Here is a 72089-nt window from a genome sequence, read left to right as displayed (position 1 = left end):
TAAGAAAATAGAGATCTTAACTTATCAAGAAGTTAAAAATATACTAATTAGTAAATAAAATTTCAATACTTCTTACAAATTTAAAGTTCTTAAATTGAGTTATTTCAATTAAATAAGATTAAAAGTATATTAAAAATATTTATAATATGATTATCTAATAAAAAATTTTAATTCAGTTTAATTAATTTATCGGTTTAGGCTTTTTTTTTTTAATTTTTGTATTCTTATTCGTGCTTTCTATAAGTTCTAAAATTTATACATTGTATTTTATAAAAATTCACAAAATTAACAAAACATAGGTAATAAATTAGATAAATTAATTGATTATTTTTTATTAAATTAAATTAAAAATTGAACTTTCTAAAAGATATTAATTGAATTAAAATGAGTTTACCAAAACACCAAACTAAAAAGGAAAAATTTTTATCTAGACTCGATTTATTATTAATCCACGATATAAATATATAAGATCTATATATTTAATAAGTGAATCTCACCATACATGTAATGACAAGCCAATCATAAAGTAACAATTAAGTTATAATAGATCTCATAAAATTCAGTTTTATCCATGTATTAAAAATATTTTTTTTCAAATAATAACTACTATTTTATACTTAATTATTATTTCACGATTGGTTTATCATCTCACATTAAATGCTGACATGAAATCACGGTTCTATTATATAATATCTCCTTAAACTTATGATAAATTGAGTATAAATAAGAAAGAACATCTTTTAGCATAATTAACTTTTTAATAAGTATGATGAAGTTTTAAATTTATAAAAATTGGCTCTAATAAAGTATTTTAACAAAAAGTTTGGATTAAGTGACATTCAAATATTTTTAAGCCGGCGACATATGGAAATCGAAAAATGGGACAAAAGAAAGAGATCAAAAGCCTAGAAGTTACAATTGAATATTGTGACCTCTCAAGTACTCAAACATACTTTATTAGTTGAGTACCAAAAAAAAAATTTACGAACATTTGGTTCAAATCGAACTGAACTAAATTAAATTGTCAAAATCGAATTAATTGAATTACTATATTTTAAAAATCAAATCAGGTTGAAATGCACAAAAAATCGAACTATTGTAATTTAGTTTAGTTCGAATCGATTGATTTTTTAGTTTTAATTGATTTTTTTATTTAGACTTGATTTTTAAGTTATTGGTATGTGTCTAAGATAAGAGTTGCATAGATGAGAATGTTAAGGTGGATGAGTGGCCATACTAAACTAGATAAAGTCAGTAATGAGAGTATTAGAGAAAAGGTAGGAGTGGTGCCAATTGAGGATAAGTTGAGATAAGGGAGATTGAGATGGTTTGGACATGTGAAGCGTAAACATACGGATACTCCAGTTGGACAAGTGGAGCACATTAGGTTAGAGGAAAAAAAAAAAGAAAGGGGTAGACCTAAACTGACTTGGAGGAGAGTAGTATAGTATTATACATTCTCGAGAATTTAACCCAAAATCATTTAGACTGGAGAAAGAAAATCCATATAGCTGACCCTAAATTTTTGGGATAAAGGTTTGGTTGAGTTGAGTTGAGTTGAATTGATTTTCACCTTGATTTGAACATAATAACTATTAATCGAGGAAATTAAACAATTTATATATATATATAAATACACATAATACAAAAATTTCTTATAAAAATAAAGTAATTTAAAAATTAATAACGTAATTCAATTTAATTTAGTTCGATTCAATTAATTTTTTCTCTTTAAAATTAAACTGAATCGAAATAACTGATCAAACCAAATTGAATTAACTTAAAATTGAACCAAATTAACTAATTAAGTCGATTTGATTCAATTTATTTGATTCAAATCAAATAGTGCACAGCCCTAAAAATGATTATATTCTGTTAATAATTACCAATAAAATTTTAATTATTGTATGGAAACTTAAAAAACGAATAAAAATAATGAAATAAATATATATTAATTAAATTTTGATTTAATTTTAGTTAAATATTAAATTTTTAAATACTCTATTTTCACCTACTCTATCACCGGCCGGATTCAAAATCCTTAAAAAAAAAAAGTTTTGAGACGCAGTATGATCACATAGGATTAATCGTGCTTATTACTTTTAGCTAGAAAATTAGGTATATTTCGTTTTAAGATATTTTATAACTTGATTATTAAAATGTCAAAAATTATCATTTATTTTTTAATTTTTTAAGATAAAAAATTAATTTTTTTTAAATTAATAAAATAATTATTTTATTAAAATTAATTATTAATTTAATTTTATTAAAAATTTATAATTTTAACAATTGTATTTAATTTTTTTTTATTAATTCACAATCACACATGAGGTCCTACCTTAACCACACCACAATCACCAACACCTTTCAATTTTTATTTTAATACTCACAATAAATCAAATAAAACTTTTACATATTATAAGTGTGAAAATAAAATCTGAATAAATATATATTAGTTGAAAAATAGATTTGAATATTTTGTTTGGGAAAAACTGGATATTATATGATTCTTTTAGTGAAAAAAAAGTTTACAAGAGCGGAGATTCTTTTAATTTAATCTCTACCGAATATTGACCAAGTCCAAAGCGAATGGGAACATGGGAAGTTTACATCCCATCTGTGACCTTTTCCATAAAGCATATCGAAACTTGTTCGGAATGTTTGGCCCATAAACTCTGTAACGTTATCGGAAATTAGTCTCAATTGATGAACACTTAATTTGCATTTTGTTTATTAAATAATCTTATATAATAAAAATATTAGAAATAGCATCAACATTTAACAAAACACAGCAATTTGATGGTTATGAAGAAAACCACATAGCATAAAAATCAAACTATCTTAATTGAATTACTATATTTTAAAAATTAAATTGAATTAAAATGTATAAAAATCAAACTATCTTAATTCGATTTGATTCAAATTGATTGGTTTTTGAGTTATGATTGATTATTTATTTAGACTTAATTTGATCTGATTTTAATCTTGATTTGAATAAAATAACCATTAATTAATAAAATTAAATAATTTATATATATAAATACATATAATATATAAATTCCCTATAAAATTAAAGTAATTTTAAAATTAATAAAACAATTCAGTTTAATTTGATATAATCAATTTTTTATATTTAAAATCGAATCAAATCGAAATAATTAAAATTCTTAAAATCTAAAACTGAAATAACCAAATTATCTTAAAAATGAATCAAATTATTAAATTATGATTGTTCGATTCAATTTATTCAATCAAACCGAATAATAATCACCTCTAAATATTTTTGTTAATAATTATCAATAAAATTTTACTATATGCAAACTTTAAACCAAAGATAAAAATGAATAAAATAAAATCATCTTAATTCGGCTTGATTCAAATCGATCAGTTTTTAGTTATAATTAATTTTTTATTTACACTTAATATTCAAGTTATTTGGTATAATTTTAATCTTGATTTGAATTTAATAATCATTAATTAATGATATTAAATAATTTATATATATATATATAATACATCAATTTCCTATAAAATAAAAGTAATTTAAAAATTAATAAAATAATTCGATTCGATTTATTGTAATAATTTTTTTATTTAAAATTGAACCAAATCGAATAATTAAAATTCTTAAAATATAAAACTGAACCAGTCAAATTACCTTAAAAATGAACAAAATTATTAAATTAGAATTATTCCATTCAGTTTATTCTATCAAATCAAATAGAAGTGCAAAATTTACAGTTCATTTACTAAAAAATATCGATAAGAATCCAATCTAATAATTTGAATACTGAGATAATATTATTAAAATTAAGATTTTTGAATAAAATTAAAAAAAATAGCTTTTTATCATTGAGCCTAATTTAATCATTGAGTTCTCTTGTACTATGATTGAGAACTTTGATAGAGAGGAAAGAAAATGGGAGAGGGAAAATAGGAAAGAAAAATAAAAATAATGTAAAATGAATTTTTCTTCACTTGTGGGAATATTAGGGAGGAAAATGAAAAAGGAAAATAGTTTTTTAAATAGTAAAATATATATTTTATTTTTTTATTTAAAATTAAAATAAATAATTATAAAAATAAAAAATTAATTTTATGATTTTTTATCTATTTTTCTTTAAAATGAAGAAAAAATAAATATTAAAAAAATATATATATTTATTTTTCTTTATAATTTTCCTTGCTCCATTGTTTATTTATTTATTTTTTCCAATCCAATGATAGCCTTAAAAACGCAGCTTCTTAGAATTTGATTGGGAAAAAAAAATTAAATAAGTCTAGTGGTAAATAAATTATAAAATTAAATTTTGAACTGAATAAGAAAATATTTTTTTAATTAAAATATTATTTTTTAATATTTTAATAATAAAATATTAAAAATAATAATTTTAATATTACATAATTTTTTATTTTATAATATTTTTTTAATTAAAAATAATAAATAAAAAATATTTTATTTATAAAAAAAATAATGTTTTTGTCTGCCAAAGATTTATTTCACTGTAGTTAGTTAGAAGGTTCCTCACAGCTTAATTTTGTACTTGCAACCACGGAAAATGGCACCGCCCGTCCACCGCCTTCGAGAAACTGGGAAATCATATCCGCTGCCGACTGGTATGCCTGGTCGGCTAGACCTACTCATACAGGTGAAAATGGGGCCACTCTTCCTAACGAACAATTTCACTATAATAATGTCATCTCCGTCTCTGCAAATTTAGTTTCATTTTGCTGGAAAATGGACTGGAAATTCAGTTCCCGTCATACAGTAGAGAGCATGTTTATCAGCAATTTTATCTCTCGTGATGAAACCCAAGAAATTCAAAAGAGATGGACCGATACTATGAATTCTCTTAATCAGAAAATCCAAGCCATCATCAGAATTCCATCTATCAGATTAAGGTTATTTCGTATTGGGAAGCAGCTGGAATGGGAGAAGATGGTCATGGATGGTTCAATTCAAAACACTAGACGCCTCCACCTGGTGAGCACAACGCATCTACGGCCTTGGCAGATTGTTGATGAAATGATTTCAGTGATTTATCGCTACTTTTACAGGAAATACGTGCCTTCACCGTATACCCAGATCGAGAATTGCATGAATGAGTTCTTCTCAATGATCCCAAAAGAGAACAAATGTTATTTGGAGGTAATTCGGCTGTCCTTTCTTCCAGAACTGTTGGTCTCGCTTTATTTGTCCCCATATCAAGTGGACAAAGTCTTTGCTTTCGGAATGATTATGCATATTCTGAAGTTGAGTAGAATAGCATTGGCGAAAGATTGGCGTAACGAATGTGCATGTTTGGTGTTAGAGTTTTGTAAGTTGCTCAGAAGGGTGTCTCATGAGGATTCCCTGTATCTCTCTTGCCGGAGTGCTCTTGGGTTGTTGCTGAAAAACATGGATATTGCTAGTTGGTTGTTGTATGGGGAGGATACCAAGGGAGCCAGCTGTTTGATGAAGGAGATTTTCTCTTTTGTTGGCGAGCTGGGGAATAGATTGTGTGAAGATTTGGCTTCCAGTACAGAATCTCCCTGGAGTTCGGGGCCCTTTTTTGGTGATGTTTGTGACTTTAAGGCTTTTTTGCTCCCTTTGTTTATTGTCATCAAGAGAGGTCCTAGTTCTGATCCCATTCTCAACAGGGATTATGTGGACGCCTTGGGGTTTCTTTATGCTACATTTAGTAAATTGCTGAGAAAGATGGATGAATGCCTTCTTAAGATGCAGAGTTGTTTTCCTTTAAACACCACATGGGAAGATGTTACAGTCTGGAATGGATGGTTTCAGCATCTCGCCATTTTGGAAGAATTGCACAAAATCAGTGAACTTTATGACGTCGCTGAAGAAGAATTGTGGATGTCTTTACGGCAGAGAGAGTTTTCACTATGTGTGCTGCTTGTTAAATATTTGAAGCCAACAGATGATATTAAGTGGCTTCTAGAGCATAAGAATGATTATGGCTTTGAATTTAGGAGGCAATTGGCCAGGCAGATGATTCCCAAGGCAAATGAAGATTTCCAAAGATCGCTCAAAATAGTAATTGACAAGTTCCTCAACATGGAAGCTCATGTTGAAGGCCATCAGGTGCTGCCTAATGATTTGTTTTCACAACTCAGGGTACAAGAAGAGAGTGCAGCAGGACTGAAGAGTTACAGCACACGTTATTTGACGGAGAAGTGGTTTCTCTCAATGTGCCAGGCTATATTCAATCCACAAAATGCCCTTTTTATTGCATGTCCAAATGATCCTGCACGACTCTATCCTAATCCTGGTAAGCTTTCTGCTGAATGTAATGCATGTTTCCTTCAACAGGATCTTATTGCTGTGTGTCGTGATCTTTTCCTGATAGAAACGATTTGTTATCCCCTATCTTGCATTAATAAAGCGTCAGTTTTCCCAGCTTATTTAGAATTTGCTGACACCATAAGATTTATATTTATGGCATTGGTCCCCTGAAATTGTGAGAGATAATCATGCTGTGACATAATTAGAAATAAAGTTTACAGACAAATTAAAAGCTTAATGTTGAATAGGAAAAAAGTGAAGTTTCATTCATAATATTGAAATAGAGTTATGATAGAAATGAATGCTTTTTAAATTGAAGGTCTGGGTTATGTATGTGATTCTCTCCTCTGATATTTCTTTATTCCTTTATGTAGTTGACATACAATTATGCTTTTGGTTCAATAAATATGATCAGAATTGCACATTTTTTATTCCTACAGAAAGGATTTAGTACTCATACACTTCTAATATATGCAGCAATTAAGCTGGAGAACTTGCACCTTGAGTATTTCCGGTTAGCTGGTAAGCTGATAGCATTAGCTTTGATTCATCAAGTGCGAGTAGGTGTTGTCTTTGATCATGTTTTTTTCTTACAATTGGCTGGAAAGAGTATTTCATTAGAAGATATACGGGATGCAGATCCATGCTTGTATAGTAACTGCAAGCAGATAATGGAGATGGTTTCCAAACCCATTGTTTCTGATGCTTTAGAACTGAGGTTTATTGGCGGTGCAGAGTACAAAAGGAGCGCAGAACTTTGCCCTGATGGAAAGAGCATAGTTGTGAATGGCAAAAATTGGAAAATATTTGCTGATCTTATCATTCAACATCACTTTGTTACATCTATCTCTAAACAGGTTTCTTATTTTGCTCAAGGTCTTGCTGATGTTTTTGGTAACAAATGCCTCCAGAAATTCTTTTTCCATTGTTTAGATCTTGAAGATCTTGATTGGATGATGCAAGGAATCGAAAGCAGTGTTTCTCCTCATGATTTGAAGGCAAATGCAGCAAGCTATAGATATTATGTAAGTGATTCTCTTCCTGTTTGCTTATGCTATGAGCTTGCAGAATTTTTCTCATATCAACTCTGTTTGAAATTATCTCTAAACTAAAGTCTACTTTTCCTTTATGCTTTCTTCTGTTATATTACAGCTTACAAGTAGTTTAAAGATTTTCTTCTAACAATTTTTGGACAATCAATCTGAATATTTGGCAGAGTGACAGAAGGAGACATGTTATTACAAATTGGGAAAAGGGTAGGCTTTTGGGACGCGGGTCATTTGGATCAGTGTATGAAGGATATGCAGCCGGGGGTTTCTTTTTTGCTGTGAAGGAAGTTCAATTGCATGATCAAGGAAATCAAGAAAATCAAGCAAAGCAATGTATTTACCAAATAGAGCAGGAGATTGCTTTATTAAGCCAATTCAATCATCCAAACATTGTTCAATATTATGGAACAGACAAGGATGAAACAAAGCTTTTTATTTTTCTAGAGCTTGTAAGTAATGGCTCTCTTACAGAAATTTACAGCAGGTATCATCTTAAGGATTCCCAAGTGGCTGCTTACACTAGACAGATACTACATGGCTTGAAGTACCTCCATGAGCACAACGTAATTCATAGGGACATCAAATGTGCAAATATATTGGTGAATGTTGGAGGAATTGTGAAACTTGCAGATTTTGGATTGGCAAAAGTGACTGAGTTTAATAATCTCATAAAATCCTGCAAGGGAACGCCATGTTGGATGGCCCCGGAGGTTGTCAACCTGAAAAGAACAGGAGGGTATGGGCTTCCAGCAGACATATGGAGTCTCGGATGCACTGTGTTGGAAATGTTAATTCGGAAACCTCCATACTCTCATTTGGAACCTGCACAGGTTTTGTACAAGATTGGAAGGGGTGAGCCACCTCCTGTTCCTGATTTTCTGTCAGGATTATCACAGGATTTTATCCTGCAATGCCTGCAAGTTAATCCAGACGATCGTCCCACTGCTGCTCAGCTCTTGGACCATCCATTTGTTAAGCGGTCATCTCATGCCTAATTAGGCTTTGCAAATATCTCAGTAATTGTGGTGGTTTTCTCCGCTTCAGCCACTTATGCCATTATAAAATGGAAAAATTCTTGCCCATCACCAATACATCACAGACATAAGACATAAATATATAGTCGTATCAACATGTAAAATAGGTAGATTTTACATACTTGTGTCTTAAATTCATGATAGACTAACCAGAGAACAAAACAATCCTTAAAAATATTACCATTTTTTTTTCTTACATTGGATATTCTTAGAAGGAAAAGACAATGCTAGGAGCATTTGTAACATTTATAAATTTACTTCCAACAACCTTTTTTTTTTTTTCAAACAACCATTTTTTTACCCTGTTCAATGTTTGCTAATAACATATTCTTAGCAATTTAATTTCAATTTTTCAATACAACTTACCTTAATATACATATTTTATTGACTATTAATAGGATTAAAAAAAATTACTGTAATTATTTATCCCAAGAGAAGTTATATTTTTGATATAATTGATTCCGATTAAAACTCAAATTCATATCTTATAACCCAGAAAATGATTGCGGTACTATGATATCTGACCTTGTGAAATTCATGATACATTCAATCATTGAATTCTTAGTCCAGTAGTTCATAAAATCTAATTCCCTCTACATATATCGCTGTGTGTGTTTCTACATTGGCTACAGCTTTATTGCCTTTGTTGTAAACTGATTTGCAGTGTAAGGGCAACTCCAAGGAAAAAAAATCAACAAAAGTAGTATGGCAGTAAGCCTGTAACTAAATATATAATTTTATTGATATATTGATCCCAGAAAAATTAAATGGCGATATCAAATACACCCTTATATTGAGGGCCAATAAAAGCCCAACCCAACATTAAGAAATTAAACTCCATAGAAAATATCACACTTGCGCACTCCAACACAAGCACAAACACACATATAGGCATCACAAAAGAAAGTGATTTTGTGATGCCAATTTTTTGTGCATTATTTCTGTAGGGAAAGTTTTGCCTCCTCCAAGAGTATTACACTAAATTAATGGGTGAATATCATATGTACCCTCACTCGCATTCATATGAGGTTTATTCTTCTTAATTCATGGAAGACTCAAATTTTTGTGATGAGAGAGCATTGCATCCGATGTATACAATAATCTAACTTATTTTGGGTCTCCCTTGGAAAGGCTAGCCTCACGAGCAGCAGTAAGCTTGACAATAAGTTTGTCCCTAGCTGGCCAGCTTTCTTGGATTATTGGGATATTAGAAAATTCCTGCATCCAAGCTATTAACAGTGGGAACTTTTCCTGGTCTATTAGTTTTGCACCAATCATCTCTTCATAAATTTCAAGATAATAAGCAGGCCACCCCAAGATCTACTAGTCCAATTTTCTCTCCTCCAAAGAATTTCTTTCCCCTTAATTCTTCTTCTAAATATTTCAAGTTTTGCAGATAAGTGTTGCTTCTAGTTGTTCTTTCCCTTCTGTCAAAAGAACACCAAATCTTATTGACTGTAACACCTGCATCAAGAAAACAATAAAGAATGAAAGAAATGCATTATTTTCACTTTAATTGTATATTAATTAATGATGAGAGCTAATTACAGTTACCTTATCTTCACCAAATCTGACCCAAAACCGAGCCATGGCTTACTGATAAGGATCTTCAGCCAACAAAGGAGTTTGCTTCCATGTCTCGTCCAAGTATTCAAGAATGACAGGAGATTCACGGATGGGTTTTTGATGTTGACTAATCCGCAAGTATACGGGTCGTCTCAAGTAATAAAGTGATGAATCAAGTATCGTTCCCACGAGGATTTGCTGTTTGATTACCAAACTATGAATGAAGCGATTATTTGGGCTAATGATTAATGAATAAATGGTAAATGTAAATGAGCAAGGTAAATTGATTAATCTAATTGGAATGGGTAAAAGGGCAACAAATAAATTCTAGATCTAGTTTGCAATTAAACTAAATTAACAATGGGTAATTCAAATCAAAGTCTAATTATGCTAAAAGTGATTCTAGAGTTGGGGGTTTATGCGTAAATTAATTGGGATTTGTCTTGGGCATTCCAATTTTTAGGAAAAAATAGAGTTTGAAGGAAATTGATTCTAAATTCCTTTGATATCTTTTTCAAGCAAACCAAAGTGTGTTCTAAAATAACCAAACCTACTTTCGTATGTTATTTGATTACTTTAAAACCCATTAAGTTTTGTAACCAATAATTAATTCCTCTTAAAATCCTAGTTTATTTCTAAATCTAGGTTATTTTAAGTTCCAATCCTTGATTATCTATCAATGACTTTCACCTTTCGGTCCTTCAATCAAAGATTAACACAATACCCAATAGGTACCAACATTAGGCAAGTAAATCAAGTACACAAGGAAGGAATCAAAACTCATATTTATGTAAAATAAGGAAATACCCAGTCCAAATCCACAAATTAATCTAAAACATATTTCCCAACTCTGAAATCTAAAGAAATTACTCACTCATGATGGTATTTACAAGAAAGATTGATGGAAAAGTAAAGAAAAACATGATAAAAGGACTAAAATAGAAAAACCCAGGTAGAAGAACCAAAATCTCTGGTTTCTGGAGCTCCAAAACTGGTGCAGCAGCTCCTCCTCCAAGAGAAAATGGCGTCTCCTCTCACTCTCTATTAAATTTTCTTTCCTTTTTGTCTTTCCTCCCTTCCCTCTTGTGGCAAAAATAAGGAAATGATGATTTTATATCGTCCCAAAAGGTTGCCCTAAAAGTAAATAAGAGTCAAAGAGTGGATAGGAAATGAGGTGTAAAATTATCCAAGTCAGCAGCACTATTCACGTTCTGGGCAGTCTGCTTAGGGTTCGGCTTAACCCTAAGCAGCTTCTTAGCAAATTTCAGCCTCTAGTTGCACTGTCTGCTTAAGGTTAAGCAGACCTTCAGCAAATCTCTGCAGACTTAGAGTAAAATGGACTTTTCTGCTCATGCTTGACTTGTGCTGCACCTTAAGCACTGCCGCTTTAGCCTAAGCAGGATCTTAAGCAAAATGTCAAGCAAATTTCGGCCGGTTTGCTCTTTCAAGGCTTGATTTCTTTAACTTTCCTCCATGCTTAAAGAACTCCAAATCTCTTCAAATCACTTCCTATTGCACTCATTGATCTTCGATTTGCCACAAAATCCTATCAAAAACAACAAAATTACAAAAATCAAATATAAAGTATCTAAAATTAACAAATAAGATAAAATAAAGCTAAAAACATAAAATACACTAAAATATGAGGACAAAATGGATGCAAAACTACCCTAAAATGCCTATATGAAGTGAGTGTAACAAATTCCCCCAAACTCAAACCTTTGCTTGTCCTCAAGCAAATTAAAACAATTAATGCAATTTGGGGTACCTTATCTTAAATTTATGAAAATTACCTATCCGAACTCTCAAACTTACTTTTAGCCACCAACAAACCGTATACCCATTTTCAAGATGCAAAGAATTCAATTCTTACCAAAGTTATCACCGCTTAGCCTTGGGTCAACTATCCATATCATCAAGCCCAAACCAATCAATTACAAGGAATAATCGTGCCTAAATAGACTATAGGGTAATCCATAAACTAAAGTGTCTCAAATAATGATGGAAGTAAATGAATGGATTAATGATATCCCAATCCCATAGGCAATTCTCCTATTCCAATCTCCACTAATGTAGCAAAACACTATCAAAAGATCAAAAGGACTTTCAAGGGTTGTAGTGGGGCTAAGGGGTGATAATGTGGCTAACAAGAAAGGGATAATGGTAACAAAATATGAGAATAATCAAATTATTAAAAGATCAAGACACACAATTTTTTTTTTTTTTTTGAATCATTTGGGAGAAGGAACTTTACAACTATTCACCAATGCTAGCATATAATTTTGAAGCTTTTAGAGGGACTACATAAATAATATTGAATTTGAATTACAATTGTCCCTTTCAATTCACCCCCAAACTCATTTCTTTGTGTACTTGGGTGGTGAATTACTTTACATACCATATTAGTCACTTCTCCCAACTAATTATTATTATTATTATTATTATTATTATTATTATTTTTTTTATTTTTTATTTATTTATTTTTAGGTGTATCTATCACTCAAAGAATTATTCTCATGGAGGGTAGGTAAGTGTTTGGGTTTATGGCTAGGCATTGATGTGGGTTCCAAAGGAATAAGAGGGATAAATGTAGGCTCAAATTGGTTCCAAAGGGAAATTTTTTAAGTGAGGTTGGCTAAGGCTAAGATATGGGTTTAAAATTCAAAGAATGCCTAGATCATTTCTTTTTCAAGTGTATGCTATGATTTCGCCTTGAAAGGTTTAGGAAGATTGTTCTAGGATTGGTGAGACATCAATTAGCTAATTCTTACCTTAGAGTTTTCTCTAAGCACTAAAAGTCAATGCAATTGATTGGGTGGCCCTTGGCTAAGAAGATATAAACCAAAGCAAGAATCTAATAACTTTACACCTATCTAGAACTTTCAATCCATCAAACCCTTCTAAAAGTAAGCTTAATTGCTCTTCAAAGCAATTCTCAATCCTCTAAGGATAAGGTAAAAAAATTTATTTTTATGATATGTATGATCTTAAAATGAATGCATAAATCGAATTAAAACTAAGTGTAATCTATATGAAAAACTATATGCAAATGTATGTATATGGGTATAGACATGTGTGAGGTTTATATATAAGTGTATGAATTATCTATATATGGATGAATGAAATGCAATAAATGAATGAATGAAAATTTTAAAAATTTTGCAAAAATTTTACCCTCACCCCCAAACTCAAATGAAACATTGTCCTCAATGTTTAAAATGAATACAAAGATGGGCAAAATTGTGTGAATTGCTCAATTAATGAAATTTATACAATTGAGGATTAAATCAATATAAGCTCAAGAATTCCAAAATTAGCTCAAAATGATATTAATAATGAAGCTTTTTAGAGAGAAAAATGTGAAAAAGAATCCCAAATGTATGAATTTACACTGCTTAAGATGTTGCTTAACCTGGTGCGTAGGGTAAAGCGAAAGCATAAGCATTGGCAACATACCATAAGCATAAATGGTAAAAGGGTAAGCTGTTACCTCCAAATGATGTGAAACAGATGCGGCTCAAAGAAAATTTGTGCAACTCATCAATGTCAACAAAATTAGGATTGAAGAAAAAGATAAAGTGCAAAAATAATGTGCAAGAAAATGAAAAAGTGTAAAGAAATAAAATCTAACAGTTAAATCTAAAATTAAACCAAAAAGCATTCATAGAGTAACTATGTCCATAGCAGAAAATAAAATAAAATAAAATAAAGTGAACTAAAGGAAAGAAGTGCAAGTATAATCACAAAAACTAATTACCAAAGTATTACAACTATTACTAAGGTTTGAAAATTAAAATAAACAGATTACAAAATAAACCTAAAACAGAAATTAAAACTGTGTCTACTGATCAAGCTCTGCTGTCAAGGCTTTCTTCTTTGCACTGTGGTGCCGGGTTACGTAGTAGGTTCATTGTCATCCGAAGCTTCAGAAGCAGTTTCCAAATTTTCTGTGAGGTCTTTCATTTCTTGAAACATGTCTTGGCCCCAATGATATAAATTGTTGTAAGATTGGGCCAGTTTGTTGTAAAGTTCCAACATTTGGAGTTGATGCTGCTTCTGTTTCTTTTTAAGAGATAAAAATCTCTTTTTAAGTTTCTTTTCTAGCTTCTTCTTTTGGTTAACCTACTGCTGACCCATGGTGTCAATTTTGACTTCTAAGCTTTTCAAGGTGGCAATGATTTCTGTGGTGTCAGGTGAGGGAACAGATGGCTGGACAGTTAAACTTGCTATTTTGGATTCCAAGGATCTTAAGAGGGACAAAATGTCTGCTGAAAATTGTGGTGTAGTGGTTGGTTGGGGTTCTGCTGGTGCAAAGGTAGTGGGGTCTGCTGTACGGTGGCTTGAGATCTTCTTTAGCAGTATAAGTATGGCCTACTTTCTCACAAACATCCATGTGCAGCAACATTGTGTTGTCTATATATGATTCACTGAGCGCAAACTTATATGGACTAGCATCAAAGCTAAATGAGTTTGCTATAGCAGTTATATACCCCCCAAAAACTATACTCCCTTTAGTATGCTTCGTGACAATTTGGTGCCAATGAGTAGCTATGAAATGGGCTGTGCTTACTTGTTTTCTCTCTTTCATGCACCACAAGAAAAATATGTCTCTAGCACCCACAATACTGTTACTGTGCCCCCTTCCTAAAACAGTGTAAGAAATGAACCTATGGAGGTATTTCAACACATGATCGACTATCCTAGAGGCTTTTGCAGTCCTCTGTCTATAATAACCCCCAAAAGGTGCAATATCTTTCCAGAATTGAACAGGGTCATAAACAGTTTGCTGCCACTCAATATTTTTATACCCCGAATCCTGAAAACAAAAAATTGCATTCATAGCATCCATGTCTAACTCCCTATCAATTCCAGCACATCGAAAATATATTACATCTTTATGCTCAGGCACTATTGGTTTGAAATTCAGCTTTAAGGAACTCAAAAATTCCAGGGTCAAATCCTTGTACATTGGTTCCCTAATCTTAGCAAAATTAGTCCAGCTGATAGCATCCAAATAGGCAAAAACAGAGTCATAAATGCCTAATTCTTTCAAAATCTGCTCATCCATATACTTGTTTGCCAAAATAGGTTTAGAAACTAATTTCTCATAGGCATTTTTCATATCCATATCCTTAAAAGCCCAAGGTAATGGAGAAATTACCTCCTCTAGGTCATTAGCAGATGACGCAGGTGCTGCTGGAGAGTGTAAGGGTGACTGAGATATAGGTGTTTGGACCGCTGGTGCTGGAGTTTGCGAGGAGGACCTAGTCCTTTTGCTGACTGGTTCAGAGGAAGGTTGGGGTGGAGAATTTAGGTCGAAAGGAACAGAGGGTACTCATTTCCGTTTTCCGACAGGGGTTTTCTTGGGTCTACCTGCAGCTTTTTGATTTTTGCCTTTGGTTTTCGTTTGAGTAGGTGCAGGCTCAGGCATTGTTTCTGGGGAATGAGTGTCGAGAATTGGTGTTTCAGTTTGCAGTTAAGTTTGCGGTGAGAGGGAAGTCGGCGGAATGAGGGTTGGTGTTTGGTCTGGGGGTAGTGGTGGCAACTGAGGTGGTGGCGATTGCGGCAATGGCGGCGCTTATGTGGGGGCGATCGAGGTAACCATGACTGGGGTTAGGGTTTATGGGTATGGAGGATGGGGTACCCATTTTCGATTGGACAGAGTATCGAGATTTACGGGGTTTGGGTTTGTGGGTAGACCACATTTTAGTTCTCACCATTTATTAAAAAGAAAGAAACCTTTCAGCTTCCCGTAAGAATTTGCCGAAAAAAATGGCGTGGGAAGGGAGTCGGCGAGGTTTATCGGGAGTTTGAGCAAGGCTTTTGTAAAAATGGCAGAAATTTTTGGGTTTTTTAAAATGTGGGGCAGACATGTGGTAATATGGGTCATGCTTGGGGTTAAGCATGAGGTTCAGCAGAATTTGCTTAAGACTACGCTGACAAGCAACATCATCAAGAAGTTTCAAAGAGGTTTTGGGAAAAATTTTAGTTTTACTTACCAAAAGCAGTCCAAATGCTATGGAATGCTGTCATGACCCTCAGCAATTACCATATACACACAAACACCATAAAATTTAGGGATTTAAGCTCATCATCTCGTAGAACTCATCAAACACTATATATTTCCATTTAGCTCATGCAAACATTTTTCAATTTAGGCACCAATTGTGACTACCCTTTTGCACACTTAATGAAATGATCTCCTTTCTGAACTTATACCAAAAGTACATTTTCAGCAGCATTTGAGACAAGTTTCAAACATTCAAGAATTGCAGAAAGGACATAGAAATTTACCTTTTTAGCAGCATGAACAGTAGCAAAAATCTGCAGACTGTAAAAACTAACAGCAATTCAAACAAAAACATGTAAATTCCTAACAGACTACAAAATTATATATACACTAAAAGGTAAAACTTAACAAACACTATTTTTGCACTTCAATAAAGCTCACATCAATCCTAAATATCAAATTTGATCCTCATTCAAGTTGCATTTTCACAGAATTTACACAAGACACAAAATTAAACATGTGCTATCAAGTAGATTGCAATATCAGTAATTTAGCACAAGTTTAAAGGTGTTACTGTTCACAGGTACTGCATAAAGTGCAGTATTTTGCTTTATACTTGCTCTCTTTCAATTCTTTGTTTTTGCTACAAGTGTCAATTTGCCCAATCTTCATGAATGACCTACAAAAGAATAACAAATGTCACTTTTGAGTTTAATGAGGGTAAAAACTGAAAATGAAATGAAATGAAAAATTAATAAACTATAAAAGGATACGCTTGGGTTGCCTCCCAAGAAGCGCTTGTTTAAGGTCTTAAGCTTGACCTTCCACTCCAAATCACCTAAGTGTCCCTGATTGGAGAACCAAGCCATGAAACCTCTACAACCTTTTGTGTGGGTTCTCCAATAATATAATGCTTTAATATCTGCCCATTAACTTTGAAAGTCCCTGAGGTTTCATTACCTATCTCAACAGCTCCATAGGGGTATACCTTTATAACAGTGTAGGGCCCTGACCATCTTGACTTTAATTTTTTGGGAAATAACCTTAACCTAGAGTTGTATAGAAGAACAACATCCCCTTCCTGAAATTCTTTCCTCCTAATATGCTTATCATGCCATCTCTTAGTTCTTTCCTTGTAAAGCTTGGCATTTTCATAATCATCCAATCTAAGCTCCTCAAGTTCATTTAGTTGCAACATTCTTTTTTCTCCTGCAGTTTTCAAGTCAAAATTCAGTGTCCTTATAGCCCAATATGCTCTATGCTCTAACTCCAAAGGTAAATGACAAGCTTTCCCATAAACCAATCTAAATGGGGTGGTGCCAATAGGAGTTTTAAAAGCTGTTCTATAAGCCCAAAGAGCATCATCTAACTTTAGTGACCAATCTTTCCTTGAACTATTCACTGTTTTCTCAAGAATTCTTTTCAACTCTCTATTTGAGATCTCCACTTGACCACTAGTTTGTGGATGGTAGGGTGTTGCAACCTTATGCTTCACTCCATATTTTTGTAATAATCTTTCAAATTGATGGTTGCAAAAATGAGAACCTCCATCACTTATAATGGCACGGGGAGTTCCAAATCTTGTGAAAATGAACTTTTTAAGGAATTTAATCACAACTCTAACATCATTAGTTGGAGATGGTATAGCTTCAACCCATTTGCTCACATAATCTACTCCAACTAAAATGTACTTGTGTCCAAAGGATGATGGAAAAGGTCCCATGAAATCAATGCCCCACACATCAAATAGCTCCACTTCCAATATATTTTGGAGGGGCATTTCATCTCTCTTCGAGATATTACCCATTCTTTGACACCTATCACATGCATTTACAAACTTCCTCACATCCTTAAACATGTGTGGCCAGAAGAACCCTGCTTGAAGAACTTTTTCTGCAGTCTTTGTCACACTCATATGACCCCCATAAAGTGAAGAATGGCAATCTTTAATAACATTCCCTATCTCCTCATCAGTTAAACATCTTCTAATCAGCCCATCTCCACATCTCTTGAACAAAAATGGTTCTTCCCAATCATAATCCTTCACATCAAAAAGAAATTTCTTCTTTTGCTGCCATGTTAGGTCAGGTGGAAGGATTCCACACACTAGATAGTTCACAAAATCTGCATACCAAGGGATTTTTGCATTCATGATTACTAACAGTTGTTCATCAGGGAAATAATCATCTATTGGGGGTTCTTTTCCCAAATTTTCTCCTTGTTCTTGCCTCAATCTAGATAGATGATCTGCTACCACATTTTCTACTCCTTTCTTGTCTTTAATTTCCAAGTCAAACTCTTGAAGGAGTAGCACCCACCTTATCAATCTAGGTTTAGCCTCTTTTTTCTGAAGGAGATACTTGATAGCTGCATGATCCGTGCACACTATTACCTTTGATCCCACAAGATAGGACCTGAATTTGTCTACTGCAAATACCACTGCCAAAAACTCTTTCTCTGTAGTAGAGTAATTTATTTGAGCATCATCTAAGGTCCTACTTGCATAGTATATTGCATACACCTTCTTATCTCTCCTTTGTCCCAAAATAGCCCCAATGGCATAATCACTAGCATCGCACATTAACTCAAATGGTAGTGACCAATCGGGTGGCTGCATAATAGGAGCAGATATCAAAGCTTCCTTTATCCTTTAAAAAGCATTCATACAATATCAAAATGGAATTCCACATCTTTACTTAATAAATTGGTAAGAGGTTTAGAAATCTTAGAGAAATCCTTGATGAATCTCCTGTAAAATCCAGCATGCCCCAAGAAACTCCTCACTCCTTTCACAGATGTTGGGGGTGGCATTTTCTCAATAATTTCTACCTTTGCTTTATCCACCTCAATACCCCTGTTTAACACAAGATGTCCCAAAACAATTCCTTCTTGTACCATAAAATGGCACTTTTCCCAATTCAAAACTAAATTGAACTCTTCACATCTCTTAGGTGCTTCACTTTTTTCAAGCTTTGATGATGAAGTTGTATCTTGCTTCAAGTCCCCAATCTTTTCAATATCAGCCATAGGCAATGGTGGATTTCCTTCCAAAATTGTAGCATATTCTGCAGCTTCTTCAATCTCGTCCCCTTTTTTGATGTTATGAACCAAACAAGCTTCTAAGGGATCTTAAGGATGTTGCTTTTTAAGCACTTCTCTGACCTCTTCATCTATCACATCAATTCTCAAGCATGAATTTGAATCATCTTTCTTTTTCATTGCTTGAAACAAATTAAATTCAACTTTCTCTTCCCCAACTTTTAATGTAAGCCTCCCATTTTTTACATTAATCACAGCTCCAGCAGTAGCAAGGAAAGGTCTACCAAGAATAATAGGAATGTGTACATCCTCCTCCATCTCCAATACCACAAAATCCACTGGTATGAAAAATTTTCCAACTTTCAGAGGAACATTCTCAATTACCCCAATTGGAAATTTAATAGACCTATCTGCTAACTGTAGTGATATGGTAGTAGGCTTCATTTCTCCAATCTTCACTTTCTCATAGATAGACAATGGCATCAGACTAACACTGGCTCCAAGATCATATAAAGCCTTATCTATACTGATATCCCCAATGTGACATGGTATGGAGAAACTTCCAGGATCTTTCAGTTTGGGTGGAAGCTTATTTTGCAAGATAGCACTGCTTTCTTCCGTGAGAGCTACAGTCTCAAATTCCTCCAATTTCTTCTTGTTAGATAAAATCTCCTTCAAAAATTTAGCATAAGAAGGCATTTGTGCTAAAGCATCAGTGAAAGGAATAGTCACATGCAAAGACTTCAATACCTCCAAGAACTTCCCAAATTGTTTATCTAATTTCGCTTTCTGAAACCTTTGTGGGAATGGTAAAGGTGGCATGTAGGCTTTAGGTGCAACATATTTAGGTTCTTCTTCTTTGCTCTCCTTCTCCTTACTTCCTTTTTCTTCCACTGAATTTTCTTTCTCAGCTCCAATTCTAACTTCAGCTTCAGTTTGTTTATCTCCTTCTCTGTTTTTCTCTTCTTCAATTTTCTCTTCAATCTTTTTATCTCCATTCTCCAATATTTTTCCACTCCTTAATGTAATAGCCTTGCAATGCTCCCTTGAATTTTCTGGCTAGCTTGGGAGCTTCCCAAATGCTTTGTTACTTGAAGAGCTAGCTTGTTGAGCTATTTGATTCTCTAACATCTTGTTGTGTGTTGCCATTTGATCCACTTTGGATTTTAATTGAGAAATCATTTCTTGTTGACTTTGATGGCTCACAAGTAGAGTTTCAATCATAGCTTTCCAACCTAGCTGTCTTGTCTGGTTGTGCTTGTTGTGGTAGAGGTGGAGCATGTGCATTTTGAGGTTTAGAAATTCCAGGAGGAGGACCTCTATTCTGCTGAAAATTCTGATGTTGTTGATATCCAGAAGGTTGCTGAAAATTCTGATTTTGCCCTTGTTTACCTCCCCAAGAGAAATTGGGGTGGTTTCTCCATGCTGGATCATAAGTTGCAGAAAATGAGTTACCACCTGGTCTTTGATTGTAGTTCCCCACATAATCCACTTGCTCACTTGAAAAATCTTGATTAAGTACAGAAAAATCTGCTGCACAATTGACATTTGCAGCTCCAACTTCTACTGAATTACTAGAACCTCCGGCTGAAGAATCTACTTTCATGCTTAGCTTGTCCATCTTCCTTGTCAATGCATCAAACTTAGCATTAATCATATTCATGGCATCAACAAACATACCAGCTGGTTTCTTAATCTCATTCCTCTCACAACTCCATTGGTAGTTGTTATAAGCAATTTTATCAAGAGCAGAAAAAGCTTCATCTTCAGATTTCTCCATAAGATCACCTCCAGAAGATGCATCAATTGTACTTCTAATAGTAGGTGAAACTCCATTGTAAAAGTGTTGAACAAGCATCCACTTAGGAATCCCATGATGTGGACATCTTCTTTGCAAATCCTTGTACCTCTCCCATGCTTCATACAAGCTCTCGTCATCTTTAGGTTTGAAAGAAGTCAGCTCATTTCTCAGCTTAGTTGTCTTGCTTGGTGGAAAATATTGAGCTAAAAATGCTTGAAAAAGTTCATCCCATGTTATGATAGAACCCGGTGGCAAAGAATGTAACCACTCTCTAGCTCGGTCCTTAAGAGAAAAAGGAAATAATCTGAGTCGAATTGCATCATCAGAAACTCCATTTATCTTCAACATATCACTGATCTCAAGAAAGTGTGCTAGATGCACATGTGGACTTTCACTTGGATTTCCTCCATTGTTGTACCATCTGACAAAGAGCAGGCTTCAGTTCAAAATTATTAGCTTCTACTCTTGGTCTTGTGATACTTGGCATGAAATCTCCAATGTTAGGATAGGCATGATCCTTCACAGAGCGGTTGTTATTGTTGTTGTTGTTGTCAGCCATTTCTTCTTCTAATTCCTCTTGCTCTTGTGCTCTTTCATGTTGTTGTTGAGCTTTAATTTTAGCTTTTCTCCTCTTAGATTCTGCTCTTAAAGCTTTTGCTGTCTTTTCTATTTCTGGGTCAAAGAATAGATTGATTTCTTCACTTTTTGTCCTTCTCATAAAATAAAGCACTTGAAAAACAAAATAAACAAATTCTCAAAGTAAAATGGTAAAAAGAAAATAAAATAAAATGCCTAAATTAACCAAACAAACAATTGTTCAATATCAAACAAAAAATCAAATCCCCGGCAACGGCGCCAAAAACTTGATGTTGACTAATCCGCAAGTATACGGGTCGTCTCAAGTAATAAAGTGATGAATCAAGTATCGTTCTCACGAGGATTTGCTGTTTGATTACCAAACTATGAATGAAGCGATTATTTGGGCTAATGATTAATGAATAAATGGTAAATGTAAATGAGCAAGGTAAATTGATTAATCTAATTGGAATGGGTAAAAGGGCAACAAATAAATTTTAGATCTAGTTTGCAATTAAACTAAATTAACAATGGGTAATTCAAATCAAAGTCTAATTATGCTAAAAGTGATTCCAGAGTTGGGGGTTTATGCGTAAATTAATTGGGATTTGTCTTGGGCATTCCAATTTTTAGGGAAAAATAGAGTTTGAAGGAAATTGATTCTAAATTCCTTTGATATCTTTTTCAAGCAAACCAAAGTGTGTTCTAAAATAACCAAACCTACTTTCGTATGTTATTTGATTACTTTAAAACCCATTAAGTTTTGTAACTAATAATTAATTCCTCTTAAAATCCTAGTTTATTTCTAAATCTAGGTTATTTTAAGTTCCAATCCTTGATTATCTATCAATGACTTTCACCTTTCGGTCCTTCAATCAAAGATTAACACAATACCCAATGGGTACCAACATTAGGCAAGTAAATCAAGCACACAAGGAAGGAATCAAAACTCATATTTATGTAAAATAAGGAAATACCCAGTCCAAATCCACAAATTAATCTAAAACATATTTCCCAACTCTGAAATATAAAGAAATTACTCACTCATGATGGTATTTACAAGAAAGATTGATGGAAAAGTAAAGAAAAACATGATAAAAGGACTAAAATAGAAAAACCCAGGTAGAAGAACCAAAATCTCTGGTTTCTGGAGCTCCAAAACTGGTGCAGCAGCTCCTCCTCCAAGAGAAAATGGCGTCTCCTCTCACTCTCTATTAAATTTTCTTTCCTTTTTGTCTTTCCTCCCTTCCCTCTTATGGCAAAAATAAGGAAACGATGATTTTATATCGTCCCAAAAGGTTGCCCTAAAAGTAAATAAGAGTCAAGCAGTGGATAGGAAATGATGTGTAAAATTATCCAAGTCAGCAGCACTATTCACGTTAGGCGATGCTTAGGGTTGGCTTAACCTAAGTAGCTTCTTAGCAAATTTCAGCCTCTAGTTGCACTATGCGCTTAAGGTTAAGCAGACCTTTAGCAAATCTCTGCAGACTTAGAGTAAAATGGACTTTTCTGCTCATGCTTGACTTGTGCTGCACCTTAAGCATTGCCGCTTTACCCTAAGCAGGATCTTAAGCAAAGTGTCAAGCAAATTTCGGCTGGTTTGCTCTTTCAAGGCTTGATTTCTTTAACTTTCCTCCATACTTAAAGAACTCCAAATCTCTTCAAATCACTTCCTATTGCACTCATTGATCTTCGATTTGCCACAAAATCCTATCAAAAACAACAAAATTACAAAAATCAAATATAAAGTATCTAAAGTTAACAAATAAGATAAAATAAAGCTAAAAACATAAAATACACTAAAATATGAGGACAAAATGAATGCAAAACTACCCTAAAATGCCTATATGAAGTGAGTGTAACAGTTTTCCATTGTGCACAAGCATAGGAATCTTCTTGTGGACAGGGTTATGTTTCACAAGTGAAGGGCTCTTGTTGGAGAGGTCTTCGTATATTGCTTCATGCTCGATACCCTTCAGTTTTAGCGCACAAACCACCCTTAATGAATATGGACTTGACCATGTCCTAAAAAGCTTCACTTCTTCTTCCATGGCAAATTTGATATCACTAACTACTACCTAGCCAGCTAATTCAGTGATCCAGTCCTTTCTTTATAATCAATTCTCTGGACTGATTCAGCTTCACTTTTCTTTACTCAAAAATTTTGTAAAAGTTTATATATAACAATAATAAAATAAAAATTAGGAAAAATAGACCGGTTTAATTCATCCCAAATAGGGAGAGATTTGTCCAATTCTTGTATATAGCACAAATGTCTATTTCAAATCAATGTGGGACACCCTCATGTCGAGGCATTAACATTTGGAATATAAAGTTTGTAGGCAAATACAAGTGATTCAAAGCAGAAAAAAAAAATTCTAATACTATATAAAGAAAATAGACCAAATCCAAGGTTTTCCTAATATATTTTATAAACGACTAAGCATATTTCTTGTTCAAATTGAAATCTAGTCTTAAAAAAAAAGGAAAGAAAAAGAAAGATATATATAAAACTATCGGATCATGCCTCTTGTTTTTATATATAAAAAAAAAAAATTCAGGATGCAGCCCAATAATTGGTATTTTTCTTTCATTTCTTTTCTCTTCACGTTGATTTTTAGGATGAAATAAAATAAAATATATGAATAAATGAAGCTTCCTTTTAATATGACTTCTCTATTGATCATTATGTCGGCAACTACCCCTATTTTAATTTATTTTAATTATATTTCTATTTTTTTATTTTTTATTTCATATTTTTTACCATTTCCTGAGTTATATATTAAAGATTAAAATATTGTAACGTTTTTATAATGTTAATTATGTTTTTAAATTATATATTTTAATTAGATATTGAGAGAAAAAAATATTAATCGTTGAGATTATTTATATTTTAAAAAATTTTATTTCCAAATGATGAGCCTTTACTGAACAATTTTAATTTATGTTGGCAACAGTATCAGGGCTAGGTGCTTTTTTCTTTTTTTTTTTTTTCTGAGGGCAATAAATGATATATATATTTTTTAGTAAAAATAAATAAAATATAATTTAGTGGATGTGTTGAATGACTTTTAATAAAAAAAAAAAGTTAAAATAAAATTTATCAAATTAATTTGATGGAGGTTAGCTGATTTAAAATTTATATTGACATTCGTCCACATACTTACCAATTTTATTAAAATTAAATATTTTTTTTAAATTAAATTAAAATATCTTTGTATTTTATAAAATTAAAATTTTTAGTTATTTTGTCAAAAAAAATTAATAAACTTATTTTAATTTTAAATATTTATACTATTTAATTCTTATAATTTTAACTATTTAACCAATTCAATTAATCCATTTGACCACGGTTAAAATAAATGATTAATATTTTCTTTGATAGAAATTTAATAAAAAAAATTAAATAGTTTAATTTTATGAAATAAGGGATGTTTTAATTGAGTTGTAAAATATAAAAATTAAATAATTAATTTTAATAAATTATAAGCATCTAATAGTAGTTTATTCTCATAAAAATTTTAAAATAATTAAATAACTTTTTAAACTATTTTTTAACATACAATCTCAAACGGACGCTTATACTTTTACTTGTAAATCCAAAGAGTACATGGGCAGGAAAGCCCAAGCCAAGCCCAATACAGAAGATAACATTAATTTGCGCACCCCAGTATTGGCAAATTAAAATAGGGATTGTTGAATAAGGGGTAACACAATTTTATAAGTATTTTTATAAAAATTATTAAATTTTAATTTTTTTTATAAAATTTATTAAATTTTAATTTAATTTCATAAAAATTATTATAACTAGAAATTAAAAATTTTTAGATTAACATGTTGACCTGTAAACTATTTTACAAATAAAATTATATTATTTTATTAATTTTTTTAAACAAAAAAGAAAATAGAATGCGTAAAATGCTTCTAGCTACACCTCGTCATTAAACCCCTCTCTTTTTTCTATTTCTTCTCCACAAGCAATTACTAGTTAGATAAATTTATTTATAAAATAATTGATAAGTAATAGATTAACCTGAAAATCTTTAATTTTCAGTGACTTTTATAAAATTAAATTAAAGTTTAATGAGTTTTATAAAAAAATTAAAATTTAATAACTTTTATAAAAATACTTATAAAATTGAATAACTGCGTGTAGTAATTTTTCTAAATAAGATGGTGTTGTTGGCTTTGTTTTGTTTTTATATGTGGTAAGTGAAAGCTTGGAGCTTCCCTTATTTAAAGTCCTCTTTGCAAGGACATCCTCTCGAATGGCAGCAAACTTGGCAATTGTCTCGGGGTGGCCAATTGTCTTGGATGATTGGGGCAATTGAGAATTCCTGAATCCTTTGTTGCAATAGTGGGAATTTTTCTTGGTCTATGAGTTTTAGACCAATTACTTCCTCAATTATACCCAAATAATAAGCAAGCCATCCCAATGCAAGATCCACTAACCCAATTTTCTCTCCTCCAAAGAATTTCTTTCCTTTTAGCTCCTTTTCTGAATATTTCAAGTTCTCCATTGCTTTTGGTATTTCTTCCTCTTGCTTTTTTCCTTGCTTCAACAAAATACCATATGCTATTGATTGGAACACTTGCATCAACAAGAATATTTAGTTTGAACTACAATATAATCTTTAGATTATATTAAATTTAATGTATATATCTCTCGATTTTTTAAAATTTATGATTTAATCCTTATATCTTAACTCTATTAAATTGAAAATTCTTTTATTTAATTTTGGGGAGGAGTATAAAAAAATATATTGTGGTTTCGCGTTTTGGTATATAAGGGATCATGATTTAAGTTTTGTTAATTTGATACCCTTCGCCCTTTGTTTTTTTTTTTATTAGTAAACATGGTCTAAATCTTTAGTTACTATTAAATAATGCTGACGTGGCAATACATATAAACGATATGTCAGAGCCACGTGTTCGTCATTTAAGCAATAATGAGCATCACACAAACACTCCATTAGCATCATTTTACGATAAGTAACGTTTTATATCATATTTGCTAAAGGAGAAAAATGTAGAGTATCAAATTGATAAAATTAAACAACGATCCCTCATATATTAAAACACGAAATCACATTGTATTTTTTTATATTTTTTTCCTTTTATGCCAATTTTCTATTAACTGTGAGAAAATATCAATAATACCCATAAAGGTAATTTCATTTTTTTGTCTCTGTATTATGTTAAAGTACATATGTGCCTTCATTTTTAAAAAATTAATGGTTTTAGTCCCTATTTTTTTGACTTTCAATTTGATGAAATTACATGAATTAAACCATTAATTTTTGAAAATTTAAAGATATTTATGTTAATTTAAATATAATTCAAGAATAAAAAATTAATTTACCAAAAGATGCTTTTTTAGCAGTTTTTTCCTCTAGAGAAATTAACTAATAAGCAATAATACCTTATCATCACCAAAATTAGCCCAAAGCGAGCCTTGGCTCGCTCATAAGGATCTTGAGGCAACAACGGAAATTGTTTCCATGTCTCGTCCGCATATTCAAGAATAACAAGAGATTCACAGATGGGTTTTCCATTGTGCAGAAGCACAGGAAACTTCTTATGAACAGAGTTGTATTGCAGAAGCAAAGGACTCTTGCTGGAGAGATCTTCAAACACTGTATCAAACTCAACTCCCTTCAGTTTTAGTGCCCATATCACTCTTAAAGCGAATGAACTTGACCATGTCCTAAAAACCTTGACTTCTTCTTCTGCCATAGCCTTTTTTTTTTTTTTGTCATCTCCAATGAGTCTGCCATTTATATACAAATTTTTGGCTCCATTCTTCTGCTATTCTCTGTACTTGGTCCTTATTTCATTTTAAAAAAATTAATTTTTTTAACCCACAATAATAGTTTTATTAAAATTTCATCCCCAACCCGCTTGTTTTTCCTTTTTGGATAGTGACTCAATTTTACCGAGGAAAATTTTTTGGTAATATAAAAAAATTCTAAAAAAAATTGTTAATATTTATTTGAATATTTAACATCTTATATGTCACGACCCAACCTATGGGCCGGACCGGCACTAGAACCTGGGTCAGTCTAAAACCCCCAAGGCCCATAGTAAGCCTAACTGTTCCTCAACCTAATTCTAAGACCAATTTGGGCCCAATTTCAAGAATTCAACCAGACAGAGTCCAGCCATAAAATGAACCGTTCAACGGGGAGTTTTTGACTCGCCCGACCTGTAAACACAATATATAATAAATTGGGGAGCTCAGCTCACCCTCCACATGCTCATAATATCAAAAGTCCAATGGAAACTCAGCTCCCTCATCCAATCCATCATACATACTGTTAATAATTTTACAGGTCTAATATAACTTTTATAATACAGATCCAAAATAAAAATAAGTACTTCTAGCACATATGGAGTCTAAAATTTAACTTAATTATACAAAGTACATTAAATATTATCAATGGACCTGCGGAGAAGAAGAGCAGGTTAGCCACAACAAATAATCCTCCTGTAGCCTGAAAAAATAGATGAACAGGAGTGAGCGTTCGACTCAGAGAGTAAAATACTAATTTTAATCATAATCTCTATGGCTATCTAAAGCTAATGCACCCTGTGGAGTGATATACAACATCCTCATAATTTTCATACAATTCATATCATAACAGTAAAAAGGTAATTTGGAGCACTCACACACCTAACACTGTCAAACAATACATATATGAGAGCTGATCCTCTATACAGCACTCTTAATCCAATCTCTGCCAGCGAGTGTCTCTCAAGATGGACTTTCGCTTAATAAACCAAATGTGGGGTCCCAGCGAGTGTCTCTCAAGCCGTGTCTACCCGTCCTATCCATACCCAATATCATACCACACACACGCCACGCACACACACTGCTCCAAATTACCACAAACAATATCCATGGTACTTCAACAATTATGAATGCAATATAAAATGTGCCTAGTGTTTAACTACATAGATACATATTTATAAGTGATGCATGGGCATGCTTGAACATATAATAATATCGAAATTACAATTAAAATTAATATTTTACTCACAGATTTAAATTGAGGTTACTGTGGCACCTGGGAGGAGGAGAAAGGCTGTTCCGGCTCACCTAAAAATTTTATTATAATTATTTAATACATTTAACTCAATACAAACTAAGAAAAGACAAAAGATGTCCTAAGTCGTGCTGAAAATCCTGCAAAGTCTCCCCTATACCTAGGACCTACCCAACCTACAAAAGGGCTTAAAACGTACTTCTATATCTACAAACCACACACCCATAACTCAATCACATCACATAGCCCCTCCTGGGCCCATCCAAATAGTCAACAATCATAATATGAAAAAATTACAGTTTAATCCTTATAATTAATCCTTTTGCAAAAACTACCCAAATGAGCTCTAAAAATTCTAAAACTTTGCCCCGCGGTCCTTAGCAATATTACTAAGCTAATTCAAAAGGAATTTTAATTTTCTAAGCTACCACGAATATTCTATGGAATTTTAATCCAATTCAAGTACTAGATAATTAAGAAAAAGTAAGGTTCGGGTTTACCTATGCCGATTCCGACCTCGGAAACGCGTTCGAGACGTTTGACAATGGTGGGATAGCCAAAATCTTGACCTAATTCTGAGACTTTATCAGTAGCCTGTCTGCCTGACTCGAAATTTACAGACCTGAGCAACCGTTGAATTTCCACGAATTGAAGGTACCTATGCAAAGCCCACAACACAGGGGTTAGTACATAATTTTTACGAAATTTTTTAAGCTCATTTAGTGCTCGAAAAAACATTACGAAGTTTCACGGGACCCACCAAAAAACAGTGTCAAAAAATTTTGAAATTGGTATTGCTACGAAGCTCTCGACGAGTGGAGTATTCCTGTGCTCTCGGTTTTCTCGTGGGGTTCACGGTTTGTGAGAAATTTATCCCAAAAGTCGAAATGGGCTAAAACTTTCCGGACAAAAATTGGGCAAACCGCTTCATGGATTTTGGTGTTCTTAGTGTCTATGGAAAGTTCTCGAGGTGTAGATGGGTTTTAACATAAGACCCGATCCGATTGGTGGCCGGATCGGCCGGAATCGACTTGGGAAGACGAAACGATGTGCGTGCACAGGGAGGACTTCGCGCGACTTTTTCGGCCGCCTGGAGCATCGGCCGGCGGATGGGAGGTGGCCTGGAGGTGCGCCGGCGTGTGCGGGAGGCTAGGGCGGTGGCTGGCCGGTGAGGGGTGGAGGAGAGAGAGAGAGAGAGAGAGAGAGAGAGAGAGAGAGGCTGTCGGGAACGCGTGGAAGAGAAAAGAAAAAGAAGAAGAGGGCCGTTACGATTCAACCGGTCCGGTTTAATTTGGTCAGTTCGATTCAGGATACAAAATTTTAAATTTTTACTCTGCCTTAGGATCAAAAACGAAATCCAAAAATTTCAAAAAAAATTTTAGAAAACTCAGAAAAATTCGTAGAGTCCAAATATATTTTTAGTTTTACCATGTGGTCTTTAAATTAATTTTTAAAAATCATCAAAGTTTTATATTTCCAAAAAATTGAACCCGATTTCTAAAATCCGAAAAATTTCAAATAATCTCCTAAAATTAAAATAAAATAAAGTATAAATGATTATCCATAAAATAATAAATTTAAAAATTAGGGGTGTTACATTCTTCCCCCTTTACAGAAAATTCGTTTACAAATTTTACACAAGGCAGGATAAAGTACAGAATTACACATTGAATAGATAAGGGTACTTGCTATGCATGTCCCTCTCTGACTCCCAGGTGCACTCTTCCACTGACTGGCTCCTCCACAAAACCTTAACCATAAGGATCTGTTTTGATCTTAGCTACCTCACTTGGTAGTCCACTATGGCTATAGGTTGCTCCTCAAACGTTAAGTCTTTTTTCAGCTCTACTACATCCGGCTGTAACACATGAGAATGATCAGGTATGTATTTCCTGAGCATGGAGATGTGAAATACAAGATGAATATGAGAAAGGTTGGATGGTAACTCTAACCGATAGGCAACTGCTCTAACTCTATCAGTAACCTCAAAAGGTCCAATATACCGAGGTGCCAACTTGCCCTTCTTCCCAAATCTCATGACCCCCTTCATCAGAGAAACATTCAGGAATATGTAATCGCCTACTGCAAACTCTACATCCCTCCGTCTGGGATCTGCATAACTATTCTGCCTACTGAAAGTTGTTTTCAATCGTTCCCTGATTAAAGAAACTATCTCTGAAGTGTACTGCACTAGGTCTACATCATGCACCTTCGCTTGTCCCATTTCTGTCCAAGACAGAGGAGACCTACACTTTCTGCCATATAGCGCCTCATAGGGTGTCATCCCTATACTGGAATGATAACTGTTGTTGTAGTAAAACTCCACCAAGGGTAGCTGGTCATCCCATTGACCTCCAAAATCCAAAACACATATGCGAAGTATGTCTTCCAGTGTTTATATTGTCTTTTCGGACTGCCATCTGTTTGAGGGTAGAAGACGGTACTAAAGTTCAACTGTGTGCCAAGTGCCTCCTGTAACTTCCTCCAAAATCTAGAAGTAAACTGGGGCCCTCTGTCAGATATTATGGATGCAGAAATTCCATGCAATCTGACTATTTCTCGAACATAGAGCCGAGCGTAATGTGCAACAGAATATGTGATTTTCACAGGTAAGAAATGAGCTGATTTATATTAATGATTATCCATAAAATAATAAATTTAAAAATTAGGGGTGTTACATTATATTACTGATATTATAAATATTTGATCATTGGTTTAATAGATTAAAGATAATAAAATAAATTATTAATATTTTTCTTTTTTTATGACAAAAAAAAGAAGCTTTTTAAGTGCAAGTCTTTGTTCTCTAATGTCAATGTCTGCTATTAGAAGGTTTCATCGTTCCTGATACTTAATCATAGTCAATCTCTACGTGTCGAAAGTATGGACAACTTACAGTCGATTCACTCGTCTCCATCAAGCAAAGACAATATTAAGTCTTTAATATTAGGATGGAAAATCAAACTGAAATTAAATGTATCTAATATCAAAGGCTTACCATTAAGCCACTACACTCTGCCAGTAACTATTAAATTTTTTTCATTATTTATTATTATTATTCAAATTTTGTTAACTATCCTCGCTTTAATCTTTAATATAAGCAGCAAATCTTTCATTTTGGGGGAGACCCAAGAAAAACGAAAAGTTGAAGGACTATATCATATTTACACCATCATAAATTAATTTTTTTCTTTTTTCAGTACGTACACAAGGGATGACGAACGTTTACTCCAAAGTGCGGTCTTGATTTCTACTTTGGCGGCTTTGCATGAAAGTCGAAGTCTTTAGTTAGTTGACCACAATAGGCTGAAAGCCCACTTAAATTAAGCTCATTTCGGAAACACGAAGTACCCATATAAATTAATATATATTAATTTGTCATCTAATATTGATAAAAATTTAGACAAAAAAAATCTAATATTGATAAAATTACTATTAGTTAATAATCTATTATGTTTTATTTCATATTTTTTTAACCATTTCCTCTTATGAGTTATATATAATACAGGTTAAAAATATTGTAATATGTTTATAATGTTAATTACGTTTTTAAAATATATATATTAATTAGATATTGAGAGAGTAAAATTATAATAGGTGAGAATATTTATATTTTAAATATAATATTTTTAAAAATTTTATTTCCAAATGAAGAGCCTTCGTTGATTTTTTTGGCAACAGTATCAGAGGTAGGTGAATTTTTCTCTTAAATGAGTCATTCGTAATTACTCAATCTGTCAATATAAATAGGGTACATCTAATAATGAGTTTAATTTATATTATATTAAATATTTATACTAAGATATATATAAAATTAATTAAAAAATATATAAAATATATAAATTTACATTTAAAAATTTAATTTAATGATAGATATAATCAATTCTAATATGAATTCGAATTTTTTATAAACACATTTATTTAAATGTAATTTAATTATAAAAACTCTATCTTAAAAAAAATAATAAAACTCTCAACTCAACTCACCTAAGCTTTTATTCTTTTATGAGTTAATGTATAAAATAATTAACGCATTTATTAAAAAATAATTTATAAGTATATTTATTATTAAAATAATTAAAAATAATATTAAATAAGATTTATTATTAAATTTTAAAAATTAAATAAAAATAATATAATAAAATATTTGATCAAATTAATTTATATGTACAAAACTTATAAGTGCTAAAATAAAAAATCAAATTCTCCAACTTATTATTTTTAATTTATATATTTAATTTATAAATTTAAAAATTATTATAAATAAACAAATCAATGTATTTTTAAAACTTAAAAGCGCCCTCTTTCCTAATCGTTACTCCCAATCTAAGTGTGGAATATCATATAAATAAAAAAAATACTAAAAAATATATGCTTTTTTTTTAAATAAATAAAAGACACACAAGCACACATAGGATAAGAAAGGTACACACCCATTGACTCTAAAGAAGGTGATGTTGTTGGCTTTATCTTGTGTATTATTGGTGACAAATGAAAACTTGGACCATCCTTTATTTAAGTCCTCGTGCAAGGGCAGCCTCACGACTGGCATCAAACTTGGCGATAAGTTCGTCGCGAGGTGGCCAATTTTCTTGAATGATTGGGGCAGTTGAGAATTCTTGAATCCATTGTAGCAATAGTGGGAATTTTTCTTGGTCTATGAGTTTTAGACCAATTACTTCCTCAATTATACCCAAATAATAAGCAAGCCATCCCAATGCAAGATCCACTAACCCAATTTTCTCTCCTCCAAAGAATTTCTTTCCTTTTAGCTCCTCTTCTAAATGCTGCAAGATCTCCATTGCTCTAGGTATTTCTTCCTCTCGTTCTTTTCCTTGCTTGAACAGAATACCATATACTATTGATTGAAAGACCTGCATCAACAGAAATTTTTAGTTTCAATCACTTTTAAGTTCTTGGGTTTTGTCAAAATTAATATATATATACCCCTAATTTTAAAGAATTAATAATTTTATCTTCATATTTTGACTCTATTAAATTGATGGTACATTAAGGATAACAACGGGTAAGATATCTATAAAAATCATCAAAACCTAAACTCTCAATACCTGAACCTATTCCAAATCCAATTAAAATTTATCATTAATTAATTAAATTCATCCTAAATCTAATTATTATTATTATCTAAAAAATCCTCAAACCTATTTAATTTTACATTTTTTAATTAATAATCTAAATAAAAAAAAATCAATAATTTATATTTAAAAGTTTAGAGAAAAAAAAAATTAACCTTAAAGATAACTTCTAACTTCGAGAAAAAAAAGGCTAAAAGAAAAAGCAACTAATACTCATCAAAGTAGGAAGCAATAATACCTTATCATCACCAAACTTAGCCCAAAAGCGAGCCTTGGCTCTCTCATGAGGATCTTGAGGCAACAATGGAAATTGTTTCCATCTCTCATCCACATATTCAAGAATGACAAGAGATTCACAGATGGGTTTTCCATTGTGCAGAAGCACAGGAACCTTCTTATGAACAGGGTTGTATTGCAGAAGCAAAGGACTCTTGTTGGAGAGATCTTCATACACTGTATCAAACTCAACCCCCTTCAGCTTTAGTGCCCATATCACTCTTAAAGGAAATGGACTTGACCATGTCCTGAAAACCTTTACTTCTTCTTCTGCCATAGCCACTTTGTTTTGTAATCTCTTACAATTCTAGATCACAAAGTCTGCTATTTATATAAAAACTTTTTAGCTCCATTCTTCTGCTATTCTCTGCACTTGGTCTTTATTTTATTTTAAAAAAATTAAATATTTTTTTAATCCACAATCATAGTTTTTTATTAAATTTTCACCCCCAACCCCCTTGTTTTGTTTTTTTGTCCTTTTTGGATAGTGGCTCAATTTTACCAAACTAAATTTTTTGGTAATATAAAAAAAATTCTTTGAAAAAAAAAACTATTAAGATTTATTTAAATATTAATATTTGACCATTGATTGCATAGATTAGTAATAATAAATAAACTATTAAAATTTTTAATACTTCCTCCTTCGTCTTCTTCTTGTTATTTTTTAGAAATCGTCTTGTCCAAAATTAGGTCATTTTGATATGATTAAAAAATATTAATTAATATTTTTTTAACTTTATATCAATATCTCTACTAAATAGACGAGACAAATAGTAATTTAATCAAAGAGTATTTTATTTTAATTTAAATAATTTAATTATTTTCTTAATTTCTGTATAAAAATTGATAAAATTGAAAGAGAGTACTTATTATTTGTTAACTCTTTTTTTCTTTGATTTCAAAAAAAAAAAAATGATAACGATCCTCACTTTACTTGTTAATAAACTTAATATAAGTAGCAAATCTTTCATGCTGGGGAAGAACTAAGAAAAACGAAAAGTTGAAAGACTATATGACAATTTGATAATTGAACCACAACAAATTTAAAAAAAAAAAAAACTCAGTACGCAAGGGATGACGAACGTTTAGTCCAAAGTGTAGTCTATTTTGACGGCTTTGTATAAAAATTGAAGACTTTAGTTTGTTGACTGCAATAGGCCTGTTGACCCTACAAGCTCAAAGGATCATAGATTTTGATGATACAAAAACTTAACTAGAATCAAACTAACATTGTTTTAAGTGTTGTACTTCTCAAAAGAACAAAAGAAAAAGTCACAAGGATTTCATGATGGATTCGTGCTTTTGAAGAAAAGATGATATTCTAAGGATAACACATGACAAATCAAAGGAGATAAAAGAAGAAAAAGGTTACCTTCTAAGGCTGCATTGAAAATCAAATTTGAAGGTACACATAGTATAGAAGTTAATTTTATTTTTTAGGATTGCTTGTGAAAAGAATTGAGGAGTAGAAGTCAATGATCCTTATTTTCAATCCCTCAAAAGATTTTCTTTTAAATATCTTTATTGGCCTAAAAGTATTTGATTATGATTTGGTATAAAGTTTTATAGTTTTGAAAGTTATGCAGAAAAGTTTTCCTGATATGCTAACTGGTTTGCTACTTATTTTAGTATGCTAACTGGTTTGCTATTTTCTCCAGTATGCTAACTGTCTCAACTCTGCACAACATCGCAGAAAACGACAAAATAACAGCTATTTTCTTGAAATTCGTAACTGTAATGTTCAAATGAGTTCTCAAACGGTCAAAAACGTTCCAAAGCTATAAATACACCTACCCTTGGCCATTTTGCACTTAATGAAAGACTCCCCACTGTTCAAAATCATAAAAGCTTTCATTCAAAGTGCTCAAAGTGTTTTTATTGCTCATCATTGGCTTATCTACTCATCTCTTCTTTATAGATTCTGTTGTATTGAGTGAGAGTGAGTCTTAAACACATTATTATCATTTATGAGAGGTCATTCAAGCACCTATTGAAGCTTGGTTGTGAAAAGTGTTTGGGATAACACTTGGTAGAAGTGTGAAGCTACTTATAAAAGCTTTGGTGAGAAGATTTGTAAAAGGCTTTTTGTCTCTTGCCTTTAAAAGAGAAGAATAGTGAAGTGAAGACTCAAAGTGGGATCTTTGAGAGAGTGGATGTAGGCTAGTTGAGCCGAACCACTATAAAAATTTTAGTGTTCATTTTCTCAACCCTTTCTCTTTACATTTATGCAATTTAACTTTATGATTGATATGCTTTTGCTGATATGAAAGTTGATATTGTTTGCTGATAACCTTGCTGCAAACTGAGAAAATTAGTTTACTGCTAAATCTGCTGATATTTGATATAATTTGCTTGTTATTTGATTTGCTGTCAGTTAGGATATATGGTATTCTGCTCTGGTTGCTGAGTTAAAAACTTATCCAGATTACTGATATCTCTGCTGAATGCTGATATAATTTGTTAGATCAGTATACTGATTGCATATAGCTTAACTTTGAATCAACTTGTCAATAGAGCTGTATTGTTCATATTTCACATTAGTCAAATGAGTTGAACCTAGCTGCAATTTTCAAAGGTTTTGAGCAAGAACCGAAAATTATTTTTAAAGTCCAATTCACCCCCCTCTTGAACATATTTTGGGACATCAATTTGGTATCAGAGCTTGTCTCTCTTGCTTGAGGATTAAACCCCTTAGAGTGATCCATTCACATGGCTAGTCCATCTAGAAACTCAGCTGGTATACCTGCCCCCTTAGCTGAAGGTTATTCCATCACTAGACCACCACTTTTTAATGGCACAAATTACTCCTTTTGGAAAACTAGAATGAGAAACTTTATACAATCTGTTGACATTGATGCTTAGAGAATAATTAAAGATGGTCCTTATATTCCTTATAAAACCAGTGAAGGAACGGTACAAATTCCTAAAGCTAAAATTGAATTTGATGATAATGATTAGAAGAAAATTTCTACAAATGCCAAGGCTATTAACATTCTTCATTGTGCTCTTGATATTAATGAGTATAATCGTATTTCAGGATGTCAAACTGCAAAAGAAATATGGGACAAACTAGAAGTCACATATGAAGGAACTGATGTGGTAAAAGAGTCAAACGCAAACCTCCTCATCCGTGATTATGAGTTATTTGAGATGAAACCTGGTGAAACTATTGCGGAAATGAGTACCAGATTTACTGATCTTGTCAATCTTCTTAAAGCTCTTGGAAAGAGATTTGAGGAACAAGAACTTGTAAAGAAAATTCTGAGGTCTCTTCCAAAATCATGGGAAGCAAAGACTACTGTTGTTCAAGACACCAAGGATTTCAGAAAATACACCTATGATGAGCTAATTGGTTCTCTCATTGCACATGAAATGATCTATAAGAAAGATGAGAAGGAAGGTGATCAAAAGAACAAGAAAAGTATAACTTTCATATCCGAAAAGGTAGATGAGAAAAAGAAAAATGTTGCTTTTAAAGCTAGTTCAAGTGATGATTCAAGTGCTTCAAGCGATGATGATGAAGATATGGCTATGATAGTCAAAAGATTCAAAAGAGCATTTAGAAAAGGTGGAAGCAAATACAAGAAGTTCACAAAGAAATATGCTCCAAAGACTCCAAATCATTCAAGTGAAATAGTTTGTTATGAGTGTAACAAACCAGGCCACATTAAGCCAAAGTGTCCTACATTGAAGAAGAAAAACAAGTTTAGAAAGGATAAAAGCAAAAAGGCAATGGCAGCAACATGGAGTGATAGTGACTCTTCATCAAATGATGAAACAAGTGACAAAGAAGCTGCAAACACTTGTATGATGGCAATTGAAGAAAAAGGTGAAAGCTCACACGTTGAAGATAGTGAAAATGAGGTAAATCTTGAACTTTCTAATGTTGATGAATTAGAACTTGCATTTGTGAAGACATATGATAAATATAGAACTTTTAAAAAGAAATGCAAAATTTTGGTTCATAAAAATTGTGTTTTAAGATCAGAAAATATTTCCTTGAGTATGGCTTCAAAGGAAAATGAATTTTACAAATCTCAAATGAAATTATTTAAGGAAGTTAATGATGAGCTTCAAAGATCAAAAGAAGTGTGTGAACAACTTCTTGAGAAAAACAGAATTCTTGAAGCAAAAGTTGAATCTTTGACAAGAGATTGAACTAAATTTACAAAAGGAAAAGAAACACTTGATATACTTCTTGGGAATCAAAGATTCACAAATGAAAAATCTGGAATTGGTTATGATGGATTTATGAAGTATGGAAAATACAAACAATTTTTTGTTAAAGCTACATCCTTTTCTCAACCAAGTATTACATGCTTTTATTGTAATCATAAAGGTCATATGATTAATGCTTGTCCTATTAGGAAAGGAACCTTTAAGGCAAAGAAAGTATGGGTGCCTAAAGGAACCCTACCTAATATTACTAACACACAAGGACCCAAAGTTGCTTGGGTACCCAAGATCGATTAAGCGATTTGAGTGCGCCTAAGGAGTATCTTTGGAAGCAGAACATTGGTACATTGATAGCGGCTGCTCTAGGCACATGACAGGAAATAAATGCAAGTTTTCCTCTCTTACTTTAAAAGAAGAAGGTTATGTCAAATTTGGTGATAAAAGTAAAGCTAAAATTATTGGATGTGGAACTATTGGTAAAAATCCTTGCATTGAGAATGTTGCATTAGTACAAGGATTAAAGTATAATCTTTTAAGTGTTAGTCAATTATGTGATAATGGTTTTAAAGTCATTTTTACTTCTACACATTATGAGATTCATGGAAATAATGTTATGTTTGCTGGTGCTAGAATATATAATATTTACCTACTTGATTTAACAAGTCTTGAAGAAAATTGTGAAACATGCTTTATGACTTCAGATGATAGTGCATGGTTATGACATAGAAAATTAGGACATGCTAGCATGAGTACACTTACTAAACTCTCTAGAAGGAACCTTGTTAGAGGACTTCCAAAGCTAAGATTTGAAAAAGAATTTCAATGCAAAGCTTGTGCACTTGGTAAGCATACAAAATCATCTTTTAAATCAAAAAATGTTGTAACTACGTCTAGACCATTGGAATTATTACATCTTGATCTTTTTGGCCCAATCACACCTAGAAGTCTAGGAGGCAAGGCATATGCATTTGTAATTGTTGATGATTTTTCAAGATTCACATGGACTTTCTTTCTTGCTCATAAAGATGAAACCTTTGATATATTTGAAGCTTTTTGCAAAAGAACTCAAAATGAAAAAGGATATTGCATAACATCTTTGAGGAGTGATCATGGAAAAGAATTTGAAAATAATTTGTTTGAAAATTTCTGCTCTCAAAATGGTATTTATCATACATTTTTAGCTCCTAGAACTCCACAACAAAATGGAGTTGTTGAAAGGAAAAACAGATCTTTGCAAGAAATGGCAAGAACAATCTTTGAATGAAGCAGTTTGCCAAAATATTTCTAGGCAGATTTAAATCTGACATGCTACATTTTGAACAGAGTTTCCATTAGAGTTATTTTAAAGAAAACTCCTTATGAACTATGGAAAGGAAGAAAACCCAATATTGCATATTTTCATGTCTTTGGTTGCAAATGTTATATTTTGAATAACAAAGACAGCAATCTCAAGAAATTTGATGCTAAATCTTGTGAAGGAATATTTTTAGGCTATTCAACAAATAGCAAAGCATATAGGATTTTCAATAGAAAAACATTGACCATGGAAGAATCAATGCATATACTTTTTGATGATGCTAACACTTCCTTGCAAAGGAAAGATTCTTGTGATGATGAAATTTAGCAGATTCTAAATTCAAAGAATTCAAGTAAAGATGAACTTGATTCAAAAGAACTAGTGGAGGATGATCAAAATGACAAAGAAGAAGAACTTCCTTGCTCTACAAATGTTGAAATTCAATAAGACTCCCAACCAAATGTGGAAGAACTACAAATTGACGAACCTCAACATCAAGATATTCCACAAGAATGGAGGTACCATAGAAATCATTCCAAAGATGACATTCTTGATAGTCCATCACAAAGAATGATGACAAGAGCTCAACTTAGAAGATATTTTGGTAATGTTGCTTTTGTTTCTCAATTTGAACCCAAAACATATGATGATGCTCAAAATGATGAAAATTGGCTTTTTGCTATGCAAGAGGAATTAAATCAATTTGAAAGAAACAAAGTGTGGACACTTGTTCCTAAACCTAAAAAGCACTCTGTTATTGGAACTAAATGTGTATTTAGGAATAAGATGGATGAAAAAGGACATGTAGTTAGAAATAAAGCTAGACTAGTAGCTCAAGGATACAACCGAGAGGAAGGTATTGATTTTAATGAAACCTTTGCTCCGGTTGCTAGAATTGAAGCTATTAGAATGTTGTGTGCATTTGCATGTTTTAAGAATTTCATGCTTTATCAAATGGATGTTAAAAGTGCATTCTTAAATGGATATATTGATGAAGAAGTTTATGTAGCTCAACCTCCTGGTTTTGAAGACCCTCACTTTCCAAATCATGTTTACAAGCTTACTAAAGCTCTCTATGGATTAAAGCAAGCTCCTAGAGCATGGTATGAGAGACTTAGTAAATTTTTGCTTCAAAATGATTTTAAAAGAGGAAAAGTGGATACTACTCTTTTCATTAAGAAACTAGGAAAAGACATGCTTATTGTGCAAATCTATGTAGATGATATTATTTTTGGTGCTATTAACCATTCTCTTTGTAAGAAATTTTCCAATATGATGAAAAGTGAATTTGAAATGAGTATGATGGGTGAACTTACTTTCTTCCTTGGATTGCAAATTAAGCAAATGAAAGATGGAATTTTTATAAATCAGTCCAAGTACATAAAGGATATGCTAAAGAAGTTCAAAATGGAAGATATGAAAAGTATCGGAACTCCCATGAGCTCAACAATTAAATTGGAGAAAGATGAAAAAGGTAAAGAGGTAGATAACAAACTTTATAGAGGTATGATTGGTTCTTTACTCTACTTGACAGCATCTAGACCAGACATTCATTTTAGTGTATATTTATGTGCAAGATTTCAATCATGTCCAAAAGAATCTCATCTTGTAGCAGTTAAGAGAATTTTTAAGTACCTCATTGGCACTCACAACATTGGCTTATGGTATCCAAAATGTGAATCATTTGATCTTATTGGTTATAGTGATTCAGATTTTGCTGGTAGTAGACTGGACAGAAAAAGCACTTCTGGAACTTGTCAATTTCTAGGTCATGCATTAGTTTCATGGCACAGTAAAAAGCAAACCTCTGTTGCACTTTCTACTGCAGAAGTTGAATATATTGCAGCTGAAAGTTGTGTTGCACAGATTTTATGGATGAAACAACAGCTTGAAGACTTTGAAATTAAATTTGATCACATTCCCATAAGATGTGACAATACTAGTGCTATAAACCTATCAAAAAATCCTGTCCAACACTCTAGAAGCAAGCATATTGAAATTAGACATCATTTTATTAGGGATCATGTTCAAAATGGTGATATTCAAATTGAATTTGTCCTTTCTGAAAAACAGCTTGCTGACATTTTTACAAAGCCACTCAATGAAGAAATTTTCTACAAAATAAGAAGAGAACTTGGTATGATTGATGCTCTTAATTAAGTTTTGATGCATTCTCATGTTTCTATATGAAAATGAAGTGATATATGTTGGTTTGTAGTGTTAAAAATGCATTCTGATATTTCTGGTGCAATTTGAAAAATTCTGGGTCTTATCAGATATGAATAGTATTCTGCAGAATTTGATCACAGTGGTATACTAATTTGTTTGCTAATTTTCGTGATTGCTAAATGCTTCACCACTGCTCCTAACTTTTCGTTGGCAAACTGGAAGTCAGGTCTGATTGTACTAAAACTCTAAAATTAATTTTTTTCGAGTGCCTATTCTGCATGTTTAAAGAGCATAGTACTTAAATACCCCTCTATTTAGAGCATTGCATCTTTATGTGATTTAAGGGCAAAATGGACTTTTGACATATAAACTAGCGCGGGACTCAAAATTTTTTTCAGAACCATCAATCTTCTCATTGCTTCTCCACTGATACACGGTACCCGTCCTCTGCAAATATCTCCAGTTGTGTCTTTTCAGTTTTAAAATTCAAAACTCCTTCTCTTTTCTGTCGCATCGACTCCCAAAACCAGAACGGTTGCACTTTTTCTCCACCTGCTAACCCATTTCATTAGCAACCATCCAAACTATCGTCTCCCTTCATCTTCCTTAAAAATTTCTGAAACCCATTGGCTGTGAATCAAATTCGTTGTTCCAAGTTAGAAAATCCCCAAAAAAAAATTTTTATTCCCTGTTATTTGTCTAAATCTGCCGAAAGAAACCACTTCTTGTTGGATTAAAATTTTTTTTACGCACTTGGTATCAATTCGCATTCTCTGTCTCTACAAGTCTCAGGTATTGAATCTAAAACTTTAATGGAATCGTGTTTTACATTTTTTTTGGGACTGTTCTGTTTGTTTTGCTTTCGCAATGAGCTGTTAATTTTTTTTTAATATCAGTATTACGTAAAAATGTGGTATATAACTAAATCATAAATCGATTGCCATGGATTCTCAAAAACCCGAATATCTCTTGCTGTCTGTTCTGTTTTTATGACATTGTACTAAGTTGTGCTAGAAATATGTTGATGTGCTTTGAATGATTATGTATTGGCTGCTCACATCGTTAAATTTGTGAACCCAGTTTTCACTGTCCTTTCGGCCTAATTTTCTTCTGAGTTGGTCATGGCGCAAGGAAAAGGAAAAGGCAAAGCTAAAATCACCACATATTCATCATCTTCGGACTCCACTGATGCAAGTGTTCCTGCATCTCCTCCTCCACAAAAAGACGCTCCTCTGGTAATTGGAAAATCAAAAGAGACGCCCAAGAAAAGAACAAGTGAGCCTGTCCAAGAAAAAGGAACCAAAAAGAAAAAGACTTCAAAAGCTCCAGTTATGCATATGGAAAGGGCCATTCATGAGCCAAGGTATATCCACTGGCCTGCTTTTATTGAAGTTTCTGTTCCTTTACAATCCTTGTTTGAATATCAAAAATGGGATAAATTGTGCTCTGACACTGAAGGAGTATATGTGGACTTAGTTCAAGAATTCTATAAGAATTTAAGGGTTGATGATTCTGACAGAGATGAACCTTTTAAGGTGAAAATGAAAGGGAAAGTCTATGAAGTGACAGTTGATAGATTAGCCAAAGCCTTAGGAATCCCAAACAGTGGGAATAAAATCTGTTCTCACAAAGATGTTTTTGCTGTTGGTGGATTTAACAAAAGAGATTTTGAGGCTGAAGTGTTTAAAGGGGAAGTGAAGGATAAGACTAGCATTACCCATGCTCATCAACATATCAAAATTCTTCATAGTTTTATCATCTATGTGCTGAATCCTAGAACTGGCAGTCTAAATTATTTAAGTACTCTTGATCTTTGCATTATCTGGCATATTGTGAATCAAATTGAATTCAATCTTGCCTACTTTATGTTGAAGCAAATCATGAAATGGAAACCACCTTACAAGCTACCCTATGCCCATCTTCTTAATGGTCTGTTTAGAGACTTTGGGATACCTCTGGAAACCGAGAAACTTAGGACAAATATGATCCCAATTACAAGTCTGCAAAAAGATGATGATGGCAGAAAACTTAGATTTGAACAAGGTGCTAGTTCCAAGGATAGTGCAAGTGGCACTGTTAATGTTGAAGGAATTCTGGAGGAAGTGAACAACTTGAGGGAATTTGTTGAAATGGAACTTGGAGAGCTACAGAAATTTAGAGGTTTTCAAACTGTTCTTATGAATGCTCTTGATTCTAAAGTTGATGGCTCTTTGACATTGATGTACAAAATTGTGGAAGAATTATTTAAAATCAAAGTTCATCTGGGTATTTCAAACACTGAAGCTGGAGAAACCAGTAAAGCTGCTACTGGTTCTGTTCCTCAAACTGAAAAAGAAAAAGAGGAAGAAGAGGAAGAATCTGCAGAAGAAGAGGAAGAACAGGAAACAGAAGAAGAAAAGGAATCAGAAAAAGAAGAAGAGGAAGAGGAAGAAAAAGAAACAGAAGAAGAAGAAGAAGAGAAAGAGGAAGAGAAGGAAGAAGAGGAAGAAGATGAAACTGAAAAAGATGAAGATGATTCTGATGATGGAAATGGTAATGGAGGCAGCAAAGAAGGAAGTAGGAAGGATATGAGTGACTCAGAATCTGAGACAGAACCCCAGACTCCTGCTCCTGCTGCTCCTGCAAAAGACAAGGCAAAAACTGCTCAAAAGGAACAAAGCAGTAAATAGAAAGAGCAAACTGGTAAACCATCTAGTAAAAAGACTAAAAATGGCAAAAAGTTGACAGCAGAGTCTGGTACTACTGCTCTGCAGCTGGCCCTGTTATTCCCTTAACACCAGGAACTGAATTGGCTGCTGAAATTCTTCAAACCTTGAGTGATAAACCTGTCAAGCCAAAAAAGGTGAAGATGGCTGTTCCAAAACCAATCTGCAGAAGCTCTAGGCTGCAAGGATAAACAACCATTCTGCATGTTTAATTATTCAATTTTGTCTAACAGCCTGTTTCTTAATTTGCTACTTAGTTTGCTACTTTTAGTTTTTCTGAACTTTAATTAGTTTGCTATATCAGTTACTGTTTTGACTGTTTATTCACTGCACTTAAACTGCATTTTGATTTATAAACATGTGCATGATTTCTCCCATGTTCTTTTGATGCTGACAAAAAGGGGGAGAAAAGTAATGAATGAGTAATCTTGATGATATATCTTGTGAATGATAAAGTTTGTGATTAGTATATTGTTGATATAACTTTATAGTGTGCATATTGTTGATCTAACTTGTGAATGATATACAGTTTGTGATTAGTGTGCATACTGTGCATATTCAGTTAGTATCTTTAGTCACACTTGACTCCTTAAGAAAATGCTTATGAATATTTCATTGAAATTATTAAGGGGGAGTTATTTGTGATTAATTGTTGATATAAGCACATACATAGGCGGAGTTATTCTCACATATACATTCATACATATACTCACACTTATTAATATTTACATGGTGATTCAATTGAGTTTTGTCATCATCAAAAAGGGGGAGATTGTTGACCCCACAAGCTCAAAGGAGCATAGATTTTGATGATACCAAAACTCAACTAGAATCAAACTAACATTGTTTTAAGTGTTGTGCTTCTCAAAAGAACGAAAGGAAAAGTCACAAGGATTTCATAATGGATTCGTGCTTTTGAAGAAAGGATGATATTCTAAGGATAACACAGGACAAATCAAAGGAGATAAAAGAAGAAAAGGTTACCTTCTAAGGCTGCATTGAAAATCAAATTTGAAGGTACACATAGTATAGAAGTTAGTTTTATTTTTAGGATTGCTTGTGAAAAGAATTGAGGAGTAGAAGTCAATGATACTTATTTTCAATCCCTCAAAAGATTTTCTTTTAAATATCTTTATTGGCCTAAAAGTATTTGACTATGATTTGGTGTAAAGTTTTATAGTTTTGAAAGTTATGCAGAAAAGTTTTCCTGGTATGCTAACTGGTTTGCTACTTATTTTAGTATGCTAACTGGTTTGCTATTTTCTCCAGTATGCTAACTGTCTCAACTCTGCACAACATCGCAGAAAACGACAAAATAAAGGCTATTTTCTTGAAATTCGTAACTGTAACGTTCAAATGAGTTCTCAAACGGTCAAAAACGTTCCAAAGCTATAAATACACCTACCCTTGGCCATTTTGCACTTAATGAAAGACTCTCCACTGTTCAAAATCATAAAAGCTTTCATTCAAAGTGCTCAAAGTGTTTTTATTGCTCATCATTGGCTTATCTACTCATCTCTTCTTTATAGATTCTGTTGTATTGAGTGAGAGTGAGTCTTAAACACATTATTATCATTTATGAGAGGTCATTCAAGCACCTATTGAAACTTGGTTGTGAAAAGTGTTTGGGATAACACTTGGTAGAAGTGTGAAGCTACTTGTAAAAGCTTTGGTGAGAAGATTTGTAAAAGGCTTTTTGTCTCTTGCCTTTAAAAGAGAAGAATAGTGAAGTGAAGACTCAAAGTGGGATCTTTGAGAGAGTGGATGTAGGCTAGTTGAGCCGAACCACTATAAAAATTTCAGTGTTCATTTTCTCAACCCTTTCTCTTTACATTTATGCAATTTAACTTTATGATTGATATGCTTTTGCTGATATGAAAGTTGATATTGTTTGCTGATAACCTTGCTGCAAACTGAGAAAATTAGTTTACTGCTAAATCTGCTGATATCTGATATAATTTGCTTGTTATTTGATTTGCTGTCAGTTAGGATATATGGTATTCTGCTCTGGTTGCTGAGTTTAAAACTTATCCAGATTACTTATATCTCTGCTGAATGCTGATATAATTTGTTAGATCAGTATACTGATTGCATATAGCTTAACTTTGAATCAACTTGTCAATAGAGCTGTGATGCGTCCCAACCGCAAGTGCACGGGTCGTACAAGTAGTATAGAAAAATATCGATCCCACGAGGAGTTGTGTTAATGATTGAATTTTCGATATAAAAGTTGACTAAATCGAAGTATTTATGAGATTAAAATGATGAATTAATGGGTAATGGAGTATGAAATCTAAATGTGCAAAATTAATATTCTATTCAAAAATGTATTAATTAAACTAAAATTGCATCAAATAGAAATAAGCAAGTTCAAATATGGCAATATTTAAAATGGCAAATGATTAAATTTGATTAGAAATTAACAATGGTAAAAAGGTGATTCCGGAGTTCGGGATTTCATATTCGAGCTATTTTGGGATTTTAAATTGGTTGTCCAATCTTATGAAACTTATGAGTTTTAAGGAGATTAATCCTTAAATCCTTTGAATTCCCTTTCGAGTGAGACAAAGAGTGCCTTAATCAAACTAATCCTACTTTCGTGGACTTAGAATTAATTAAGACCCATTAAGTTCTTTAATTAATCTGTTAATCCTCTTAATCCTTAGCCTATTTCTAGGTCTAAGTTAATTAAGTCCAATTTCCTGATTATCTATCACAAGGTCTTCTCCTTTCGGTGCTTCAACCATGGATTAAGAACATTACTCAATGGGATCCTACATTAAGCATGTCATTAAGCATACAAGAAATGAATAAAACTCATTAAGACCACAAAATATGGATTACCCAATCAAAATCCACAAAATATCTCAAATATTACAACCCTTACTCCGTAATCAAAAGTAAACTACTCACTATCCATAATGCTTACAAGCTATGATGAGTTTAAATGGAAATACAGCTTTAATCTAAGCTAAGAAGTAAGAAATTAAACACTAGAAATATGGAAAACTGTAACGCAAGGAAGAAATCTGCAAATCTTGGTTAAAAATGGTGTGGAAGGTGAAAATGACTCCTCAAATTCTGCTTAGCCTCCTCCTTTCTTTCTTTGCTCCTTGCCTTTTTTCTAAAATGAGAAAATGGGACTATATATAGCATTTTTCTGACATGGAGCCCTAAAATAGTATGTTCTAGGAGGAATACATTAAGGGAATCTTCACACATTCATTAATGAACTCTTTATGGGATCAGATAAGTGGATCGCATAAGTTATGCACCCTTATGCGCTTACTGGTTCTGGGTCACTTATGAAGTCGCATGACTTGGTGCATAGGTTATGCACAATTTCGTGAATCTGCATAAGGGAGGTGAGAATGTGCATAAGCTATGCGCTCTCCTTATGCACATTTCGCCGGTTCTGGAACAGTGATCTTCCTCCTTATGCAGAACTGCATAGCTTATGCGGCAAGTTATGCACAGTTTGGTCTATGCATATTTTAGCTTGAAAACTTGCTTTTGGCATCTTTTTGCTGTAGAAGACACTCCTCAATGGCAAAATTCTCTTTAGTCCTTCAAAAACCATTTTTTTTCTGCAAAACAAAGCAAAAATTACAAATTAATCCAAAGTCGACAATTATGGAAAACTAACTAAATAACTAATGAAATTAGCTAAAAATGACTAATAACCAAATAAAATGATTGTGAAATTAGACCTAAATGACTATGCAAAATATGTGCATCAAATACCCCCAAACTCAAGCTTTTGCTTGTCCTCAAGCAAACTTTAAAATGTGGTGCAAAGTTTTTAAGGGTGCCTTATCCAAAGAGTTATGAAAATCACTCATTAAGGTAACTTAACACACCTTTAGCCATACCAACAATCCATATACCCATCCTTCAAAATGCAAAGAATTTAATGCTTATCCAAGCTTTCACCGCTTAGCCATCAAGTCAATTATCATTCAAATCCCCAAACCAACCAATCAAAAGAGAGAGTCATGCTCAAAAGGAATTCTAGAACAATCAATAGTCAAAGTGTCTCCATATGGAATGATGGAATTGAATGAATGAATGAATAATTTTTCAATCCCATAGGCAAATTCCCTACTCCTATCTCCACTAATGTAGCTAGTACTATCAAGAGATCAAAGGTCTTTTTAGGGATGTAGTGGGGCCATGGGGTTCAAAATGAGACTAAGAAGAAAGATAGGTAAAAAGGATTCAAAGCATGAGAATATTTTCAATTTTGAAACATAAGGTACACTTTATTATATATTTTTTTCTTTTTCTCTTTTTTTTTTATATGGGAGAGAAGAATACACAATGAGGATTGTCAAGTGCTAGCATAGTTTACAAAACACATAAAAATGGAGGGACATTTTGATACTTTAACTTGTATTTTGTATTTTCTTTTGATGATTGTCCCTAAAAATGCCACCCCCAAACTCATTTCTTTTAATACTTTGGGTGGATTTCTTTCATTTTGAATGGCAATAGTGAAAAGCACATATACTAGCACTTTTACAAGGTGACAAGTATTTCTTCTCCCTTTTATTGTATTTTTTTTTTATTTTATGTACCTAATATTATGAATAATTATTCTCATGAAAAGGGTTGGAGTGTTTGGTTCATTGGCTAGGTAGCAATAAGGGTTTCAAGAAAAATTTAGGTGTATATAGGCTCTAAGGGGTTTACAAGGGTTAATTTTAATTGAGGAAAAAGGTCAAAGGTTTGAAATGAGAAGGTTTAATTTAAAGAATGCCTAATCATCTCTCTTTCAAGTACCAGCTAGTATTTTGCCTTGAAAAGTTTAGAAAATTTGTTATAGGATTGGTGAGCCATCACTTGACTACCTTTTATCCTATAGCTCTCTCTAAACACTCCAATCTCTCAATAACTAGTTGGGTGACTTTTTGGCTAAGAAGATATAGGCAAGGGATAGACACTTCAAAACCTTGCACCTTTTAGGAAACTTTCAATCCACAAACCCAACTAAAAGGTGAGTCAAATCACTCTCATAGGCACATTTTCAATACTCAAGGGATTTGGCAAAAGATTTTAATGCATGGTGTATGATTCCTAAAATGAGTAATGCATGAACTAAATGGAGTAAGCCTATTTGTATGCAATTTGTACAATTTCTAAGTGATGTATAATGTGTGTATAAATGTGTAATGAATATGTATGTATGGATGTATATGTAAAATATTTACAATATATGTAAATGAAATGGGATGAGATGCTCTTATACTCAAAATGAGAAAAATAAAGCTAAAAATCAAAATCTGCACCCCAAAACTCAAAATTAGACATTGTCCTCAATGACTCAAACAGAAGATATACAAAACTCAAAGCAAATAATATTGACCAGAATTGTAAAAATAAGAACAAAAAGAAAGAGTTACTGTATGAGAATTCAAGTTAAAGGGATGCATAAAAGTCGCATGTGTTATGCAGAGTTAAGTCTTGTCCGTAACATGTGCATAGGTAAGGTGCATAAGCCATGCAGGTCGCATAAGAGGCAATAGATGTTGCATAGGCTATGCAGATGCTTGCATAAGGAAATACAACTGTGCAAGCTCACAGTATAGCAGAAAGAGTTGCACAGTGCTATGCAAAGGTTATGCATGAGGAAATTCATACTGTCAGTTGTATACAAAAAGTCGCATGGGAATTTGCAAGGGGAAATGTACAACCAAAGAAAAGTATGGAAATATAGACAGTGTATGGGCAAATATGTACAAAAAGGCAATAAGTGCTATAAAAATCAAAGAAGACTAATGTAATAGCTATTCAATAAAACTTGAAAAGAAACAGAATTTAAAAGAATCTAATTTAGAACAAATCAACAAAATCCAAAACAAACTATAAATGTTTGAACATATTTACAAAGAAAAGGTCCTACAAGATTGAACAAAAGTAAACTAAACACTAATCTATGTCTATTGTTTTTCCTTTGTCCAAGGATGTTGCTATAATGGTGGTCACGCTACCGTCGAAATGATGGTGCAGGAGGAGGTGATGGAGGTGGGGTGGCATGCCCGTAAAGATCATGAGTTGCTTCACCATCTCCTTCGCTTCTTTCTCGCTTGTCCTCGGTTTCCATGACAAGGTCAAATAGTTGATCATGACGATCCTTTAGTGTATCAAGACCATCACAAGCTTCCTATCCACAAAGTAGATATCATCACTAAGCCCACAAGGTAGGTGAATAAGGCTTTAGTGTTGAATGGAGGAGGTGCTGTGGATGAGGTAGGTTCAGCTGTAGGAGGAATGGGCTGAGCAGAGGTAGCTGGAGTGTCCTGAGTAGGCTGAGGGGGTGGGGTAGGTGTAGTAGGTGCCGTGGGACCGTGTGAAAGGTTGGGTTTCGGTTGTGCAATAGGCTCGCCACGCAGGTGGCCAGATCAAAATATGATAAATGGAACCCTGCTTTGGTTAAGTGTGCAAGATCAAAATAGGAAGTGTCCTCAAGTGTCGGGATTGAGTGCTCTGCAGATTAAAGCCAAAATGCTTGGCTATGACAAGAATGAGTCCACCCAAAACAATGTCACCAATGGATTTGGTGGCAATATGCAGCACATGTTCGCAAAAGAAGTAACCCGGAGACACCCTAACTTTGTGAAATGCACACCATAACATAAATAGTTCAGATTTGCCCACAAAGACTGTAACTAGTCCTCTCGCCCAATATGGTGCTAGCCATCACCCTATGAATAAACCTAAGTGTGGTCAAGGATTTGGGATGTTTTGGACCTACCACAGAGAGAAGGTTTGAGGTTGGTTTGTTATGATTCTCCAAAATTGGGCAGATTCCAGATGCCCTTATTGGCTACCTCTACTCCAAAGATGTGGTACTCTAAAGAACCCATCAATTGCAAAACCAAAAATGCTATGAAATTGATCCAATGATAGCTCTCTATTTTGCCCCAAGCATCTAAATGTCATAATTGGCTTATGGTCTACATCATGCAAGTTGAGGGTAGCAGAGAATGAAGAAATAAACTCCAAAACTAGAATTGATAAACTACCTCTTGCTTATGCACAAATTCTGCTCCAACCCATACCACAAGTAATGCAACTACATTGTCAAATAAACCCAGAGATTGTAGAGCATCACAGATATATACCTAGTAGGTTGTACCCTTCTATCTTTGAGTCTTTGAAAGCGGCTTTTGAATTGTATCGTGGAGAGGCCAGGTAGCTTTGATACAAATGGGGTCTGAAATTGTCTTTTACTGGAAGAAGGTGTAGAGGCTGGAGCTTTTGGCTTTTAGGAGGTGGCTCCAAAATGGGGTGGGTGGGTCTTTGCGCTTGGACAGAGGAGGAGCAGAGGACATGGGTCGCACGGATTTGGACCTAATTTTGCGCTTGTATGTGGTTGGTGGAGGTGGTGGTGGTGTCGCTTGTGGTGGAGGATTGAAAGGGGGTGTATCAAGACAATGGAGAGACTTCGAGAGGAGAGGCGGGCGTGAATGTGGAGGGGAATCCATGGTCGATTGGAGAAGAGATAGGGGAAATGAAAATGTAGGGGATTTAGGGTTTTTGTGATGAGAGCTGGTGGAGAAGATGGGAGAGAGACGGCGAGAATGCCTGAAAGAATGAAGGTTGAAGGGCGGTCGTGGGGTTCAAGAGTCGGAAGTGGAGGTGGTGGGAATGTTCTTTGTGAAAATGAATTTGAATCGGGTTGAAGGAGACTGCATAAGGGGAAAATGATTTATGCATAACCTGTGCACTCTTTTGTACATGTTTCAAAAGGATTTATATTTCAGAAATGCTTATGCACAAGTGCATAGGTTATGCAATCGCCCTTATGCATGTTTCTGACTCAAATGGTGAGGAGCGAAGTCATGCGGGAGTGCATAAGTTATGCACTCCTTATGCATCTCTGGCAAGAATGGTTTTTCGAAAATTGGGTCATGCAGATGTGCATAAGCTATGCACTCGCTTATGCACTCGCGCAATTTTTTTGAATTTGGGTTGGTGGTCATGCAGATGTGCATAAGCTATGCACTCGCTTATGCACTCGCGGCAGTTTTGAAATTCAGAATTTTGGTTATGCGTATGCATAGGCTATGCACATTGCTTATGCAGTCTCGCAAGGTTGTATTTTTGGAGTTCTTGGTTATGCGGAAGTGCATAACTTATGCACCTTCCTTATGCACCCTCGGCAAGAATGATTTTTCTGGTTTTCGGTCATGCGTATGCATAGGTTATGCACTCGCTTATGCAACCTTCGCACTGGAGTTTTGGATTTTTGGTTATGCAGAAGTGCATAAGTCATGCACTCACCTTATGCAAGCTTCGGCAGAGAGAGAAAATGAAGGAATTGAAGTTATGCAGAAGTGCATAAGTCATGCACTCACCTTATGCAAGTTTTAACAGATATGAAATTTGACAAAATGAGGTTATGCAGAGTTGCATAAGCTATGCACTCTCCTTATGCACTTGCAATAAAGGTGAAAAATGGCAAGAATTTTGGTTATGCAGTTGCTTATGCGCAATTCAACAAAATCAAGAATGCAATAGAACATGAATTGCAAGTGTGAAAAATACCCGAGAATGATGAAATATAATTCTAGGAAACACATACCATGAGAAATTTTCATCAAAACACATCAATATATTCAAAGTTCATCAAAAGTGCATCACACAAGCATGTAAAATGGATTTTACGTAAAAGACCTTTGAGAGCTATGCCATTTTGACTCAAATTCGCAAATCAACATTCAAGACATAAAACTCCATAAAAAAATCTGTATGAAGTTGCATCTAACCACACATGATGAAATGAAGTCTCCAAGATTTGCCAAGAAAATGCAACATTTCTACCTTGAATCCTACAACCCCAAAGGAGCTCAAACGCAAAAATGACTCACTTACCACCATAATATCATTTGAAGCACAAATATTAGAAAATTATTCACCCAACCTCACCAAAAACACAAGTGATCTCGTCATAGATTCTATTTTTCTCGCTCGCAGAATGTACTTAGTTTTCCTTTGCAATAACTAGATTGCAATTTTCAAATAGCTTCACCAACCTTCCTCCATTTAAATACATCCAAATCATCAAAAACATAAGCCATTTTGTTGCAGAATGTACATTCCTCTCGCATAAACTAGATCGCAGCCTCGTGACAAAGTTATGCAAAGAAAAACTTATCATTCTTTTGAAGGACAAAATTTTTTCAAGTTAAGAATTACTTTCCCAACAGCTTCACCAAATTTCTTTCTTCAGTTGAATTACATCTACAAGAGACAAAATTTAACAATGTCAAAAATTGAATTTGGGGAGATTTAAGATAAAAACAAAATTAATGAAAATGAAAGTAAATCAACAAAAGCAAAATAAAAGGACTTGGGATGACTCCCAAGAGAGCTAATTTATAGTCCTTAATGGACTCTTCATGAATTTTATCAAAAGAGGTGAGGGATTGGAGAGCTTGTAACAGCCTTGCTCCTAGTATTGGGTCTCCAGCTATGTAATGTTTCAATCTATGCCCATTGACCTTAAAATTCCCAGATTTTTCACTCCAAATTTCTATTGCTCCATAAGGGAAAACCTTAGAAACTCTATATGGACCACCCACCTTGACTTGAGTTTTCCAGTGAACAATTTCAATCTTGAGTTGAACAACAAAACTGAATCACCTTCTTTGAATTCCTTTTTCCTCGATGCTTATCATGCCAAACTTTAGTTCTTTCTTTATAAATACGGCACTTTCATAAGCATCCATCCTCAATTCCTCAAGCTCATTAAGTTGTAACAACCTTTTCTCACCAAATTGCTTAAGATCAAAATTCAAGGTTTGAATGGCCCAATATGCTCTATGTTCTAGCTCCATTGTAAATGACAAGACTTACCATACACCAACCTAAAGGGAGTAGTTCCTATAGGGGTTTTGTAGGCATCCTATATGCCCATAAAGCATCATCTAGTTTGATAGACCAATCTTTCCTAGAATTGTTCACTGCTTTTCTCCAAAATATGCTTGAGCTCTCTATTAGAAATTTCAACTTGTCCTGAAGTTTGAGGATGGTATGGAGTAGCTATCTTGTGCACTACACCATACTTCCTCATTAAGCTCTCAAATTGCTTATTACAAAAATGGGAACCCCCATCACTAATTATGGCCCTAGGAGCTCCAAATCGCTCAAGACAAATTTCTTCAAAAATTTTACTACCACTCTAGCATCATTAGTTGGAGTTGCAATAGCTTCCACCCACTTTGACACATAGTCAACCCCAACTAAGATGTATCTATTACCATATGAAGGAGGGAATGGCCCCATAAAATCTATTCCCCAAACATCAAATAATTCCACTTCAAGAATATTATTTAGGGGCATTTGATCTCTTTTTGACAAATTTCCACTCCTTTGACATTTATCACAATCCAACACAAATTTCCTCACATCCTTAAAAAGATTTGGCCAAAAGAAACCAGCTTGCAAAATTTTACTAGCTGTCTTAGAGATGCCAAAATGTCCTCCATAATCGTAAGCATGGCAATGATGCAAAATACTGTATTTCCTCTTCATGAATACATCTTCTAATTAGACCATCACAACACCTCCTAAAGAGTAAAGGGTCATCCCATCTATAAAACTTCACCTCATGCAAGAACTTTTTCTTTTGTTGCCATGTCATACCTAGAGGTAAAACTCCACAAGATAGATAATTCACAAAGTCCGTGATACCAAGGTAGTTTAGCAACAAGAGAGAAAAGTTGGTCATCCAAGAAAAACTCATCAATAGGATTTCATCCAATTCTTCACCATCCAATTTCAACCTACTAAGATTATCAAGAACTACATTTTCAGCTCCCTTCTTATCTCTAATCTCCAAATCAAACTCTTGTAGCATCGTATCCACCTAATGAGCCTCTGGCTTTGGCCTCCTTTTACTGAGCAACACCGATGGTCGCATGATCCGAAAATATAACTACCTTTGAGTCAATAATGTAAGGTCCGAACTTTTCCAATGCAAAGACAATTGCCAAAAATTCCTTTTCGCTTGTTGCATAATTTGTTTGAGCCTCATCCAGTTGTTCTACTAGCATAATAAATAGCATAAGCCTTTTGTCCTTTCTTTGACCAAGAATAGCCCAATTGCATAGTTGCTAGCATCACACATAATTTCAAAAGGTAGGCTCCAATCAGTGGTTGCATGATTGGTGCAAAGGATGAGAGCTTGCTTCAACCTCGCAAAAGGCATCCAAACACTCTTGGTCAAATTCAAATGGTGTGTCATTACTTAACAAATTAGACAAAGGTTTAGCTATTTTAGAAAAATCCTTAATAAAGCGCTCAGAGAACCCTGCATGTCCTAGGAAACTTCGAATTCCCTTGACATTGGTAGGAGGAGCCATCTTCTATCACTTCAACTTTGGCTTTATCAACCTCTATTCCTCCGTTAGACACCAAATGTCCAAGCACTATCCCTTCCTCGAACCATGAAATGACACTTTTCCCGCTTTAACACAAGGTCAAGATTCGCACATCGCGCAAAATTTTAGAAAGGTTAGCCAAGCATATATCAAATGAAGATCCATAAATGTAAAAATCGCCCATAAAAACCTCCATTATGTCTTCAATGAAATCGAGAAGATTGCCATCATGCACCTCAAAAGTGGTCGGTGCATTACACAACCCAAATGGCATCCTTCTATAAGCAAAGGTTCCATATGGACAAGTAAAAGTGGTTTTCTTTGATCATTTGGATGGATAGGGATTTGAAAAACCAGAATATCCATCTAAATAGCAAAAATAAGAATGCCTAGCTAGTCTTTCCAACATTTGATCAATGAAGGGAAGTGGAAAATGATCTTTTCTAGTGGCAACATTTAATTTTCTGTAATCTATGCACATTCGCCAACTAGTCACCGTTCTAGTGGGAATTAATTCATTATTTTCATTTTTGACCACCGCTATTCCACCCTTTTTTGGGACAACATGTACTGGGCTCACCCAAGTACTGTCTGAGATGGGATATATGATCCCTGCATCAAGCAACTTCAAAATTTCCTTTTTAACAACTTCTTTCATATTTGGGTTTAACCTCCTTTGATGTTCAATAGATGGTTTACAATTTTCTTCCAAACTGATTCTATGCATGCAAAAGTGTGGGCTTATTCCCTTAATGTCATCTATGGTGTATCCCAAAACTTTCCTAAATTGTCTCAACACTCTTAACAACTTATCAACTTCTAAAGTACTCAAGTTTGCATTTACAATTACTGGATAAGAGTTATTAGTGCCAAGAAATTCATACCGAAATGAGAAGGAAGTTGCTTAAGTTCTACCTTAGGTGCATCTTCTTCCTTGAATGATGATTGCTTAAATTCGCTTTTTCCTTTTGTATGAGTTGAAAACCGGAGCGTAAATGAATGGTGTACTTCCCTCTAAGTGTTGAGTATATGCAGCTTCATGAGTGTTGTAATAGTCTATGCCTCCTCCATGAACCAAACAATTTTCAAGTGGATCTTCTGGATATTTCTTCCTGAAGTGTTCTTCAACCACTTATCAATAATATCAACTCTCAAGCAAGTATCACTTCGTAATGATGCTTCTTCATAGAGTTATTAATATTGAAAATTAATTGCTCTTCACCAACCCTAAGAGTAAGCTTTTCTCCTTTCACATCAATCAATGCTCTCTGTAGCTAGAAAGGGTCTCCCAATATAATTGGAATATTGGAATCTTCCTCCATGTCCAAGATGACAAAGTCAATGTATATAGAACTTTCCAACCTTCAGGGCACATTCTCCAAAATCCCTTCAGATACTTGATTGTTCTCACCTAATCAAGAGAAATGTGGGTTGGCTTTAGATCTCCCATGTTGAGCTTCTCATAGATAGAAAGGGGCATAAGGCTAACATCGCCCCTAAATCACATAGAGCTTTTGTAGAACAAGACTCTCCAATGTGGCATGGAATTGAAAACTCCCGATCCTTAAGCTTTGGAGGAAGTTTCCTTTGGAGGATAGCACTACATTCTTCTCACAAAGCTACGCTTTCATCATCTTCAAGTTTTCTTGTTTGAGAGAATTTCTTTCAAGAATTTTGCATAAGAGGGCATTTGTGAAAGAGCATCAACAAAAGGCACATTTATGTAAAGTTTCTTCAAAACCTCTAAGAACTTCCCAAATTGCCTATCAAGCTTGGCTTTGTGAAATCTTTGTGGAAAGGGAAGTTGTGGCTTGTAGGGCCTGTGGAGGTATATATTTCTCTTCTTTTCTTCAAATTTCTCCTTACATTTTTCTCGCACTTTCTTGTTTTTCACTCTCATCGCCTTTTTCATTTTCTCTCTTCTCACTGCTTTCACTCTTCTCATCATTTATAACTTTACCACTTCTTAAAGTAATAGCTTGACAATGCTCTCTTGGATTTTCTGGTTGACTTGGAAGCTTTCCAAAAGATTTGGCACTTGAGGAAGATGCTTGTTGTGCAACTGGTTTTCCAAAGATTCTTTGTGTGTTTGCATTTGTTCCAGCCTTGCTTTCACCTCTCTCATCTCCTCATCATGCTTATTTTGGTTGGCAAGAATCTGCTGCAATAAAGCTTCATGGTGGAATTTCGCTCTGCCGCTTTGGTGGAGGGTTCATATTTTTCTCGTAAAATTGGGCAATGGTTGCCTATTTTGTTGATATGGTACTTGACTCATTGCTGTGGTTGAAAATTTGATTTTGAACTTGATTTTGCTGATTGCCCCATGAAAAGTTGGGATGATTCCTCCAATTTGGATTGTAAGTTTGAGAATAAGGATTCCCATTTGCTTGTTTCCATAATTACCAACATATGCCGCTTGTTCTCCATAATCTACTCCACACCGGTAGTTTCTCTGCATAAGCCACTTGTTGTGAACTTCCAGCTGATGATGTTGAACTAACCAACATACTCAAATCTTCCATCTTCTTAGCAAGGACATTTGTAAGTGCATCAAATTTTGCATTAATCATGTTGAATGGATCAAGATCATACATTCCAAAGAAATTGCCTTTTTCGAGTTGAGCTGGTCCTCTTGGACTACTCCAAAGATGAGTATTCTTTGCAATTTTCTCTAATAACTCATAAGCTTCATCTTCATGCTTTATAATAAATTCTCCTCTGCTTGAGCATCAATAATTCCTCCGATTGCAGGAGTGACATTTGTGTAGAAATTCGATTTATCATCCATTTTGGAATGGCATGATGTGGGCATAATCTCTCTAATTCCTTCCATCTCATCCATGATTCATAGAGAGTTTCATCTTCTCTTGGTCCGAAAGTCATTTGATTCCTCACTCTTGAGTTTTTCCAGTGGAAAATATTGTGCAAGAAATGCATCGCTTAGTTGCTCCCAATTTGTAATGGAGTTGTGAGGTAAAGAATCAAGCCAATCCAATGCTCTATCTTTCAAAGAGAATGGGAATAGCTTCAATCTTGCCGCATCATCGACACTCCAGTTGTTTTTGCATGTCGCAAATCATAGCAAACTTCTTCGTGTGTGTGTGTGGATTTTCAGAAGGATGACCCCCAAATTGAGAATTCTGAATCATTTGAAGGACTCCAAAATCCATCTTGTAACTATTTGCATCAATCCTTGGTCTTGCTATGCTCTCTCTCAAGTCATCAAAACGAGGAAAAGCATGATCCATCATACTTCACTAGGCACGTTAGCATTAACAACTTCTTCACCATGGGCTGCATTTTCATTATTTTGACCATTTCCAGCATTACCAACACCAATTCTAATTCTTTCATCAGCCATATCTGCTTCAATTTCGGTTTCTCTCGAAGCTTCCTTCCTTCTTCTGGTTTCTTTCTTGTTGGCCTTACAAAATTTCTCAATTTCAGGATTAAACAGTAAGGTTGTGTCACTTGAGCTTCTAGCTCTTCTCATAAAAGATTAAAGTACCTGAAAAAGAACAAACAAACACAAAATGAAAAGATAACAAAGATAAAACTAAAAACAACTAAAATAATCAAGAATTCAATCTTAAACAAACAACTCCCCGGCAACGGCGCCAAAAACTTGATGCGTCCCAACCGCAAGTGCACGGGTCGTACAAGTAGTATAGAAAAATATCGATCCCACGAGGAGTTGTGTTAATGATTGAATTTTCGATATAAAAGTTGACTAAATCGAAGTATTTATGAGATTAAAATGATGAATTAATGGGTAATGGAGTATGAAATCTAAATGTGCAAAATTAATATTCTATTCAAAAATGTATTAATTAAACTAAAATTGCATCAAATAGAAATAAGCAAGTTCAAATATGGCAATATTTAAAATGGCAAATGATTAAATTTGATTAGAAATTAACAATGGTAAAAAGGTGATTCCGGAGTTCGGGATTTCATATTCGAGCTATTTTGGGATTTTAAATTGGTTGTCCAATCTTATGAAACTTATGAGTTTTAAGGAGATTAATCCTTAAATCCTTTGAATTCCCTTTCGAGTGAGACAAAGAGTGCCTTAATCAAACTAATCCTACTTTCGTGGACTTAGAATTAATTAAGACCCATTAAGTTCTTTAATTAATCTGTTAATCCTCTTAATCCTTAGCCTATTTCTAGGTCTAAGTTAATTAAGTCCAATTTCCTGATTATCTATCACAAGGTCTTCTCCTTTCGGTGCTTCAACCATGGATTAAGAACATTACTCAATGGGATCCTACATTAAGCATGTCATTAAGCATACAAGAAATGAATAAAACTCATTAAGACCACAAAATATGGATTACCCAATCAAAATCCAGAAATTATCTTTAATATTACAAACCTTACTCCATAATCAAAAGTAAACTACTCACTATCCATAATGCTTACAAGCTATGATGAGTTTAAATGGAAATAAAGCTTTAATCTAAGCTAAGAAGTAAGAAATTAAACACTAGAAATATGGAAAAATGTAAAGCAAGGAAGAAATCTGCAAATCTTGGTTAAAAATGGTGTGGAAGGTGAAAATGACTCCTCAAATTCTGCTTAGCCTCCTCCTTTCTTTCTTTGCTCCTTGCCTCTTTTCTAAAATGAGAAAATGGGACTATATATAGCATTTTTCTGACATGGAGCCCTAAAATAGTATGTTCTAGGAGGAATACATTAAGGGAATCTTCTGCCAGCTCATTAATGAACTCTTTATGGGATCAGATAAGTGGTCGCATAAGTTATGCACCCTTATGCGCTACTGGTTCGGGTCACTTATGCGGTCGCATGACTTGGTGCATAGGTTATGCACAATTTCGTGAATCGCATAAGGGAGGTGAGAATGTGCATAAGCTATGCGCCTCCTTATGCACATTTCGGCTGGTTCTGGAACAGTGTTCTTCCTCCTTATGCAGAACTGCATAGCTTATGCGGCAAGTTATGCACAGTTTGGTCTATGCATATTTTAGCTTGAAAACTTGCTTTTGGCATCTTTTTGCTATAGAAGACACTCCTCAATGGCAAAATTCTCTTTAGTCCTTCAAAAACACCATTTTTCCTACAAAACAAAGCAAAAATTACAAATTAATCCAAAGTTGACAATTATGGAAAACTAACTAAATAACTAATGAAATTAGCTAAAAATGACTAATAACCAAATAAAATGATTGTGAAATTAGACCTAAATGACTATGCAAAATATGTGCATCAAGCTGTATTGTTCATATTTCACATTAGTCAATTGAGTTGAACCTAGCTGCAATTTTCAAAGGTTTTGAGCAAGAACCGAAAATTGTTTTTAAAGTCCAATTCACCCCCCTCTTGGACATATTTTGGGACATCAAGGCCGAAAGCCCACTTTAACTTAGACTCATTCAGAGAATTCTTACACTACGATAGAAAGAGGCGTTCACTGTGAGTACTCTATCACCCACAAAAGTATGAATCTTTTATGAAAAATAAAGAATAAATCTTACATAATTATGAATGAGGGTATATTTATATTGAATATATTAAATAATAATTTAATTTTATCTATTAATTAAAGACATACCACTCGTTTAACAGAGTTAAATTTAATTTTAATTTATATAAATTAATTTAAAAATATTATTAACTATGAATTTTAAAATTTCCCCTTTTATTAGTTCAAAACAATGAGAAATCCTTAACCAGATCACAATCCATTGCAATACACAAACATCAGAAGTGGGTGTTTTTATTCTTGATAAAACTTGTATGAAATTAATACAACTCCATGATAATTTTCGCAAATGATATGGGCTCATTTTGGTGTGTGCTCTCCAAGGGCAGCCTTATGGAAGCTAGCATACCGATCAAAGAGTTTGTCTCTTGGAGGCCAACTCTCTTGGATTGTTGGGATATTTGAGAATTCTTGCATCCATGCCACTAATAATGGGAATTTTTGTTGTTCTATCAATTTCACACCAATTATCTCCTCAACCACGTTGAAGTGGCAAGCAAGCCAACCCAATGCAATATCTACTAGTCCAATGGTCTCTCCTCCAAAGAATTTCTTTCCCTTTAGCTCTTCTTCTAAATATTTCAAGTTCTCTATGGTTGAAACAATTGCTTCTTCTTGTTGTTTTCCTTGCTTTAGTAGAACATCCAGTCTCATTGTTTGTAGCACCTGCTCAAGAAAGTAAAAAATATAATGGATTCATTTGAAATAAATTATTTGTAAGAAAAAAATTCAAAAAAATTGTTACACAATCTTATATGAATTTTATTTCTTTTGGAATGATAAATTTTTTAATTTTAAAAAAAATTAAATTCTTTCATTCTAATATGAGAATTAATAAAAGAGAAAAAAAATTTAATTGAATTGAATTTTTTTTTTAAAATTCAACATTTCAAACAAGAGAACTGAGATTTATTAAAATATATTTAATTGGCAACATATTAATTGTTCTTAATTATATGATCTATCATAGTATTATATTATTATCATTGTTGAAAAAAATGATTTTGCAAATGAATATTTAATTTGATTGTAAAAATTTTAAAATAACTACAAAAAACAAAATTAATAATGCTTGTTTATTCATTGTTTATTTTAGGTATGCACAGAATCGAATTCATAATAAAAATTGATAGTTTAATTTAAATTTAATTTGACCAAATTCAAAACATGAATCACACACATGCACACTTTACATTCAATATGGGATCCTGGATTCAAAACATGAATCACACATATTCTCACTTTACATTCAATATGAAATCCTGAAAAATCAGTCCCTATCCTTTATTTTCAAAAAAGCTCCTTTCTTTTTTTGTCAATAAATAAAACACACATACAAATAGGGCTGAGCAGAATTTGGTTCAAACTGAAAAATCGAACCGAATCGAGTCAATTCGGTTCAATCGGTTCGGTTCGGTTTTAAATTATAAAAATTTCGGTTATTTCGGTTCGGTTCGGTTTTGAAGAGAAAAAAATCGGTTAAACCGAACCGAACCGAATAGTAATTTATATAGTCAAATCAAATTAAATCGAACCGAATCGATTTTTGAATTAATTTATTTTTATGAAAAATTTATGAATTATATTTAATTTTATATATATTAATTGTTTAATTTCATTGATTAATGGTTATTAGGTTCAAACCAAAGTTAAAATTAGACTAAATAACTTAAAAATCAAGTCTAAATTCAAAAATCAATAAAAAATCAAACTGATCGGTTTAAACCGAATCGAACCGAAATAGAACGGTTCGGTTCGATTTGATTTTTCACCCATTTCGGTTCCGTTCTGTTTCTAAAATTCACGGTTCAGTTTTTGTAATTTAATTCGGTTCGGTTCGGTTCGGTTCGGTTTGAACCGAATGCTCACCCCTACATACAAAAGTTAGTGACAGAAATGAACCACCTTTAAAATTATGACAATTTTAACAAATTCATTATTCCTACATAACCCACACACACTTCATATTTGATATGGAATCCTGAAGGATCATATTTCAATAATTAAGCGAACTTACACTTTAGGCATAATATGATGTTTAATTTACTTTTGTATTTGTTAGATAAGTTTAATTTCATTTTATATAATTAAATAAATAATTCAATAAAATATTATTTTTGTATAATTAAATTTAAATTAAAATTAATTATATTTAAAAATATAAAAAAATTATTTTATATTGTCATATTAATTAAACTAGAATATTATATTTTAATAATAAAAAAAATTTCAAGTAATTTTATTTTTTATTCATTAAAACTAAAATAAATTAAACATAAGAAAGAAAATTAAAAATTAATTTTAATATAAATCAGCCCTCAATATTTTATAATTCTCATTTATATAAAAAATATAAATTGAGGTTAAATTAAAATTTTAAATAATTTAGACTAAAAATGAAAAATAGAGTGAATTAGACTTTAAAACATTCAATGTTTTTGGAGAGCCAGTCGCCACTCTCCACGCCTTTGTTGATGGGAAGAGTTTGGATCCACCCACCCACTAAACAAGTGATGGTCATAAGCTCCCAGCATTAAGAATGATATCCTGTGAATTATTAATCATTTTCCTCCTCGAAGAACAGAGGTTCTGGAAGTAGAAAATGTTATTTTAACATAAGTTTGGATTTGAGCTAAAAGTTGGAAGGATTGTATCTAAGAGGAAAACTCAGAGAATACCATATACTATTGATTGAAAGACCTGCATCGATAGAAATTTTTAGTTTCAATCACTTTTAAGTTCTTGGGTTTTGTCAAAATTAATATATATATATATATATATATACCCCTAATTTTAAAAAATTAATAATTTTATCTTCATATTTTCACTCTATTAAATTGATGGTTCATTAAGGATAACAACGGGTAAGATATCTATAAAAATCATCAAAACTTAAACTCTCAATACCTAAACCTATTCCAAATCCAATTAAAATTTATCATTAATTAATTAAATTCATCCTAAATCTAATTATTATTATTATCTAAAAAATCTTCAAACCTATTTAATTTTACATTTTTTAATTAATAATCTAAATAAAAAAAATCAATAATTTATATTTAAAAGTTTAGAGAAAAAAAAAAATTTAACCTTAAAGATAACTTCTAACTTCGAGAAAAAAAAAAGGCTAAAAGAAAAAGCAACTAATACTCATCAAAGTAGGAAGCAATAATACCTTATCATCACCAAACTTAGCCCAAAAGCGAGCCTTGGCTCTCTCATGAGGATCTTGAGGCAACAATGGAAATTGTTTCCATCTCTCATCCACATATTCAAGAATGACAAGAGATTCACAGATGGGTTTTCCATTGTGCAGAAGCACAGGAACCTTCTTATGAACAGGGTTGTATTGCAGAAGCAAAGGACTCTTGTTGGAGAGATCTTCATACACTGTATCAAACTCAACCCCCTTCAGCTTTAGTGCCCATATCACTCTTAAAGGAAATGGACTTGACCATGTCCTGAAAACCTTTACTTCTTCTTCTGCCATAGCCACTTTGTTTTGTAATCTCTTACAATTCTAGATCACAAAGTCTGCTATTTATATAAAAACTTTTTAGTTCCATTCTTCTGCTATTCTCTGCACTTGGTCTTTATTTTATTTTAAAAAAATTAAATATTTTTTTTAATCCACAATCATAGTTTTTTATTAAATTTTCACCCCCAACCCCCTTGTTTTCTTTTTTTGGTCCTTTTTGGATAGTGGCTCAATTTTACCAAACTAAATTTTTTGGTAATATAAAAAAAATTCTTTGAAAAAAAAGAACTATTAAGATTTATTTAAATATTAATATTTGATCATTGATTGGATAGATTAGTAATAATAAATAAACTATTAAAATTTTTAATACTTCCTCCATCGTCTTCTTTTTGTTATTTTTTAGAAATCATCTTGTCCAAAATTAGGTCATTTTGATATGATTAAAAAATATTAATTAATATTTTTTTAACTTTATATCAATATCTCTACTAAATAGACGAGACAAATAGTAATTTAATCAAAGAGTATTTTATTTTAATTTAAATAATTTAATTATTTTCTTAATTACTGTATAAAAATTGATAAAATGGAAAGAGAGTACTTATTATTTGTTAACTCTTTTTTTCTTTGATTTCAAAAAAAAAAAATGATAACGATCCTCACTTTACTTGTTAATAAACTTAATATAAGTAGCAAATCTTTAATGTTGGGGAAGAACTAGGAAAAACGAAAAGTTGAAAGGCCATATGATAATTTGATAATTGAACCACAACAAATTTAAAAAAAAAAATGTCGATGCAAGGGATGAGCGTTTAGTCCAAAGTGTGGTCTATTTTGACGGCTTTGTATAAAAATTGAAGACTTTAGTCAGTTGACTAATAGGCCAAAAGCCTACTTTAAATTAGGCCCATTTAGAAAATTCTTGCATTACGATAAAAAGAGATGTTCATTGTGAGTATCAGTACTCTATCACTGTTTGCTGGTTTTTCAACTCTCTAAATATACGGATCGCTAATAAGTAATAAAGTAGTGAGTAGAGTATTATCCCACAAGAAATTTAATTTACAAGTAGCAAGGTACATAGTAATTTTAACTGTCTAGGCTACCGAATAAAATGGGAGAGTGAATCTGATATATTTTGAATACTAAAAATTAGAAGGATAATGAATTTAAAATGAAACAATCTATTTAAAATAATTTTAAAATAAAGATTTCACACTTTAACCTTTTTATGGATGTAATCATGTCTATTCATTAGATTGAGGATCGTTGCTTTAATGGGAATTAATCCTAAGGTATCTTAGGTCATCTCTTAAGGCACCTAAGGTGTATTTCAATCAAAACTAAACCCTACTTTCATTGACGATTAGTCCTAATAAAAACCCTTTAAGGTCTTTGATTAAGTATGGAATTCCACAAATGTCATCAGCCTATCTCCAGGTCAGATTTTCTAGATTTAATATTCTGATTTTCCAATATCAATCTTCACCTTTCAGTTATTCAATTAGTATCTTCTGTCATATCTAAGTGGATACCAACACATAGCATGGATTAAAAACACAAAATATTGAATCAAAGAATAAAACTCAAATACAATAGATGAAACTCAATATTTGTCCATAATAATGATTACAAGTATTACTCTCTTAATTCTAAAATATAGAAATTACTCACTCATTGTGAGTTTAGCAAACATAATAAAAATGAAATTAAAGAACATAAAAATAGCTTAGAGAAATAGAACAAAAGAACTGAAGAGAATCTATAGTTTTGATCTTGTGGAACTTCGGCTGAGGACTCCTCCTTGATGCTAATGCACTATTCTTCTAGACGGCTTGGAGAGAATAATGAAGATATTAATGTCCGACTTTTTGATTCTGAACCCCCCTTCTCTGTTTACTGTTGCTTCTATTTATATTCAATGTCTAGGGTTAGATTTTTAGAATTTTTTTCCCCTATTTTTTTCTTAATATTACTTACAAAAAGCTTTTCATTGATAATTAGAGACGAAAAATTTTACGTAGGTATTTTTTCTTAAATTTTTCATAGAATTTGCTCGTGGATAGACTTTATTGAACCATTAGAATACGCATCAATCTCTATAGCTCTACCTTCCGAATTCATCATTTTCACGAATAATTTGACGGGTTTAATTTCAAAAAACTCCATCTTCTCTGGATGAGAGGTCTTCAATTGCTTTTCAGCACAATGGTAACACACAAAGTTTGCAAATCCCTGTTCTCTTGAACGTAAGCAGAAATATAAATTATTCAGTAAGTTGGGACTAACATTAGAAGGGAATTCCTATCTAGACCCATTTTACAACACGAGATTTATTTAATAAGTAAATTTCATATTTGATATAAGTAAGTTTACACAAGAAAAATCCTAGAAATATAATTATAAAAACATAAAATGCAGACAACGAAGAATAATTAATGATGAACATAAAATTAAGATTTTGACATGTACTGTTCTAATAATCCAGGAGTTTAGATTTCGCTAGAGAAAAGAAAGGAAACAAAATGAAAAATAATGATAGAGCAATTTACAATTTTCAAGTACAGGTCAATAGCTGCTCCCAACTACTGAAAAGAGCTTGAAAAAGACACAGGTTCTTCCATTGGAGGATATGGATTAATTAAGACCTGGTAATACAATTGATTTATTAAAGTAGCTTTAAGGAAATTTCTATGGTAAGGGCACCAAGTCAAAGCAAATTTTTAGGGTTAATTTTATTCATAATCTCTCAACTTAATTTGTTATATCAGTAATGTCCTTTAACTTTAATTTGTATTATAAAAATTTTTAAATTTCAATTTGAATATCATTAAAATTTCTGTGACTTGCTATTACAAGTTTTAATGCTAAATTTTACTTACCGTCTCTCAACTTTAATAAATATATCATACCCATCTCTTAATTTTAATTTATATCAAAAAAATTTTAAACTTTCATTTAATATATTAAAAATTTTTAATACAAAAATGTACTAAATAATAATTAAGATTGATATATTGTCTTGCTAATTTGAAAAATAAGGACAAAAAAATGTATACAATATCAACCTATATAAAAAAAAGATATAATATCATTCATATTTAATTAGGTTTAAATATTTCCAAAATAAAGTAAAATAATTATAGGTTATTAATTTTTTTTCTTATACTAAAATAAAATCAAAGGAATTAAGATAAATTAGATATAAATCTTTTAGGTATTAATCTAAAATCAAATTGAAAAATAATATAGATAAAAATAATATTTTTATATGATAAATTAAATAATTAATTGTAAATATTTATAAAAATATTAAAATATTTTTAAAAATATAAATTTATTTTAAATAAATTAAAAATAAATAAAGATTTAAATTTTAGACTAATTATAAAATTAATGAATGACTATAATAAACTTATTTAAATGGAAGGATGATAAATGAAACTCAATAATAAGTTAATAAAAAAAATTATAATAACAAATCAGATGAATGAATTTTAGCGATATTCAAATTGATCCTATGTAAGTTGAAAATATCAAGAATCGATAGGTAGCTTTTCCCTTTATTTTTTAAAATTAAATGCTATAAAAGTTAGTAACTGAGGTAGTACTTCCTCTTCTTCTAGAATTAATTTAATCTTAAAAAAAAAAAAAAACAAAGTCAACAAATATAGATTAGGTTTCGTGCATTCATATGAATAAGCTTAGACAAGTAATTACACTTGGTTGGTTAATCCAACATTAAAAGAACTCGGTTAGGTAACATGCACTCATTATGGCTTGTCGTAAAAAATATATATAAATTAAAAGGTATTAAAAATTAATTAATATTAAATTTAATATATATTATTTTATTATTTTATAGTTAAAGTATATTAAATTTAATATTAATTAATTTTTAATACCTTTTAATTTATATATATATATATATATATATATATATATATATATATATATATATATATATATATATATATATATGTTATAAATAGCTTGTATGTTAAATAGTATAGAGAGAAAGAATTCATATATTGTTAAAATATAAGAAAGTGAAGGAATGGCAAGAGTGAAATATGTATAGAATTATATATATATAATTCAATATATATTATTCTATTATGGCACTTGACAAGTATATGTGTGAAATAAAATAATTATCATATTGTAATTTTTGTAAATAAATTACGAACAGATGTGTTTATTAACAAGTAGATGTGTCTGTTAATAGACAGACATATCAATTCTATACAAACAGTCACAACTGTTTGTATAGGTGTCTGTTAATAAACAGACATGTCTATTCTATACAAAAGTCATAACTATTTGTATAGGTGTGCATTAATAAGCAGATATGTCTATTTGAATAGGTATCTTTTAATAAGCAGACATGTCTATTATATATGATTGTATCTATTGGAGATAGGCAGATGTGTCTATCTAGTAAAGGTGCTATGACTTTTCATTCTTTATAAATATGGTTGAGTTTTTCAATCCGGACATACTACTTCTACTTCTTCTTTTCTTCTAATCTCTCTAAATTCGGTTCATATAAAGAGTTCTTAAGGAAATCTTGAGTTCTTTGTCTGCAGATTTGGGCTTTATTGTATCTTGGAGGTATATTGCCATAACCTTACAGTAATCTAGTGGAGATAATTAATACCTTAAAGATAGTGATTCATCACGCCTCAAAGCCTATTCTACACCTATTGTCTCAACAATTTTAAGGTATTAATCGCAATGGAGTCCAAGGTCAGTTTTAGTGATGAATCAAGAGTTTGTGAAACTTGATAGTTTTGATGGGACAAACTATGTTATTTGGAAAGACAAGATGCTATTCTTACTCACCACATTGAAGATTTCTTATATACTTGATCCAAGTGCACTGCTTATTTCACCACCAACTCGGAAGATTACGAACAAGTGAAAGCAGATCGAGACAAACGTGAAGAAGATGAATTGCTATGCAGAGGTCATATTCTTAACAACTTGTCAGATAGGCTATATGATCTATTTACTTCTGTCAAGTCTCCAATGGAAATCTGGAAATCACTGGAGTTCAAATACAACTCAGAAAAACAAGGTGTGGATAAATTTCTCATCATGAAATATTTTGAATTCCAAATGGTTGATAATATATCTGTTATGGATCAAGTCCATGAGTTACATGTCCTTGTTTCAAAACTTAAAGATTTGAAAGTGATAGTTCCTGAATCGTTGCAAGTAGGAGGAATAATAGCAAAACTTCCTCCTAGTTGGAATGATTATAGGAAGAAATTACTGCATACCACAGAAGATTTTTCTCTCGAACAGATTCAGAAACACTTGCGCATTGAAGAAGAGACAAGAAATCGTGATAAGAAATTTGTTTCTGAATCTACTACAAAAGTTAATTTTGTGCAAGGAAGTCAGAATTTTCAAAAGAAAAATTCTGGAAGTAAGAGAGTTTTACGAGGCGAACAGCGATTACTAGTTATGGCAGCAACAACAAATCAAAGAAAGGAAGAACTTGTTACAATTGTGGCAAGAAAGGGCACTACAAACGTGAATGCAGGTTTCTAAAGAAACATAAGAAAGAAGATACGAATAATAGTGCTTAGAATTCCAATAAAGCAAATATAGTTGAACAAACTACTGAATTGATTGCAATGATATCAGATTTGCATATTGGAATGGTAACAGAACTCAATATGGCTACAACAACCAAATCCAATGATTGGTGGTATGATTAGAGACTCTTGTTCATGTTTGCAATGATAAGACTCAATTTAAAAATTATGAAGAAGTTGTAAATGGGCAGAAAGTTCTAATGGGCAATCATGATTCCACTAAAGTAGTGGGAAAAGGAAGTGTTGAATTAAACTTCACTTCTGGAAAGAAGCTATTATTAGTAAATGTGTTGTATGTGCCAGAAATAAGAAAAAATCTTGTGTCTGCTAGTCTATTGTGTAAGAAAGGTTGTAAGGTTGTTCTGGAGTCTGATAAAATAATTGTGTCCATAAATGGACTATTTGTGGGAAAAGGTTACTCATGTGATGGAATGTTTAAACTCAGTATTAATAATAATATGAATATTTCTATTTATACTGTTGAGTCATCTTTATCTTTATGGCATGACCGTTTAGCACATATTAGTTTTAAATCTTTAAAATTTATGGCTAAACATGGTTTAATTTCATATATAGATGATAATAAAAAATCTTGTGAAATCTGTGTACAAGCAAAAATGATTAAGAAATCTTTTTCAAAAGTTGAAAGATCTTCTAAGTTATTAGAACTTGTGCATTCTGATATTTGTGAATTAAATGGAATATTGACTAAAGGAGGAAATAGATATTTTATAACTTTCATAGATGATTTCTCCAAATATACTTATGTTTATTTAATGAAAAATAAAGATCAAGCATTCCAAATGTTTCAGATTTATAAATCTGAAGTTGAGAATCAAAAAGAAAAAAAAAATCAAAATTTTAAGAAGTGACAGAGGTGGTGAGTATTTTTCCATTGAATTTTCTTCATTTTGTGAAGAAAATGGAATTATACATCAAATAAGTGCACCTTATACACCACAACAAAATGGGTTGGCAGAAAGAAAGAATAGAACCTTAGTGGATATGCTTAATTCTATGCTTGTGAAATCTAATTTGCCAACAAACTTATGGGGAGAAGCTTTACTTACTGCTTGTCACTTACATAATAGAATTCCTTCTAGAAAATTTAAGATTTCTCCATATGAATTATGGAAAAATAGAAAACCTAACTTGAACTATCTAAGAGTATGAAATTTGTTTAGCATATTATAGAGTTTCAGATCCTAAAAGGACTAAATTAGGTCCTAGAGCTTTGAAAGGAGTTTTTGTTGGTTATGCCGAAAATTCCAAAGCTTATAGAATTTTAAATTTAGACTTAAATGTAATTGTAGAATCTAGGGATGTTGAATTTATTGAAAATAAATTTCATAATGACCCTATACATGAGCCCATGAGTAGTTCAAGTCAAAGCAATGGTTCTAGTATTGATATTAATTTTGAATCGACGTCTAGTAACAAAAGAAAGTTAGATTCTTCTAATAAAATTAGAAGAAGTCAACGTATTAGAAAAGAAAAGAATTTACATCCAGATTTTATATCTTCTCAGGCTATTGTTTTTCTAGTAGAAGGCAATAGGTCAGTTGTACTTAACAAAATACCAATTTTGTTAAATGTAGAAGATGATCCTAAAACGTTTCAAGAGGCAATGACTACAAGGGATGTGGCCTTTTGGAAAGAGGCAATCAATGATGAAATGGATTCATTATTATTTAATAATACATGGGTTCTAGTTGATTTGCCACCTGGTTCCAAACCAATAGGATGTAAATGGGTTTTCAGAAGAAAATATAACACAGATGGATAGATTCAAACTTTTAAAACTAGATTGGTTGCAAAGGGTTTTAAACAAAAAGAGGAAATTGACTACTTTGATACATATGCACTAGTGGCTAGAATAACATCTATTAGAGTACTTTTATCTTTAGCTTCAATATATAATTTATATGTACATCAAATGGATATTAAGACAGCCTTTCTAAATGGTGACTTAGAAGAAGAAGTATA

At 32.6% G+C, this 72089-nt stretch overlaps 3 protein-coding genes, 2 non-coding genes and 1 pseudogene across 5 annotated transcripts; 3 read left to right on the top strand and 3 right to left on the bottom strand.

Moving 5' to 3' along the window:
• Window positions 1–4520: 4520 nt before the first annotated feature.
• Window positions 4521–8666, top strand: LOC110646432 (E3 ubiquitin-protein ligase UPL5). Its single transcript, XM_058142878.1, has 3 exons — window positions 4521–6269; window positions 6761–7308; window positions 7500–8666. The coding sequence occupies exons 1-3, from the start codon at window positions 4739–4741 to the stop codon at window positions 8325–8327; spliced, it is 2907 nt and encodes a 968-aa protein (XP_057998861.1). The 5' UTR covers window positions 4521–4738; the 3' UTR covers window positions 8328–8666.
• Window positions 8667–16145: 7479 nt separating this feature from the next.
• Window positions 16146–27094, bottom strand: LOC131177781 (probable glutathione S-transferase; annotated as a pseudogene).
• LOC131177792 (small nucleolar RNA R71) lies at window positions 20850–20956 on the top strand. The gene has a single exon (XR_009147081.1). It is a non-coding gene; the product is annotated as a small nucleolar RNA R71 (small nucleolar RNA).
• Window positions 27095–32762: 5668 nt separating the features above from the next.
• LOC131177790 (probable glutathione S-transferase) lies at window positions 32763–34111 on the bottom strand. The gene is made up of 2 exons (XM_058142896.1): window positions 33739–34111; window positions 32763–33278 (listed from the first exon to the last, which is right to left on the bottom strand). The coding sequence occupies exons 1-2, from the start codon at window positions 34051–34053 to the stop codon at window positions 32916–32918; spliced, it is 678 nt and encodes a 225-aa protein (XP_057998879.1). The 5' UTR covers window positions 34054–34111; the 3' UTR covers window positions 32763–32915.
• A 24193-nt stretch (window positions 34112–58304) lies between these two features.
• Window positions 58305–58408, top strand: LOC131177793 (small nucleolar RNA R71). Its single transcript, XR_009147082.1, has one exon. It is a non-coding gene; the product is annotated as a small nucleolar RNA R71 (small nucleolar RNA).
• A 2893-nt stretch (window positions 58409–61301) lies between these two features.
• Window positions 61302–64572, bottom strand: LOC131177789 (probable glutathione S-transferase). The gene is made up of 2 exons (XM_058142895.1): window positions 64192–64572; window positions 61302–61682 (listed from the first exon to the last, which is right to left on the bottom strand). Exons 1-2 carry the CDS (start codon window positions 64504–64506, stop codon window positions 61317–61319), a joined length of 681 nt encoding a protein of 226 aa, XP_057998878.1. The 5' UTR covers window positions 64507–64572; the 3' UTR covers window positions 61302–61316.
• Between the last annotated feature and the right edge of the window lie 7517 nt (window positions 64573–72089).

The sequence above is a fragment of the Hevea brasiliensis genome, unplaced genomic scaffold (assembly GCF_030052815.1).
Source record: "Hevea brasiliensis isolate MT/VB/25A 57/8 unplaced genomic scaffold, ASM3005281v1 Scaf88, whole genome shotgun sequence".
Classification (NCBI taxonomy): domain Eukaryota; kingdom Viridiplantae; phylum Streptophyta; class Magnoliopsida; order Malpighiales; family Euphorbiaceae; genus Hevea; species Hevea brasiliensis.
This window is presented reverse-complemented; position numbering and strand designations above follow the sequence as displayed.

Excerpts from the sequence above, each read along its gene's own strand:
- LOC110646432 (XM_058142878.1), top strand. The coding sequence starts at position 4,739 with ATGGACTGGAAATTCAGTTCCCGTCATACAGTAGAGAGCATGTTTATC. Across the intron at positions 6,270-6,760 it reads ACGACTCTATCCTAATCCTG|CAATTAAGCTGGAGAACTTG; the intron begins GTAAGCTTTCTG and ends TAATATATGCAG. Across the intron at positions 7,309-7,499 it reads CAGCAAGCTATAGATATTAT|AGTGACAGAAGGAGACATGT; the intron begins GTAAGTGATTCT and ends AATATTTGGCAG.
- LOC131177790 (XM_058142896.1), bottom strand. The coding sequence starts at position 34,053 with ATGGCAGAAGAAGAAGTAAAGGTTTTCAGGACATGGTCAAGTCCATTT. Across the intron at positions 33,279-33,738 it reads CTAAGTTTGGTGATGATAAG|GTCTTTCAATCAATAGTATA; the intron begins GTATTATTGCTT and ends CTGTTGATGCAG.
- LOC131177789 (XM_058142895.1), bottom strand. The coding sequence starts at position 64,506 with ATGGCAGAAGAAGAAGTAAAGGTTTTCAGGACATGGTCAAGTCCATTT. Across the intron at positions 61,683-64,191 it reads CTAAGTTTGGTGATGATAAG|GTGCTACAAACAATGAGACT; the intron begins GTATTATTGCTT and ends TTTCTTGAGCAG.